This window comes from Zingiber officinale, chromosome 5B (genome assembly GCF_018446385.1).
Source record: "Zingiber officinale cultivar Zhangliang chromosome 5B, Zo_v1.1, whole genome shotgun sequence".
NCBI classification, from domain to species: Eukaryota; Viridiplantae; Streptophyta; class Magnoliopsida; order Zingiberales; family Zingiberaceae; genus Zingiber; species Zingiber officinale.
In genome coordinates, this window is record NC_055995.1 from 68950190 (window position 1) to 69022278 (window position 72089).

Genomic DNA, 72089 nt, shown 5'->3' on the forward strand with positions numbered 1-72089 from the left:
TATTCCATTCCTTTTCTCAGCTGAAGGAGTGGGCTAAAGCACAAGATATTAATGATCCAAAGTCTGGGAGTTTAAGTTATTATGCCCTTTGTTTGTTAGTTATCTTCCATTTTCAGGTAAAGTTGTGAGTTTGTGATTCTTTTCTACTCATTTCTTGATGTAGTATCAACTATCAAATTCTTTTCTAGAATCCTTCGTGTTGTTTTACTTTTTCTTTAGCAACCCTGCGAACCACCAATTTTCCCACCACTGTGAGCAATAATTAATGAAGAAATAATTTTTGATCGAGGTATATATCTTTTAGAGCCTTGAAACATCTTTATTTCTTACGTCTTTTTTGCATGCCTGCATGTCTATAATTATGATATAGGCCTTTCCTTAGTGTATGTGTATTTTCTACTATTTGTTGCTGCAGGATGGAGTAACTTCTCTGGGAGTCCTTTTGAGGATGTGTGTTCCACAAATATACAGAGGTTCAGATCTAGCAGACTCATAAACCAAAGCTCTCTTGCTTAACTTTTGCTTTCCTTTTTCGATAAGGTGTGGTCTTTTAGATTCATGGCTAGTTACCTAATTGTACAACATTTAGCGTTTTAGACTAAGTAAGTCTCGATTTTCTTATCTTGAATTTATATAAAGTAGGCTATGATAGAAAGAGGTTGTTGGGATATTGATCAAGATTTAATCTGTATGTGCAGTTTTTAGATATTAGAACTTCTGGTTCAGATTATAGCATCTTGACATATGAAGGACGACAAAAAAGCCATCGTTTTTATAGATCGCTGCCCCTGATTGTAAGATTGTTGATGTTTCTGCTGAAATTTCTTGGAATGATTACTTGCATTCTATAGCTAGTTGATGATCTTTCAACTTTACAGATAGAGAATCCTTTCGAGTGAATGGAAAATGCTGCTAGAACAGTCCGCTGGGTTGAACTACCTAAGATATCAAATGCATTTCAGAATGCACACAATAAGCTTTCGTCTGGTTCGGTGCTCTCTGATCATGACTCCTTGCTCTCTTTTGACTAGGCCTTTCCTTGCTTCTAAGTTTCACGAGCAACAATCGTTAACACATTGCATCTGTTTTATTTGATTATGTGAAAGATAACATTTTCTTTAATGCAAGAACATGACTTATTCATTCGACTACGTATATAATTTTGTTTACTTCTTTTAGTGGTCTAGGATTAAATTAGAGAAACTGTCTACGTATATAATTTCTGTTTACTTATTTGTTGTCTCACAGCAAAGTGTTGTGCACAACTTGATATTTTTGCTTGTTGACAAATATCAATTGGTTGAACCTTTTAGCTTTAATTTTTTTCCCTTTCCTTGTTCGCTTTATTATTATATGTCATAGTTATTACAGGTGATCAAAAGTAGATATGTGAGACTGCCTTGGTTTAGTTTCATAATGTTGTTTGACAAAGCATGTTTTCAGGATGAGTAAATAGTACCTTGCCAATGTTGGCCTCTAGATCAATGGAAAGGTGAGTACGTGGAAGGTGGATCTATTTTTCTTGTTCTGCTTTGTGTTACTAAGGCTTGATTCATAGGTTGGAGGAAGGGACACAGTTCTTATCGATGCATTGTCAAGGCGCATTCCTCTTGTTAGCGACCAACCAACTATAATATTTGGTGCTGACGTAACACATCCTCATCCTGGGGAAGATTCTAGCCCTTCTATCATAGTTGTAAATAATTTTGTCAATCTTCATTTCTTGCTCTATGTATAGTTGCCTTGATATATCCTTACTATCTTGATTATATTTGGTTTGTAAGGTTGTTGTGTCTTAATACTGGCTCGAGGTGACAAAATATGCTGGATTGGTCTGTACATGCTTAGTCCCGTCAAGAATTAATTCAAGATATGTTTAAGGTCTAGCAAGATTCTCAGCAAGGAACTCTTATTGGTGGCATGATAAAGTATTAAATATAATCTAAAATCAGTTTTAAATAGAATGTTGGTTTTCTTTTCCAATTTACCTGCCTAAGTAGAACATCTACCATGCAATATCTAGGGAGCTAATTATTTCCTTCAAAAAGGCTACTAGATAAAATCCTCAACGGATTATATTCTACAGGTATGAATATTTGGAAGACTTAAAAAATACTTGATTGTTTAGATTAATATAGCAAGTTGTACATTCAGGGATGGAGTGAGTGAGGGTCAATTCTATCAAGTTCTACTATATGAACTAGATGCGATCAGAAAAGTAAATTTTCCAAGAATTTATACTATGATTCTTATTTCAATGTTTTTGTACTCAACATTCCATTTGTGTTTCAAGCCTGTGCCTCTCTAGAACCAAACTATCAACCTCCAGTGACTTTTGTGGTGGTCCAAAAATGTCATCACACTATACTGTTTGCTAACAATCACGGTGACCACCAATTTGTTGATAAGAGTGGAAACATATTGCCTAGTTAGTTTAGTTGATAGCATGGATGCATCATTTTCAAGACAATTCTATTTTGTATATTTTTTTTAAACCTTGTTTTCTCAATGGAGCTTTCCATCCTTGAAATTCCAGGGATTGTTGTCGATTCTAAGATAGGCCATCCTACTGAATTTGACTTCTACTTGTGCAGCCATGCAAGCATTCAAGTAACTCATCTCACAACTAATACCTTTTGTATGATGTACTTATTCAGGTAACTGTTGTAAAAACATGTGTGTTTATTATTTTTTCAGAACAAGTTTTTTCGTACATATAATAGTGTATTTATTTTAATATCAATAGGTTGTTGATCTCCTAGTGTCTTATCAAAGGGGTAGAAAGATTGGACTTTTTGATGGAGCTGGTATGGGGAAGACTAGATTTATTATGGAACTAATGATCAACAATATTGGAAAAAGTTGGCATGAAAGAATCAGCAAGATGGAAAGAGGATTCTAATGAAATCCTACAAGTTGAAGATTGTGATGGGACTTGGGTTGACAATAATTAAGTGCAATCCTACATGACATGAACCACCGTCACAAGTTTCTAGTCTTTTGGCTATTGTTCATTAGTTGCAAATGGAGTTTATTTGTTTATTTGTATTGGGATAAATTTTATTTGAATATGAGACATGTTTTTTCTTTTATGATTGTAATTCTTGTATAAGTAACATTTTGAATGATATTGATGTGGGGAATATTCTTTCTTGATTATGATTCTTTATTATATATTTAAATTAAAATCTGATATATTTGTATTAAAAGATAATAATTTAAAAGATAACAGTTTAAAATCGTTATTGTTGTCTATCACACTCAAAGACAACGGTTAAAAATCGTTGTCGTAGCCCCAAAAATGGTTGTAACTAGCAGTAAAAATGCTCTAAATAACAATGGTTTTAAACCGTTGTAAAACTGTTGTCTTTTCATTCAAAGACAACGGTTTAAAACCGTTGTCGTAGCCCCCTACTTTTAACAACACTGCCAATTACAACGGTTTTAAAGGGCCTACGACAACGATTTTTAACCGTTGTCTTTTAATATTTTTGGTGTAGTGATCAGAAGAACTTGTTCTAAGTCAATCCCATTATATGGACAAGATTCTTGAGAGGTTCAATAAGGGTGATAATACATTGACACAAATGCCAATAGATCTGAGTCTACATCTATCAAGAAATCACAAGGAAAGTATCTTTCAGATAGAGTACTCATGAGTGATTAGAATTCTGATGTACTTGATGAGTTGTGCATTACCAAACTTAGTCCACATAGTTAATAAATTGAGTAGATATACAAGTAATCCTTTTATTGACCACTGGACAAGAATAACATGAGTACTAAGGTACTTACAGTATACTCGTGAATATGGACTACACTATACCAGATATCCTCCTATGCTCAAAGGATATAGCGATGTAAATTGGATATCTGATATGCAAGACCCTGAGTCTACAGTGGATATGTCTTCAGTTTGGGAGGTGCAGTCATTTTGTAAAAATTGTTTAAGCAAATCATAATAACTAGATTCACGATGGAATATGATTTTATAGCTCTTAGCAAATGTGGTGAAGAGGTTGAATGATTACAACAATTCTTAAAAGATGTTTCACGATGACTGAAACTTGTGCTAACAATATTCATACATTGCGATAATCAATCAGTAATTGATTAGGCACAGTGCCATATATATAATGGTAAGTTTAGACATGTATGTCATAAACATAATATCATTAGATAACTACTCTCAACGGGATTATCACTATTGACTATATACGATCAAAGGTAATTTAGTGGAGTTGCTAACCAAAGGATTAACTCGAGAGTTAGTTGCAAGCTCCTTGGAAGGAATGGACTTGAGATACATGTTGATGCCAGCATTCAATGCAAAGGAAACTCAACCTATGTTGATTGGAGATCCCATGAACTAGCTTCAAAGGGACAACCTAACTATAACTAACTAGGCAATCACTATGGATGATAACCTGAGGAAATAGTGACCGGATGTAGGATAAGCCGTTGCACTTTTAATGATCATAGGAGAGCATTTACTCTTAGGAGATCACCTATGTGATAAAGAAGTGAGACTACTTCAAAAAGTAATGGAGGTATAATTCTAAGTGATTCTCACAGAACTAAGCGTGTCCATGGCCAAGGAATACACTCATGAGACCTAAGCTATATCAGGAAGAGTCCTAGGTAAGATCTGTCAATGCTTACACTAGCAGACAAACAGTTCAAAAATATCGCATCTACTAATCAGATAGTGAACAAACAAATTGTTATAAGGGAAGGTTCAAAAGGTAACACCTACCTATCCTATACTCAACTTAATTGTCGATGGCTATCACAAATTCTTGTTTTTCTATTTATATGGGGGATTGTTAGAAAATTTGCATGGAAATGCGACTTGTGAGTTGATAGTCTCACAGCGAAAGGGAGATATTATGGCTGAAATTTGGAGCAAAAGAGGTGAGAATTCGGGGCCCGAATTGTACCAACCCAAGGGTTCTTATGTGAACCCTATTGCTCATAAAGGACCGGTCAAGACATTATGTGTCCATATAGATCAGCTAGGAACTATCACTTGTCTCTTTCGAGAACTCAAGTACAAGTGGCATTACCACGTGGGTTTCTTCACAAGTAAGCAATGCTTGCCTTGTTGACACATAGATGACTTGTGTGAAGTCATATATGGCTTGTTGAGCAAACCAAACATGGCTTGTTGATCAAGCAAAGCTTGGTTGAAGAGAACATGACACGTCAAGCAAGCTTTGGAAAGCTTACTTGCTCTCCAATGCTACTCTCCTATATATGAGTAGATGGGAGTAGATGGAGCAAGTAAAGTAGGGGATAGAGATTGAAGAAGATTGAGAAGTGTAATATGTTCTGAAGCAATCCCTCCCTCTTGTTCTTACTATCGTACATTTTTTTGGTCGGTAAGCTTCTTCTCTTGCTGTCGTGTACTTCTTTGCTTGGTTGTACAGTGATAACTGTTAGGTATTAGCTCAGATCACCACGACAACTAGTGCTTAATTGAGCTCGTGATCTTACTATTTTATTCTGGAAAATAAACGCCCATAAAAACCTCTGAGCATTGTTGGAGGGGACAAATGTGTTTTAAGAAGATTGCATTCTGCAGGACTCGACATCCACTCGGTATTGTGCTGTAGCTCTAGGCATCCGGTCGATGACTCTCAGAAGTGTTAAAGCACCGACTCTGCTTGCATTCAAGTGGGGGCTCATCGCCGACTCTCAACAGAGCACTTGACAACTCGTTACTCTGCTCGATTCATGCAACCACCAACAACATTTGAAAAGAGCTCGGGAAATCGGCTTGCAACAGTCGACAGCTTGAGATTATATGTTCAAGCCACTATAATAGTAAGTCACCCTGTGTATCTGCCACAAACTCAAAAGCATGAAACAAAACTTCTGAAACGATCATAAAGATTGTAACATGTTTACATCCATCAGGAACTGTTGAATCTAGGAAGATGACAAAAGATCTAGCGCTTCTCATTCATGGATCCTGGTATTCTTAGCTTCTATCTACTACAATTGCTCGAGCAACAACTCTTTTCATGTTTTATAATTAAAGTGCATGTTTGCTCAGCATCACTTGAGAAAAGTATCTAAACATCGAAGAGTTGATTGATGCGGTGGCATCTGAGCTGAGAGCTAGGCTTTCTTCGTAAATCCCTTTGCAGCCAGCACAGTTATTCACTCTGTAATGAGGCTGAATTTGCAAGTTGCTGAAGCTAGGACTTGGAGAAGGTACTTAGGGTGCGTTTGGTTCAAGTCATCATGTATAACCTTGGTTATGTGATTAGCAAGTAATCACATAACCAAGGTTATAGGGAATAAAACATAACCAAATGTTGTTTGGTTCAACTTAGGTAATGCAACAAAAACTTGTTTGTTTGAAGATTTTAATGAATACCCTAGTTTAATATTTTACCGTATTACCCTCAGTTACAAAACCAACTATACATAATAATATTATTATTATTATTATTATTATTATTTATTAATGTTTTTTTATTTTTCGTTTTCCTGTATATTTTTTATTTGTTTATGTATTTTTTTATTTTTTAATGTTTTTATATTTTTATATTTTTTATATTTATATTTTTTATTTTTTTTTACATTTTTTAAATTTTAATTTTTATTTATTTTTTTTATTTTTTATTTTTTATTTTTTATTTTAAAAATTTTAAAATTTTTATATATTTTTTTTAAATTTTTCAAAAATTTTAAATTTTTATAAATATTTTTTTATTTTTTAAAAAAATTTTAAAATTTGTTAACATTTTTAAAATTTTTATTTTTTATTTTTAAAATTTTTATTTTTAAAATTTTTATTTTTTATTTTTAAAATTTTTATTTTTTATTTTTAAAATTTTTATTTTTTAAAAAAATTAAAATTTTTAAATTTTTAAAACATTTTTTTTATTTTTTAATATTTTTTTTACATTTTTCCTCTTTTTTTCATGTTTTTTCTTATCGGAGGGTATTTTTAGTAAAAAAAAATCGTTAACCCCGGAATCAAGAAAAACCTTAGTTTTCTGAGGTTTTCCGATTCTGGGCTGCATAACCCTTTTGCTGACGTGTCGGGCATGTAACATTACTTAGGAATCATCAAATACCTAAACCAAACAAGGTTTTTGTTGGTAACTTTGGATGGATAACCAAGGTTATCAAGAATAACCCCGAACCAAACACACCCTTAGTGTTAGAATGTATACTAAAAGCTTAGCTTTTTATATGAACATTTATATTTTGAAATGAGAATCACTTTGGTCAAATGTTACATTTTATATTTATATGTTAATATAGTTGTTCATTAAATTTATATTGTAGATAACACGGTGTGTGGTGCCACATAGAAGATCATGTTATCAGTTCCTTATAAATTATAAATAATAGCTCACGACCGAGATGAATAGGGACAAATCATTAGAACGGTTGTAGTATAATTTGGTATTAGTCTGTCTTGACTGTAAAATTATACTAGTAAACTATGTGTATATTGAGCAGGACCATTTGAGGTTGTTCGATTTATACAGACTGCATAAAAGAACAGAACCTCTGTTATTATGAATGTGTGTTCTCTTAATCTCGATATAATAACAAACACGTATACTTAGTATTTATTTCTTTGACTTATCAATGGGTGAGAGTTATTCATTAAATCAATAGGCTCGATGAGTTGGGAGATAGTACCATTTATATGATATGTTGTTGATTATAAAAGGAAACTGTGTCCTATTTATTTAGGTTGATGATGTCTCCTTGAGGAGCTCATAAGGATTATTATGTAAACCCTGCAGGTGGACTTAGCCTGACATGATAATAAAGTTGAGTGGTACTACTCTTGGAGCTAGATGTTAATTAATTGAGTTGTCAGTAACTCATTTAATTAACGGACATACGATATCTTAAACACAGGGAGATTAACGTACTCATGATAAGAAGGAGCCCATATTGTAATATGGGATTGCTACAGTAGTTCAATAATAACTCTTTAGTGGTATGAGTTATTATTGATGAACTTGAGTTGGGTGTTCGGGTCGAACATAGGAAGCTCAAGTCCATCAGGAGGCCAAAACCAATTCCTCCTCTCGGTCCCTGTTATAGCCTCTACATAGCCTCGCATTCACTCGTTTGATTTTGTTTTCTACCCAAGAAAGGGGTCGGCCAAGCCTTGCTTGGTGCCCAAGCAAGGGGCCGACCAAACCAAAAGAAAAAGAAAAGAAAAGGAAGAGAAAAGAAAAGAAAGAAAGAAAAAAAAGGGAGATTTTTTCTCAACAGAATTAGAGATTTTTCTAAAAAGAATTATGTTGATTCTTTCTTAGAAATTTTCTAAAATGAATTATATTAATTCTTTCCTAAGAAAATTTTCTAAAAGGAATTATGTTAATTCTTTCCTAGAGATTTTTTCTAAATAAAAATTCTGTTAATATTTCTCCTCTTTTATCTGGTGCCAAAGGTTATAAAAAGGGAAGAGATCATGCCACCATAATCTAATCTCTCTTGAGTTGTTTTCCCTTGCTTGTGGCTGACACCTCATCTCTTCTTTTCTCTCTTTTCTTTTCCCCTAGGGTCAGTGCCTACCTCCTCTCTTCCTCCTAGGGACGACACCCCAACTTCTCATCTCTTCCTCCCTTTCCTCCCTCTAGGGCCGACATATATCTCCCTTGGTGGCCAGAGCTTGGAGGAGAAGAAGAAGAAGAGAAGAACCACCCTAGGTGGTAGGCGGTTTGGAGGAGAAGAAGGAGGAGGCACCCTTTTCTTTGCATCTTTTGGTGGTAGGTGGCTTGGAAACAAAAGAAGGTTCAAGTGATTTGTCTTGGTAGATCGTCGCCCACACGACGTCCAAGAAGAGGAGAGGAATACAGCAGAAGATCAAGAGGTCTTTATCTACGAAGAAAGGTACAACTAATTCTTATTCCACAGCGCAATTAGTTATTTTCCTTTGTATGGATCCTGAAATACCAACACAAGAGGCTACGATCTTGTGCTTCGATCAAGGTGCGTTTTGATCAATCAAGAACTTGCTTGATTGATTAAACACATGTTTGATCAAGCATATGGTTTGTTAGGAATAGTTCTGTCATTGTACAAATTTTTGTACAGAGGTTTACACAGAACGGAATTCCGAGCGCCAACAATTGGTATCAGAGCAAGGTTTTTGCCTTTGTGTATTTGGTTTTCGGTTAAACTATGCACTAGTCATATATAATTTAGGTAGGATAATAGTAGGATATGCAAAATAGATTAACTCTGTGGTTGCAGGCATCCTAGTTCCAACTATTATGGTCTATTGTGTTTGTATGTGATTTGGACCCTCGGGCATGTCGAGGGCATTTTGTGTGTGCATGATTGTAATTATCAAATACAGCAGGAGATGTATTAGTTTATTTTACATTTTGATCTAGATTACATGTGCATTCCTTCGTGCAATATAGGATCGATAAATGTAAAATTTTATTTTGTTGCGGCTCGTCTCCTTGCTATGCGTGATGCTACCTTGAGGATCAGAGGCGCGGCGGAAAAGGAAGCAAGAAGGACGTAATGACATAAACCCTAGGGTCGGCGGCTAGGATTGGCAGTGGCTAGGGTTAGCGGCATACGGAGGACAGCTATGGATGAGGCCATAATAGTTGAAAAATTATGTTTTCATATTTATTGCCTTTATGTGTTGTGATGTGTATGCTTTTATGTGATGTGTGTGATGTTATGTGTTAGAGTGTATACTAAAAGTCTAGCTTTTGTAAACATTTATTTTTGAAATAAAAGAATCACATTGGTCAAATGTCTACATTTATTTGTTAAGTGTAGTTGTTCAATTAATTTATATTGTAGATAACATGGTGTGTGGTGTCACACACAGAAGATCGTGTTATCAGTTCTTTATAAATTATAAACAGTTACTCACGACTAAGATGAAAAGGAACAAACCATTGGAGTAGTCGTAGTGTAATTAGGTATTAGTTTATCTTGACTAATAAATTACACTAGTACACTCTAAGTGTATTGAGTAGGACCATATTAGGTAAGTTCTTTTTATACTGACTTAATAAAAGAACTAGACCTTAGTTATTATAGAAGTGTGTGCTCTTAATCCTAATATAATAACAAGCATATATATTTAGTATTTATTTCTTTAACTTATCAAAGGGTGAGATTTAGCTCGATAAATCAATAGGCCCAATAAGTTGAGAAATAATATTACTTATAGTGTGTGTTGTTGATTATAAAAGAAAATTGTGTCCTAGTCATCTAGGTTGAGAATGCCCCCAAGAGGAGCTCATAAGGATTATCATGTTAAACCCTGCAAGTGGACTTAGTCCAACATAACAATGAGGTTGAGTGGTACTACTCTTGGACTAAGACATTAATTAAAATAAGTTGTCAGTAACTCAATTAATTAGTGGCATTCGATATCTTAAACACAGGGAGACTAACACACTCATGATGAGAAGGAGCCCATAATGTAATTTGGAATTGGTGCGGTAGTGCAATAATAACTCTCTAGTGGAATGAGTTATTGTTGATCAACTTGAGTTGTGTGTTCGGGGCGAACACGGGATACTCAAGCTCATCGAAAGGCCAAAACCAATTTCTCCTCTAGGTCCCTGTCATAGCCTCATTAAAGCCTCAAGTCCATCCAAATAAAAGTCCATCTCGGTGTCCAATAAGGGGGTCGGCCCAAGGCTTGGTGACCAAGCCAAGGGTTGGCCACCATCTCCTCAAGAGGGTCGACCCTATGCTTGGTGCCCAAGCAAAGGAGGGGTCGGTCACTATATTTCAAATTAGGAGGGGTGTTTTGAATTTTTAAAATCTTCTCTTTGTAGATAACTACAAGTTTAAAAGAGAGATTTTAAAATTTAAAACTTTCCTTATTTAAATTAGGTCACATGGTTTAAAAGAGAGTTTTAAAGTTTTAAAACTTTCCTTATTTAACCATCCCCATGGTTTTTTAAAAAAGAGTTTTAAATTTAAAACTTTCTTTTTTTGTAACCATGTTAAAAAATAAAATTTTAGAAGAGAAGTTTTAAATTTTAAAAGTTTGTTTTAATTTTTCAAAACTTTCCTTTTTTAACATCCACATAAGGAAAGAAAGCTTGTAAAATTTTATAAGAGGATTTCTTCTTTATAAAATTTTATAAAAAATTATTTCTCTTGATGATGATGTGGCCGACCACCCTTGCTTGGTGTCCAAGCAAGGGGCCAGCCATTAAAAGCATCCAATCATCCATGATTCAATCAATTGAATCAATGATTAATGATTGAATCAATCAAGAGGAAAGAAAAAGAAAAATAAAAGGGGAAAAGGAAAAACAAGAGGAAGATTTTAATTTTTATAAAAAGTCTTTCCTTATTTACCTTGGGCAAATAATATAAAAGAAGGGGGGAGGAGGCCTCATGCATTATCAATTCTTATTCTCAAGTTGGTGCTCCCTCTTGTGGCCAACCCTCTCCCTCTTCTTTTCCCCTAGCTCTCTTTTGTTCTCTTGTGGTGGTGGCCGGATTTTAGAGAAGGAGAAAGATAGCTTTTGGGTGGTGTTCATCTTGGAGGATCGTCGCCCACACGACGTCCAAGGCGAGGCGAGGAATATGGCAGAAGATCTCGAGGTTATTAGCATACAAAGAAAAGGTATAACTAGTAATTATTTTCCGCATCATGCTAGTTATTTTTCTTTGTATGAATTCCAAACACAAGAGGCATTAGATTCTAGTTTTTCGAATTTGTAATTCGAGTTGTGTTTTTTTTTTATTTTTCAAATTTGTGATTCGATTGTTCTTTTCGGTTAAACCTAATGTTATTTTAGGAAATTAAATATTAAATTTCTATTAAAGGCTTTGTCGAGGTAGTGGTGGATGATCTCATACCCAAGAAGGCCTAGTGCCTCGCCATGTTTGACCTAGGAGCCGATTTTAGAAATAATTATTTAATTAACTTTATAACATTGGTTGATTTGGATCAATAGTGTTAAGTTTCGTTTGCGATCCAAATCTAAACCATTAAGAACAGATAAGTTAAATTTGGAATCAATAATGTTAAGTTCCGTTTGTGATTCCTAATTTAACTTCTAAAGAACACAATAGGTTGTTTAGGAAAGGTTCGACACGTGTACAAAATTTTTGTACAGTGGAACCGGTACGATCTTCCTAGGACCAACCAATAATTGATATCAGAGCTAGGGTTTGCCTCTGTGTGTTTTAGTTTTCTGTTAATTATGCACATGTCATATATAATTTAAGTAGGATAATAGTAGGATGTGCTAACTTTGTGGTTGCAAGCTCTAACTATTATGGCTTATGGTTGTTGTGTGTGATTGGACCCTTGGACATGTCAAGGGCATTTTATTGTGTGTGCATGATTGTAATATTAAATACAATAGGAGCTGTATTAGTTATTAAGATTTTACATTTTTGTTTCGATCTAGATTACATGTACATTCCCTCGTGGAATATAGGATCGATAAATGTAAAATTCTATTTTTGTCGCGGATCGTATCCTTACGAGGCGTGGTACTACTAGAGCACCAAAGACGCAGCAGAATAAGAAGTAAGATGGATGTGGCGACGGGACCCGATTGTGGTGGCCAAAGATGGCAGCAGCTAGGGTTTGCAGCATACGGAGGACCGATCGATCCAAAGCCTCCCCAATCGATTGGGATCCGACCATTAGCGTAAATTATATCCATTGGCGAGCGTTCTTCTTCAAAAGGCTTACACGGCTACAGCTGCGATTCATCTCCGATCCTCACAACAACTTCTCCGAGCTCTCACCGCCAGTTCTTGAAGGTTCTTGGAGGCAAGTGCTTGTGCACGTCCAAGTCAAGAGGCGATCTACGACAAGAAGAAGAAGCTAGGGTTAGGGTTTTAAGTGGAAATCTTGTAAGATTTTAATTGTATTTGCTTCCCTTTCTTTCTTCTTGTACTGAGAGTGTTGTAGGGCTTCTTCGCCTTCGGTAGTTACTGTAAAGGAGTGTTTTCATAGTGGAGAGTGTGTGTCGTGTGTGGATCCTTGGATTAGTCACCTCTTCTTGAGGTGGATACCAAGTAAATCCTTTGTGTTAGCGTTGTATTTTTGTTTCTTGTATTTTTTGCTGCCTATCATTACCAAGAAGCAAGATGACGAGCGCACGATGAGTTATTCACGCCCCCCCTCTAGTACATTTCGACCCTAACAAGTGGTATCAGAGCGAGATTGCTCTTCACCGGAATCATCGTCGGAAGGGGCAACAAAGCTAAAGGGTGAAGAAGTTGAAGCAAAATTCATCAAGTCAAAGAATTTAGTGAGATCTCAACTTCAAGATGGAATTCCGAGATGGACTCAGATTCGACATGAGGGCGCCTCTACCATTCACTATGACAAGCTTCGATTCTTGGAAATCAAGAATCAAAAATTTCTTGATGATGAAGATAGAGCAATGGTTTGCTCTAATGGAAGGCTTCGAAGCTCCAAGAAACGCAAAAGGCAAGATCCTCAAGAGAAGCAAGTGGAGCTAAGAGCAAATTCAAAGGAGCAAGGCAAATGACAAAGTGACCAAGCTATTGGTTAATTTATTGTCAAATAATATTTTGGCTCAAATTGGAGAATTGAGGATGCCAAGAAACTTTGGAGCAAATTGGCAAAGATTCATGAGATCCCCTCCACTATACCAAATTAAGAAGGATCTAAAGAGGGTGACTCAGTGGATCAAGAACAAGAGCAAGAGGACTCCGAAGTTGAGAGATGCTCAACTTCTGAAGAGGAAGTCCAAGAAGACTCATCTTCAAGGGAATGCAACCAAAAGAGCAAGGAAGGAGCATATTACTTGTTCCATGTACAAGATGAAGATGAAGAAGCCTCCACCTCTAGGATTGAGGGGGAGAGATCTTCATTGACACCGGATCAAGAAGAAGAAGAAGCTTCTATATCCGGGTCAAACGGAGAAGAAGATGATGCATCCTCCAAAAATCAAGAGACATCAAATGGAGGATCAAGTGTCATCCCTACACATGAAGGTATAATTATGTTAATTAAAAATAAAAATCATATTATTTGTTTTGAGTGTAGGGAACATGGGCATTATAAGAGCAAGTGCCCAAAATTGGCCAAGAAGAATGGTCAATTGTCACCTAAGGGCAAGGAGAAGCCCAAAGAGACTGCCCCCACAACAAAGAAGAGCAAGGAACACATTGCGTGTTTCTTGTGTCAACAAAAAGGGCATTATCGGAGTCAATGTCCAAAGGGGAAGAAGGTGGTCAAAGTCAAGGGAGGAAGCACAAGTCAAGGGAGAGCTTCCAAGGTAAAACCCAAGGTATCATTTATTGAGTCTATCCCCTTAAATTATGGTAAAAAGTATGTCAATTCTAGTTTATATCATTTTAATGCTATTTACCATAAAAATAGGAACCATGATATAATTAAGGAGAATTATGTAGCCTATCATGCTAAAACCACTTAACCTAAGGTTAGAATGGTAGAAAATAATTTAGAAAATAACTCTAAGGATTCTAGGTATTTGCCTAAGAAAAATAAAAATCAAGGTGTTAGTGAAAAAACTAAGGTTGAGGTATTATGGAGAGAAAATCAAGTTTTGAGGTCAAGACTTGATAAATTGGAGAGGACCCTTAAAAGAATCAAAAATTAAACACAAGGGTCCAAGAATCAAAACCTAGGTTTAGAGAAACAAGAGTCATCCTATAGTCATAGAGATTTGGGTTACAAACCAAAGGCTAAGAAGGATGTAACTTCTTACCATAAGATTCCATATAGCTATGGAACCAAGTCTAGGTCTAGTGGTCAAGTTAAAAATACTAGGAAAGTTATCCCTAAGAGTATTTTTGTGACAAATGTGACTAAAACTTCAAAGAAGTCTGAGAAAGTCATTAAGAAGGTCACAAGGGAAGAAATCCCTAGAGTTGACCTAGAAAAGGTGACCAAGGCTTCTAAGAAGCCTAACAAGGTCATTAGGAAGGTATCTAGGGAAGTTATCCCTAGTGAGTACCTAGAGCATCCAAGGAGCACCAATAGATTTTGGGTTCCTAGGAGCATTTCTCTACCCTTTAGATAGATTAGAGAGTGTCAACTCAAATTGGAAGGGTAGTTAACCCAACTTTGATGAAGTTGACACTTGAAGAGCATTTTCAAGGTTATTATTAACCTTTGAAAATGAAGTGGATGTTCATTTACTCTTTAAAAGAGTAAAATGTGCCATAATTTAAAAATCTTGATTTTATTTTAAATTGGCACAAATTGGGAAAACATAAGAAATACCAAGTTGGGGTTTTGATATTTTCTTAGGAATTTAAAGGCAAATCTAAGCCTTAATTTAAAGTGTTTACTCTTTGGACGAGTAAAATGTGCCAAAGATTTGAGGATTATACTTAATTTTAATTGACATAATTTAATTATGGGATAAAGAAATGCCAATTTGGATTTTGGCATTTTCATGAGTAGATAAGGGGCAATCTAGGATTATTTTTAGGTTTAGCTAAGGATTTAACGACACTTAGATAGAAAAGCTAGGTATTTTATTTAAGCTAAATTACCTTGCTTTGTTTGCCCATCATATGCCAGGACATCATTTTTGCATTCATGCTTTATTATGAAAAACACAAAAATACCATGTCATATCATACATACATCATGTAGCGCAAAAGAACTATGGGACAAGCTCGTCGAACTACACGAGGGAACCAACAACGCCAAGGTAACCAAACGAGACCTTCTTTTAAATAAATTATTTAATATTAAAATGCAGGAAGGAGAAACGGCAAGTCAGCTCCATGCGAGGATCAAAGACATCCTCAACGGACTTCACGCTATCGACCATCAGATGGAGAACCGCGATTTAATCAAGTACGCTCTAAACGTGTTTCCTCGAAATGCATTGTGGGCATCCATCGTGGATGCCTACAAGATTTCGAAAAACCTTTTTAAGTTAAAGTTAGATGAACTGTTTTGTGAACTTGAGCTACACGAGCAAACTAATGCCAGAACCGAGAAAGGTATCGCTCTGTTTGCAGGTTCCTCCAAGGAAAAGACAAAGACCAAGCCTGAACCTGAAGATGAGTCTGACCAAGATTCAGAAGATGAAGAGTACCTGGTGAACTTGGTAAGAAAGATGTTCACCAGGAGAAAGAAGAACTTCAACAGAAAAGACCTGTAAAAGATCAACTCCACAACTGAATCAAGAAACGTGACCTGCTTCAGATGCAACAAGAAGGGTCACTATAAGAACGAGTGCCCAAAATTGAAGAACGACAAGTCAAAGACAACCAAGAAGAAGACACTCAAAGCGACCTAGGATGATTCGTCTTCAGAGGACCTAGAAGTCGAAGAGCAAAAGGACCAAAGCCACCTCGCGCTGATAGCCCATGAATCAGAATCGGAGGACGAATCAGAAGACAGGCCTGAACCTGAATCAAACCACGAGTCCGTACTCGTTTCTGAAGGTCCCGATGAGGTAAATTTCTATTTAAGCAAAAAGTTTTTTAAGATTATTTCATGTTTGAATAGAAAATTAACCGAATAAGAAAATCAAAATAAAATGCTCCATGAGGAAAACCAACAACTCAAGGAACAAATTGAAAAATCAAATCCAAATCAAGTTCTAACACTTGAGGAGAAAAATTCAACACTAAAAACTGAAATTAAAAAACTAAAAGGGCTTTTTGAAAAATTTACAACTAGATCTAAAAATTTAGATCTTATCTTAAACAGTCAAACGGCTGTTTACAATAAATCTGGACTTGGATACAAGTCAAATTCAAATAAATCATTTATATCACTAATAACACAACATAAACAACAAACTAAAGCTTGAGTTCCGAAAGCGTGCTTAACCACGCAAGTAGGTATTAACCAATATTATATACCCAAAGATAAAATATATTATATAAAATCAGATAAACCAAATCAAAAGCTAAAACACAAACTTAGACCAACTAAACCAAAATCAAACAATTTTAGAACCTACCCAACATCAGATTATCATCAAGTCAATTTCAATTATAAAGTAATAGATATAAACCCAAAACTAAAACTTAAAAATACAAATCAATAATTCAGGGGGATGCTCTAGAATAGCTGGCACCTCCAAAACTAACCTACTTGACAGGGTAATTAGGACTAGTTAAAAAGGGACAAAAGTTTACCTTGAACTACGACACTGGTGAAGTTTTGGATGATAGAACATTAGGGAAACTCTGTCTATGCATGTCTAGGAAGATATGACTTCGACCTGGTGCATTTGGCTTAGTGGAACTAACCGAAATTATTCCTTACGGATCCTAATTAGTTAGACCAAGGCTTTGTACTAAGTTCAGTGGATAGGACTATTTGAAAAACCTCGAAGGCATGGTTACTCTAATGATGTCAAAGTGACTCACCATAGTCCAGAAGTTTATTCAAAGAATGTCTGTTTGTTTAGTCCAAAGCTAAACCTGAATCTAACATAAAGCTAAACCAAATCATAAAAATTGAACTTAACTTCATCTCACAAAAACTATAGGTTTCCCAGATTGAAAACAGAGATCGGGTGAGATGACTAAAGATTTCAAATCAAATCGAATCGAATCGAATTAAAATCAAATTAAAATTAAATTATAATTACATTAAAATTAAAATAAATTAGAATTAAATTAAATTAAAATTAAAATTAAGTTAAATTAAAATAAATCAAATTAAAAATTCAATTTCAAATTTTTTTTTTAAAAAAAATATTTTTCAACTTAAAAAATTATTTTAAAAAAAATATATTAACTTAAAAAAATTGTTTTAAAAAATCATTTTAACTTAAAAAATTATTTAATTTTTAAAAATTATTTTAACTTAAAAATTATTTTAAAGATTAATTTAACTTAAAAATTATTTTACCTTTTAAAAAATTATTTTAACTGAAAATTATTTTAAATTAAAAATTTATTTTTAAAAAAATTATTTTAAAAATATATTTTGACTTACAAATTATTTATTTTAACTTAAAAAAAATATTTTAAAGATTAATTTAACTTAAAAATTATTTTTACTTATAAAAAGTTATTTTAACCTAAAAATTTATTTTTACTTTTAAAAACTTATTCTAACCTAAAAAAATTATTTTGACATAAAAATTATTTTAAAATTATTTTTAAAATTATTATAAAATATATTTTAATTTAAAAAATTTAAATTAAAGATTAATTTAACTTAAAAATTATTTTAAATTTTACAAAATTATATTAACATAAAATTATTTTAACTAAAATTTATTTTAAATAAAAAATTATTTTTAAAAAATATTTTATTTTAAAAAATTATTTTGACTTATAAGTTATTTTAAAATTTATTTTAAATTAAAAAATTATTTTTAATTTAATTTAAAAAGTTATTTTAACTAAAAAAATTATTTTAAAACTATTTAACTTTAAAAAATTTTGTTTAACTTGAAAATTATTTTAAACTAACTTAATAAAAATTAAAACTAAAATTAAAAACTAAATTTAAGATTAACTTAACTAAAATTTAAATTAAATTTAATTTAATTTAAAATTTAATTAAATTAAATTATGCTAAATTTAAAACTTAAAAATAACTTAAAACTTAAATTATTTTAAAACTTAAATTTAAATTTAAAATTAAAGCTTAATTTAAAACTTAAAATTAAACTTAAATTAAAACTAAAATAAAAAATAAACCTAAAAATTAAATTAAATTTAAAATTAAATTAAATTTAAAATTAAACTTAAACTTAAAATTAAATTTAAACTTAAAATTAACTTAAATTAAATATTTAAATTAACTTAAATAAATTTAAATTAAATTAACTAAAAATCAATTTAACTAAAAATTAAAATTAACTAAAATAAATTTAAATTAAATTAACTAAAAATCTACTTAACTAAAAATTAAAATTAAAATTAAATTAAAATAAAATAAATTAAACAAAAACTAAATTAAATTAGACTTGACCTTACATCAATCAATCTTAATTTCAATGCTAATCAAAATCTTAACTTTATCGTAATTAAATCATAATTGATCTTAATTAAAGATTAACTTAAATTGAACCTTCAACATATCAATTCTTAACTTATTATGGATAAATTTAAATAACCTTATTTTAATCAAACTTATATAAGAAAGTATATAAAAATTATTATGTAAATAATAAACTTTATAAACATAAGGGTTACTAAATCCCCTAAAACACTTAGGTAGAAAAATGTGTTAAGGCATTGAAATTTAACATACCCAAACTTTAGTGTTAACTTAAGGGGGAGAGATAAATTAAGGGAGAGTAATAAATTAAGAGGGAATATCAAATTCAGGGGGAGTATCAAATTTAGGGGAAGTATCAAATTCAGGGAGAGATCCATTTTTTTTAAATATTTACTTAAAAATTATTTCCTTAAGTTTTTTATTAAATTCCGTAGATTTTTTTTATTCCTTATCAAATTTCTCTTTAAAATCTTTTTTGAAAATACTACCTCAATTTTAAAAAGAAAACTTTCAAAATCTTACGTTAAATGTTTTTATCAGGTTCAGGGGAGGATTAATTGTTATCATACTTGTTATTTTCTCTTCTTTAAAAATATTTTTGTAAAATTATTTTTGAAAATATTTTTCATTTCCTTAAAAATACTTGAGTAAAATTATTTTGAAAATTACTTTACTTTTGCAAACTCAATTTTTTTAATTATTTTGAAACTTACTTTAATTTTGCAAACTTACCTTAATTTTGCAAACTTAATTTGTAAACTTATTTTTGAAAATTACTTTAAACTTACAAAAATAAGTTAACTTACAAAGTTAGTAGTTTTTTCCTTAATATTTTCCAAAAATCACTTTTGAAAATATTTTTCAAGTTAAAAACTAAGCTATGTTGACAATTATGAAAATTTAGTAGTTTTTTTTAATATATGTTCAAAAGTTATCTTTCAAAACTTAGCTATCTTAAAAACATTAGTAGATGTTGAATTGAAAGCTTATGTTTTTTTAAGTAACTTCCCCTAGTAAACCTGAAAATTTTCTATTATCAAAATTTTTCTTTCTTTACTTAGCCAATTTTTATCTATGTTTTTTTTTTATGAATGTCAAAGGGGAGGGTTAGGTGGATTAAGTTAAGTGAAACATCAAACATCAAAATAATACTAACTTAAACCATGTCCTATGTAATAACACTAACTTAAACCATGCCCTATATTTATCCATTCTTTTTGCATATTTTCACTAACTTAACTCAGATTGTCATTGCATTAAAAAGGAGGAGATTGTTAGTATAGTTAGCACTAACGGTCTAACTCAGGTTTTGATGAATGACAAAGTAGGTTAAGTTAGATTTATTGTGATCTAACACCTTGATTGAGTGTGCAGGAGAAGTCCAGATAGGTTGATGGGTTGACCGGATAGCTGGCACGAAGTCCAGTTAGGTCGACGGGCTAATCGGATAGCTGGTATGAAGTCCAGCTAGGTCGACGGACTGATCGGATAGCTAGTACGAAGTCTAGACAGGTCGACGGGCTGACCGGATGTCTGACACGAACTCCAGCTAGGTCGACGAGCTGACCTGATAGCTGCCACGAAGTCCAGACAAGTCGACGAGCTGACCTAATGTCTGGCAGGTAAGTTAAGGTAAGTCACTGAAGGGGAGTGACTTGGTGAGGACGTGTTCCCAGTTAGGGAACTTAGGCGTCGATCCAACTTAGAACCATTTCGAGAATCTAAGTTGAGATCGTGACTAGATTCCGATCTTAGTGAGATGGAATCTAATTATTACTCTGTTTTACTATATTTGTGCTAACTTTTATTTTACAAAGTAGTTTAATTTTTATTTTTCCTCAAACTAACATCTTTTATAGGAAAATGAATTTCTGGAAAATGGTGGTCCGAGCACCCGAAAGGCAAAAAACTTATCTCATAGCAACATGGAGCGCGCTGATTGGCCGGGCTGATGTCACAGTCTGTGCGCCCGGAAGGGATCCAGGCGGTTGGAGCACTTCTATAAAAGGAGCCTACCTCCAAAGCTAAGAACAACAACTGCTTCCTACGACTACTCTATTGCGTTCTGCTCCTGCGACGCGACGACGCTTCTCCGACAACTTGCGGCTCAAGTTATTTTTAATTGTTGTCGGTATATTTTTTTCTTTTTAAACGAGTTCTTATACTTTCATTTGTAAACACTTTTCAAACTACTAGTGAATTGCCCAACGAAAGCACTTGACGAGTGCGGGCCTTAGAGTAGGAGTCAATGAAGGCTCCGAATCAAGTAAAATTGGTTCGTGTTAGCATTGTGTTTTATGCTTTTTCTGCTGCTTACTCTAATTCGATAATGAATTTTTGATCGCTATTTACCTCCGTTCTAGCGACTTCTACGATCCAACACTAGAGGTATATTTGACATTTAAATTTCAGTTAAACGATGACTTCGTAATGTAATCGGATTACATGGCGTTTGCTTTGTAATTCAGATTATAAAACTTCATTATCTTTTGTAATCCAGATTACATTACATTACAAATTTAAAACTGTATCAAACAAATTAATAAATTTTGTAATGTAATCTTGATTACATTATAAGGTGGATTACATCCTACCAAACGTAATATTTAGGTGAAGAAATTTTATTCTTCATGGAATTATTCCTAGGAGATTCAACCCTGCTTTCACATGGAAAGTGGTTATAGAAATGATAAAAATAAGAGTAAAACTCAATTGCTTAAGAGGAAAGAAATAATAAAAATAGACTACTATAATAAGTTCATCATCGTTGGTATTAAAAACTAATAAAAGTTGTAATGGTTGAAATTGAGTCATCCATAAATCAAGTTACTTAATGGTGTTTATGAGAATCTCATAATTATAATTTCTGTAGTGATTAATTTAGTCCACTAATTGTTTCTCCAAGAAAATATTAAGGAATGGTGTCTGTTGAAAACCACTCTACTCTAATCTGACTCTTGCTCAACAAATCAGATTTCTCACCGTTGTATTTCGAATAGTTTATTGACACCAATAAAAGAAAAAGTTCGAAGGGGAACCTGAGTTTCTTGAGGAATCATTCTAATTATTCTAGTCACCATGTTTAACTTTTGAAGGAACCGATGGTCTTATGGTGAAAAATGATTTCTAAATGAAGCTTTTGGAGAAGTCACTTACTCAGAGTTATATTTCACCTAAAAGCTCAATTGTTGAGAATGTACTTATGTTAAAGCATGTCCAACATAAGACTATACTTAATCAGAGTTGGATGCCCCTCGCTCAACAGCTCGTCAGGGAGACGCCCGGGGGTGCCTAGGGGGTCCAGGTACCCGAACTAGTCAGCACTTGGACTTGGTCCAGGCGCCTGGATAGTCAACAACAAGTTGACTATCCGATTTCTCCTCCATTCCAGTTTTGTTCTCTTGGATGATTTCGACCATCCGGAATTGAGCTCACCCGAACCCATCTTCCGGCCTTCTCCTCGAACAATATTCCACTCCGACTTCTCGTCCCTTGGAAATACCACGCGGTTCTTTCTCATTCGTCAACGTACTTTTTCACAACATCTCGTCCCTTGGACGCACCGAGCCAGTCGACTCTTTCCCATGTCATCCTTCTAGTTAATTGTGTTTTTCATTTGACTTTTTGTGTTCCGAAGTTTCTAAATACTTAGATACAAGAATTAAATATACAAGACCTAACTTGATTTGGTTGAGCACGTCAAAATTAGCCTGAGATATTTATAGAGGAGTCCGTGGGTGAGAAAAATCAGAGATTCAGTGGAGGAGTCGACGAGTGAGGTGGAAGCAGGAGAGTCCATAGTGAGGAGGAAGAAGTCTGTGATTCGGCAGAAATGAAAAAGGAAGGGTTTAGGGATATTTACGTGATTTATTCTGAGGAGATAAAAGGAAAATTTATCTACCGAAGGTATATGATTTCTATCAATTTTAAATTTTTAATCATCTAAATAATAGAAAATTGTTCGCAACAAAAAAAAGTTCTCTCTTATTTTAATTTCGCTACTTTCAAGTAAACATAAGCTAAGTTCTCAGATATAATTTCCCTACTTTTAAGTAAACAGAGGCTAAGTTCTCAATATAAGAGGTGACTTTTAAGTTTTAACTTTTTTTTTAGTTCTCGTATTATTATTATTATTATTATTATTATTTTAATAATTTTTACCATTTTAATATTTAAAATAATTTTAGTATTTTAGATATTTTTAGTAATTTCTATCTTTATATTTTTAACTTTTTAACCATTTAAGTATTTAGGATTGTAATGGTGTGTTTGATTTATGTTTTCTATTTTTATTTTCTAGAAAATGTGCATTTTTTAGAAAATAAAAAATTACTTTTAGACATTTTCTATTTTATAAAAAATTTTATCGATTCTTTTAGAAAATGGACATGAAAAATACAAACTAAACACGAGAGTTTTCCAAATAAATGAAAATAAAAAATGGTTAAACCCCTAAAGTTTGTTAGAAAATTTTCTTTTTCTTTTTAGAATATTTTTATTTTCTTTACTAGATATGAATTATATTTGTTTTAAGATTTATTTCTTTTTTTTTATCTTAGGTTTGTAGTCCATATAAGGTCACTTAATTGATGTTTAAAAAAAGATTTTTTGATTTAATAATATTTTCTATTGTTTTTATATTTTTTAATATTCTTCAAATTAATATATTTAGAATGTTGTTTTATGAATTAACAGATTTAATAGTCCATCGGATAATTACTATGTTAAAATGTAAATGTTACATTAAGAACATTGCCATTTGTTACATGGGATGCTTTATTTGACAGAAATATGAAAATTTTGTTGGGTCCTTTATTGGGGCAAGAATCCTTTGGTCTTAGATCCCTGGACCAGTCCTAGTCCCTTGCTCATTCATTGGTTGGATGGGCTAGATCCCATCTGTTTAACAGGTGGGGTCCAATCCACCCATCCAATGAATGAATAGAGCCTCTTTTGGTCCAGAAAATTCTGGACCAAAGGATCTGGCCTCCCTTTATTGTTGATGCAAACTGAGTGCAGGCATAATGATGGTATATCACTATTTTCGACTAAGTCGAGGCTAGAGTTAGACTCTATCTCCTTAAGATGAATTTGTCCCGCACACGGTGCTCGCGGAATACGGCAATCATCTCACAAGATAGAACAACCTTTATCTTGCGATAGTAGCACTACAAATCGTAAGACCTCCGAACTGAGAAAGCTTCTTGAACTCTCCAATGCAAGAATGCAATGCTTGCTTTGCTTGGAAGGAAGTGAGTGAATGAATGAATGAGTATGTGAGTGACTTTATTTATATATATGAAAGGGTATAAGAACCTCTTGGTTCAATTAGATCTCATCCATCCATTTCAAAATGGGTGATGTAGATCGTATTCTTTCCTAAGAGGAATACTACCTCTTCATTAGATGCACCCTTTAATCATCCAAAAAACATTTAAACCTTTTTAATTATTTTTTCATTTATAATTTTTAACAATTCCCCACATAAATGGAAAATAATGCATGCATGTTATCACCTAAGAAGAGTTCAATCGATAAGTCAATGCATCGGGAGAGATAGCTTGTGGCTTTGAACCTTCCGTAGTGGAATGCTATCGAGCATACCAGGCTACGTAGTGAACGTGATGTCTTGAACTACTCAGTTGTTTGTGTATACTAAGACAATAACACCCACACAAAGATTTATCTCACTTACTTTGGGTTCTCATGGTTGGTTCCGTTTTGATCATGGATATCATCTTGGATTCATGAGTGTTTCATTGAAACGACCAGTTTTCACACTCACATAGGTGACACTTCTATCAAAAGTATCCTACCATACTCCACCTTATAAAGGTATAGAAGTCATTAAAAGAATAAGCTTATCCTCACTACATGTGGTAAGACAACACAAGTTCATCCTAGGATTGGGATAGAGATAATGATAATATATCTCGTGTGCTGTAACACAACTTCTGTAACTTTGTTGTCCCATTGAACCAAGATCTTGGGATCTCCAATCAACAAGGTTGGGTTACTGCTACAGTCATTTTTAGTTATAGATTTTTAATCTCATTCCTCTCGATGAGCAATATACTTGATCTCGACTTAGCCCCTTCGTAAGAGGATCTGCCAAATTATCTTTGGACTTGACATAGTTGATTGCAATCACTCCATTCAAGATCAACTGCTTAATGGTATTATGTCTATGACGTATATGTCGAGACTTACCATTATACATACTACTCTGTGCCCTTCCAATCGTCGATTGACTATCACAGTGTATAAGTACGGCAGGCACAGGTTTCGTCCAGCTCAGAATATCTTTCAAGAAATTCCGCAGCCATTCAGCTTCTTCAGCTGCTTTGTCTAATGCTATAAACTCGGATTCCATAGTTGACCGAGCTATGCATGTCTGCTTTGTGGATTTCCAAGATACCGCTCCTCCACCGATTGTGAATACATACCCACTAATGGATTTAGAATCTTTTGTATATGATATCTAATTAGTATCACAATATCCCTCTAAAACAACGGGATACTTTCCATAATGTAATCCATAGTTCATAGTATATTTCAAATATCTAAGAACTCGCATCAATGCTTTCCAATCGGTGTCGTTTAGATTACTTGTAAAATGACTCAGCTTGTTGAACGTACAGGCAATATCCGGACGTGTATAGTTTGTGAGATACATCAAGCTGCCTATTATCCGAGAATATTCCAATTGTGATATCGGCTCACCATGATTTTTCGTTAAGTGTTGACTTAGATCCATAGGTGTTTTTATTATAGAGAGATCATTCACATTGAACCTTTTCAACACTGACTTTACATAATGGGATTGTGTCAAAACTATCCCAGCGGATGTCCTGAGAATTTTAATTCCCAATATAACATCTGTTAGACCCATGTCTTTCATATAGAAATTCTTAGTCAACATTTTCTTTGTACTCATGATTACCTCATGATTACTGCCCATTATAAGCATTTCGTCTACATATAGACAGCTCATTACATGACCTTCAGGTGTGTTTTTGATATAAATGCATTTGTCACATTCATTTATTTTGAATTTATTTGACAGCATTATTTGGTCAAATTTTTCATGCCATTGTTTAGGCGCTTGTTTAAGTCTGTACAACGACTTAACAAGTCTACACACCTTTTCCTTTTTTCCTAGAGCTACGAACCCCTCGGGTTACTCCATATAGATTTCGTCTTTCAACTCACCATTTAAGAACGCAGTCTTAACATCCATTTGGTGTATTTCAAGGTCATACAGTGCTGCGATGGCTATCAGCACTCGTATGGATGTAATCCTTGTCACCAGTGAGTAGGTATCAAAGTAGTCAAGGCCTTCCTTTTGCTTGTACCCTTTGGCTACAAGTCTGGCCTTATAATTGTCAATTGATCCATCAACTTTATAATTGCATTTTAGTATCCACTTATAACCTAATGGTTTGGTACCAGAAGGAAGGTCTACTAGTTCCCAAGTATGGTTATTCATGATGGACTCGATTTTACTATTGACGGCTTCTTTCCACATTGGGGCATCGGGACTAGAGAGAGCTTCGCTTAATGTTCTTGGGTCCATTTCCGACATAAAAGTCATGAATTCTAGCCCGAATGATTTCTCAACTCTAGCTCGTTTGCTCCGACGTGGCTCTTCGTTTTGATTGTCAATAGTCCTTTTACAACAACTAAGTTCAGAAACGTCATTTTCGTTAGACCTTCCATTGTTATCATTTTGAATGTTTTCCTTCTTATTTGGGAATATGTTTTCAAAGAATATCGCATTCCGAGATTCTATGGTTATTCCCACATAAATATCAGGAATGTCTGACTTGTGAACTACTAATTGATATGCACTACTATTATGGGAATATCCGACAAATATCATGTAAAATACCGAAAAATGGTGAATAACTATAAGGAAATTTTTCAAAATTTTTGGGGATTTTTTCAGAATTTTTCGGAGACCGTATGACTTCGGTCATGGGGATAAAAATTGGGCCCCGAGAAAGCATATTTAGGCTACCCCATTTAAGCGAGGAAATGTTTGATTTTCCTTTTTATTTCCTTTTCTTTTTATTTTCTATTTCTTTTCTTTCTTTCGTTTCCCTTCCCCCGCGTGCCCGACCTCACCCGAGTCGTCCCCGACGCCTCCTTACGCAGAACTCGCGCTGATCCTTGCCCTAACCGCACGCGGCGGTTGCTCGCCTCCCCCGCGTTCAAAACCCCTTGACCAAGGGCTTCGCCTCTTCCTCTCCCCCTGCCCTAATATGGGTTTCACGCACGCCCTAGCGTCTAGCGACGCTGTCGACGCGAATTCCACTCCGCTAAGCAGCGCTGGCTGCCGCCACTGTGCCCTGCCGACGCCACCGCCGTCTCTTGACCCAAGCAGCACCGCCGACCTTGTGCCCTAGCGTCGGTCGACTAGCCATCAGGTGGTGAGCCTTTCTTCCCTAGTGCTATTGCCTCCACACCTTCTCCCTCACTGTGGTCACACCTCCCGTGCCTTGCCTCCTCCACAGAGAAGACACAGATCCAAGGACGGAGAGTTGTGTGCCCTTCCCAAATTTTGGTGAATCCGAGGGAGATTTTTATGTGGTGTTGACCTTTTGATCTCTTTTTGATCCGATCAGTGGGGAGGAAACCAGCAGAGAGGTTACATTGATGTGGTGTTCTTGGTCCGACCCATCTTGTTCCAACGTCAACAGTGGTTAGGTATTAAGGTGAGGTGAAGGAGTTAGATATATTTTGGTAAATTAATTGCTAATTGTGTTAGCAATAATTGTTAAACTTAGGTTCATGTGTAGATTTTTAATGTAATCGAATAGTGGAATGGTTAGGGTTAATGGAGCTAATCCTAATTGATTTAGGTTTGGATTATTAATCTAATGGGTTGATTGGGGATTAGGTGACTAACCCTAATTAACCGTTGGATTTAATTTAGGTAGGTTAAGGTTTATAGTTTGGGGTTTTTCCCTAAATTGTTCTTAAGGATTTTATTCAGCTATTCATTTGAGATGTAGCTAAATAAAAAATGTATATATATTGGTGACACAGGACTTTGACGCGAGACGAGCATCTCGACGTTAGATTTGGACCGGTTTGGACTTTTCTATTGGAGGCGTGTACCTTGACTTATCTTTTAGATTTGTCATTTGATGTGCATAGTAGTTTCTTAACAAATAGTAATGATTATGTTTTATATCTGCATCGGTATGTCATTGCCCATTTCCTGTGCATGCTTTGATTGTTTCCTGTTTACATCTATGTTTATACTTTCAGATTACTTATGATCATAAAGGTAATGACATACTATGCCATAGAATATATCAGACTTATTGATACCATATCTGACCTGTGTACCTAGATCTTCTGATTTGATCCATGTATATTTTTGGTATATATTTTATGGAGGTAGATATGGTCAGGATCTTCATGCTTAGTGTCATGCATCATCTGCATGATTGCATGCTGTGTGATTGGTAGCCCCATTATTGTTGAGCTCATCGCCAGTTTCATGGATCTGCACACACAACCACTCATGGGTTAGTGGTATATCAAGCAGGGTGTGTGGCAGTTTGCTCTGTCAGTGCTCCGCTGGTCCACTCATGGGTAGCGTGACGCAGCGTGGTAGCATGTCAGGGATCCCTCTTCTGGATTGTCTCAGAGAGATGAGAGTATTGAGCTCCCCCACTTATGATTTGGGGTAGGAGGATAGGTGTACTCCGACAGCATCCTGTCCACTCGGTCACTCATCAGGAGCAGTGATGGCAGAGTGCATGGTTGTCACAGCCCTACCCACTCGGTCTCACCATTGTGTTTGAGATGGCTGATTGGCAGTAGGGGTGACCAGGACATGTCATTGGCATCATACGCATTGATGCATTTATTGCTTGTGTTTGCTGCATTTATTTGCTGCATATTGGATGGATGCATTTGTTTAACATGCATACAGGATTTCTATACTTCTCGATTTATTATCCATACACCAGGTCCTGGTTAGTACAGTTGTTCTCCTATTTATTTCAGTTTTCATTTATCCTTCTTATTTCAGGAGAATGTACGCATTATTAGTGCTATTTGTTATTTTCTTTATTATGCATGTCAGTAGTTACCCGCTGAGGAGTTGACTCACCCGTGGTTATTACTATTTTCAAGTTGAGGTTGTCCAGAGGAGTTCCAGTCGCTAGTCCCCTACAGATCACGAGGATGTGTGTTTTTATCTTTTGGTTTTCTTATTACTATCTAGACTTGTTTTGGTTTTTGACACTTGGATATTGTATGGTTTTATTTTCGATGAGTTTTATTGGATATGTTTTGCGACATGCCTGCCTGGATGGCAGTAGAGGTGAGTTGATTTTATTGTTGTCATTTGTGTTTTATGGGTGTAGTGGAGTAGGATATACGTTTTGAACTTTATGGGTGTAGTTGAGTAGGACTTTTGACTTGGTTTTTCCTTATCGTTGTATGAGTTTAGTTTTATTATTAAACTGCATGGATGTTGCTTATTAGTTATATATATTGTTCCGACCGTGTTGGCCGAGGTTGTTAGAGTGTATACTAAAAGCCTAACTTTTGTATAAACATTTATTTTTGAAATAAAGAATCACATTGGTCAAATGTCTACATTTATGTTAAGTGTAGTTGTTCAATTAATTTATATTGGAGATAACATGCTGTGTGGTGTCACACACAGAAGATAATGTTATTAGTTCTTTATAAATTATAAACAGTTGCTCACGACTAAGATGGATAGGAACAAACCATTGGAATAGTCGTAGTGTAATTTGGTATTAGTTTATCTTGACTATAAAATTACACTAGTACACTCAGAATGTATTGAGCTGGACCATTTAAGGTAAGTTCTTTTTATACTGACTAAATAAAAGAACAAGACCTTGGTTATTATAGAAGTGTGTGCTTTTAATCATGATATAATAACAAGCATATATACTTAATATTTTTTTCCTTTAATTTATCAAAGGGTGTGATTTAGTTCGATAAATCAATAGGTTCGATAAGTTGGGAAATTGCATTATTTATATGGTGTGTTGTTGATTATAGAATGAAATAGTGTCCTAGTAATCTAGGTTGATAATGTCCCCAAGAGGAGCTCATAAGGATTGTCATGTAAACCCTGCAGGTGGACTTAGTCCGACATGACGATAAGGTTGAGTGGTATTACTCTTGGAGCTAGATATTAATTAAGTGAGTTGTCAGTAACTCATTTAATTAGTGGACATTCGATATCTTAAATACAGGGAGATTAACACACTCATAATAAGAAGGAGCCCAAAATGTAATTTGGGATTGGTGCGACAGTTCAATAGTAACTCTTTAGTGGTATGAGTTATTATTGATGAACTTAAGTTGGATGTTCGGGACGAACACGGGAAGCTCAAGTTCATCGGGAGACCAAAACCAATTCCTCCTCTCGGTCCCTATTGTAGTCTCTTATATAAAGTCTTATATCCACCCAAAGCTCAGCTTCTTACCCAAGTAAAAGGAGCCGGCCTAGCTCATCTTGTTGTCCAAGTTGTGGTTGGCCACATGAGTTACTTGGTGCCTAAGGATGGGCCGGCCAAGCTTGGTGTCCAAGCTAAGGGGGCCGACCACATAAGACTTAAAAGGAAGTTTTAAAAATCTTTTTTGTAGCCATGTACAATGGTTTGAAAGAAATATTTTAATTTGTCAAAACTTTCCTTTTTTGTAGTCATCCAAGTAAAGAAGAAAAAGGAAGTTTCATTTTGTTTAAAATCTTTCCTTTTATAGTCATCCACAAAAGGATTTAAAAGAGAGATTTCAATTATAGAACTTTCTTTTTTTAGATCGGTCACAAAAGGAAATAAAAGGGAGTTTTTATTTTGTTAAAAACTTTCCTTTTATGATCCATCCATATAGCTTTAAAAGAGAGTTTTAAATTTTAAAATCTTTCCTTTTATAACTTTCTACAAAAGATTAAAGAGAGATTTGAAATCTTTCTTTATTTGTAGTTATCTATAATGTGAAAGAAAGATTTTAATTTTTGGTAAAACTTTCCTTTTTTGTAACTATGAATTAAAAGAGAAGTTTTATTTTAAATTTTTTTTTATAGATATCCATAAATGGATTTAAAAGAAAGAGATTTTAATTTATAAAACATATCTTTTATAGCTTTCCACAAAAGGGATTTTAAAAGAAAATGTTTTAATTTTTGATTGAAATCTTTCCCTGATTGGTGCTTGATAGGGTGGCCGACCATGACATGGAGAAAAGGGAGTTTTAATTTTCGTTTTTAGCCATGTTAAAGAAATAAAAGGAAGTTTTAATTTTTGTTATAAAACTTTCTTTTTTTGGATTCACCAAGGATTATAAAAGAGAGGTAGAGGGTGCCTTAATGAGACACACAACCTATTCTATTCCTCTCTTCTATCCTTGGTGGCCGACCCTTTCTCTTTTCCTTCTTTCTTCTTGTGGCCGGCGGCATTGATCCTTGGAGAGGCATTGGTGGCCGGTTTTGCTTGAAGAAGAAGAAGAAGGAGTGAAGGAGGTTTTGTACCCTAGCATCCCTTGGAGGTGGAAGATAGCCGAAACTTGGATTGCATAGAAAGAAGGCTCGGGTGGCTTTGCATCTTGGAAGATCGTCATCCACACGATGTCCAAGAGGTGAAGAGGAATACAATAGAAGATCAAGAGGTTGTTGCTTATGAAGAAAGGCATAACTAGTAATTATATTCTGTATCATACTAGTTTTCTTCGTATGGATTTTGAAATACCAAACACAAGAGGCTAATGATTCTAGGTTTCGAATTTATGTTTCAATTTTGTATTTTTTTTCTTTTTCGATCTTGTGATTCAATTGTTCTTATTGGTTAAACCTAGGGTTACTTTAAGGAGATTGAATATTGAATTTCTTTAAAAGGCTTTGTCGAGAAAGTGGTGGATGATCCTATAACCAAGAAGGCCTAGTGCCTCGCTATGTTTAACCTGGAAGCAAATTTTAGAAATAAATATTTAATCAACTTTGTAACATGGGTGGACTTGAATTAATAATGTTAAGCATTGTTTGCGATCCAAGTCTAAACCTCTAAGAACAGATAAGTTGAACTTGGAATTAATAATGTTAAGTTCTGTTTTCGATTCCAAGTTTAACTTTTAAAGAACACAATAGGTTGTTAGGAAAGGTTCGACATTTGTACAAAATTTTTATACAGTGGAACCAGTACGATATTCCGAGTAGCAACCAACAATTGGTATCAAAGCTAGGGTTTACCTCTGTGTGTTTGGTTTTCAGTTAAATTATGCACATGTCATACATAATTTAGGCAGGATAATAGTAGGATGTGCTAACTCTGTGGTTGCAGACTCCAACTATTATGGCTTATAGATATTGTGTGTGATTGGACCCTTGGACATGTCAAGGGAATTTTATGTGTGTACATGATTGTATGTATTAAATACAGCAGGAGCTGTATTAGTTTTAGGATTTTACATTTTTGTTTCGATCTAGATTACATGTACATTCCTTTGTGGAATATAGGATTGATAAATGTAAAATTCTATTTTTGTCGCGGATCGTATCCTTGCGAGGCGTGGTACTTTTTGAGGACCAGAGATGTAGCGGAAAATGAAGCAAGATGGATGCGGCGATTGGACCCGATTGCGGTGGCTAAAGATGGCAGCAACTAGGGTTGGCAGCACACGGTGGGCAGTGATGGAAAAAGTCATAATAGTTGGAAAATTAATATCCATATTTATTGCTTTTATTTACTGTGATGTGTCTGTGCATGTGATGTGTGCTTGCATAGTTTAAAATTCCTCACCTTAAATAACTAAGTGGAAGAGGGATTAGTAAATAAATTTCATGGTCTCCATTAATGGTTTGTAAGTGATGCAACAAACTTGCATGTTGGCTCTGAGTGCCTCCCACCACAACAGATGAGTTTGTTTGTGGATCACTAGATCAAACTTCCTTTATGAATGATTACTGGTTTGTAGGTGATGCATTCAAACTTACATGTTGGCTCTGAGTACCTTCCTCCACAATGGATGAGTTTGATTGTGGATCACTAGATCAAACTTCCTTTATGGGTAATTATCAGAAATTGTTTAAGTTTGTGTGATCTTCTCTAGGTGAAGGAGCACAATCCTATAAGTAATCAAGTAATGGTATATACTTAGGCACACTTAATAGTATCCTCCCCAACGGAGTCACTGCTATTATTTGTGTGATCAAAGAAAGACCAACTATTAATTTGTCATAAAGTTAGAATGACAAGATAATAAAATTAATGGGTAAAACCCTCCTCTTACAAATGCTTGATTTTGTATACGTCCACACTAACGTGGCATACAAAATTCACGGTGTTTGAGGTGTTGCTGAATTTAAATGATATTGTTTTGAGGAATCAATATTATTTTAAATTCAAAGATTTTACCAAATATTTGATCAAAGACAGACCAACTATTAAATTTATTTGTCATAAAGTCAGGTTGACGAGATAATAAAATTAATGGATAAAATCTCCTCTTAAAGTTTGAATTTGTATACATCCACACTTACGTGGCATACAAAATTCACGGGGATTTTGAGATGTTGGTCTTGACCAAATATTTTTGTGATTCTTAGGATTTCAAATGTTTATCAATCCCCTAGTTGTTATACTATAGAATAGTAGTCCCAATTATAATGATCGGAAACTTGGGCACTAAGGTGGACTGTCCTCTAAGAAATGAGAACAATAAAGGTGTATTTCATTAGTTGTTGAAACATGTTTAGTGGTATTATCTACTGGTACCTGGTGTGTAGATACGGGAGCCACTGATCATGTCTGCAATTCATTGCAGGGGTTCCAGGAAACCCGACAACTATATAAAGGGGAAATCACCATAGGCACTGCTGCAATAGTAACTGCTGTTACAGTGGGAGATGTTTATCCTTTGATAGGAATAAAACATGGATTTTGAGAAATTATCTTTACGTATCAAGTTTTAAAAAGAACTTGATTTCAGTTTCTAAAACTATTTAAGGATGGATATTCTGTCTATTTTGATGACAAAGTGGTGATCAAGAAAAATAGGAAAATTATCTATTCTGGTATGTTAATTGGCAATCTATATAAATCCAAAAACTCCCACAATGCAAAAAATGAAAATTAATAACACATCTTCTAACTCTAATAAGAGAAAGCAACCTTTGGAAATAAACCAATCATATCTTTGGCATCTAAGGCTAGATCATATTAACTTGAGTAGGATTCCAAGGATAATAGCCGATGAACTTTTGGGTTCATTGGTGGTGGAAAACTTTCCAACCTGCGAGTCTTGCTTGGAAGGAAAGATGACCAAGAGGCCTTTTTAAGTCTAAGGGGGTAAAGAGCCAAAGACGTGATGGAATTGGTTCATTCTGATTTGTGTGGACCTATGACTATCCAGGCAAGAGGTGGTTTCGAATATTTCATTTTTTTATATAGACAACTATTCGAGATATGGGTACATTTACTTAACGCACCGTAAATCTGAGTGCTTTGATAAAGTTCAAAGAGTACAAGGCTGATGTGGAGAAACGTCATGGTAAAAGTATCAAGACACTATGGTAAGATCGTAGTGGCGAGTACCTCTTAGGAGAGTCACTTATCAGAAGATGAGATTTAATCCTAACTGACTGCACCTGGTACACCCCAACAAGAATGGTGTGGTAAATCGAAGGTATAGGACTCTTATGGAAATGGTTAGATCAATGATGAATTATTAAGAATTACCTAATTCATTTTAGGGATATACTCTGGAAATGGCAGTGAACTTAGTACCTTTTAAGTCAGTACCCTCTACTCCCATAGAATTGTAGAATGAGCGTAAGCCTAGTCTGAAGCATATTCAGATTTGGGGTAGTCCAGCACTTGTGATGAAGGGAGACACTGATAAGTTGGAATTACGAACAGAAGTTCGCTTGTTTGTGGGATATCCTAGAGAAACGAAAGGAGGTTTATTTTATAGTCCTAAAAATTAGAAGGTCATTGATAACACCAATGCTCGATTTTTAGAGAAGGACTATGCGCATAAGTAAAATTATTCTTAAGAAAATAATAAAGGACACATCTAATCTAGTACCAACAATACAAGATGAGATACCACAAGAAATTGCAACACGTGACACAAATGATGCACAGTTACAGACAGTGCCTCGTCGTAGTGGGAGGGTTGTGAGGCAACCTGAGAGATTAATGGTTTTGGGAGAGTCGTCGGACTTGATCCCAGGTAAACATGAACCTGATCCCCGAACATATGACGAAGCACTCTAAGATATAGATGCAGCATCTTGGCAAAAAGCGATGAATTCTGAAATAGAATCTATGTATTCTAATAAGGCCTGGGAGCTTATAGAACCACAAAATGGTGTAAAAGCCGTTGGATGTAAGTGGATCTACAAAAGGAAAAGAGAGATAGATGGGAAAGCAAGGCTTGTAGCGAAGGAGTATACTCAGAAAGAGGGAATCGATTATAAGGAAACTTTTTCACCAGTAGCTATGCTTAAGTCTATCCGGATACTCTTATCTATTTCCACTCATATGGATTATGAGGTTTGGCAAATGGATGTCAAGACAGCCTTCCTTAACGGAAGTCTTGAAGAAGACATCCATATGTAGCAACCAGAAGGGTTTATTACAAAGGGCAAAGAACATCTAGTATGTAAGCTTAGTCGGTCTATTTATAAACTGAAGCAAGCTTCAAGGTCTTGGAACATCCAGTTTAATGAAGTAATCCAGTCATATGGATTTATTCAGTTTCCGGATGAATCTTGTGTATACAAGAAGTGTGATGGAAATGTGGTGGTATTTCTTGTACTATACGTAGATGACATTTTTGATAGTTGGAAATAATATCAAAGTGTTATCAGAAGTAAGGGTATGGTTGTCCAAGCAATTCGATATAAAGGACTTGGGTGAATGCGCACATATTCTCGGGATCAAAGTAATAAGGGATCACAAGAAAAGAATGTTGTGCTTATCCCGAGCTTCATATATCGATACAATCCTAACTCGTTTTAGCATGCAAGATTCCAAGAGAGGTTTTCTACCTTTTAGACATGGAGTAGCTTTATCTAAAGAGATGTCTTCGAACACATCGAAAGATATAGAGGACATAAAGGTAGTTCCTTATGTTTCAGCTGTAGGAAGCCTAATGTATGCAATGCACGAGACCGAATATCTATTTTACCGTGGGCATGGTTAGCAGATATCAAAGTAACCCTTGACAAGGACATTGGACTGCTGTAAAGCATATATAGAAGTACCTGAGAAGGACTAGAGATTATATGTTGGTTTACCAAAAAGATGATTTGCTCCCTGTGGGTTACACAGATTCTGACTTCCAATTAGATAGGGACAAATAGTAAGTCAACCTCAGGGTTTGTGTTTACTTTAGGAGGTAGAGCCATAACAATGAAGGAGTGTTAAGCAGAGATTCTTTTTTGGACTCCACCATAGAAGCTAAGTATGTGGCAGCCTCTAAGGTAGTCATAAAAGTTATATGGCTCAGAAACTTCATGATGGACTTAGATGTGATTCCTGGTTTGCCTAAAATTATTACAGTGTATTGCAATAATAAATGGTGCAGTAGTAAACTCGAAGGAACCACGAACCTATAAAGGAAGTAAACACATAGAGCGCAAGTATCACCCAATACGAGATATCGTATAACGAGGAGAAGTTGTTGTCGCCTAGATTGCATCAGATGATAACTGAAAGATCCTTTCTCTAAGGACCTTAAGGCAAGAGCTTTTGATGGGCATGATGAAGGAATGAGAATCAGATGTATGATAGTATTTATGGCAGCATAGTCTTTTAGTATAAGTGAGAGATTATTAGAGTGTATACTAAAAGCCTAGCTTTTGTATAAACATTTATTTTTGAAATAAAGAATCACATTGGTCAAATGTCTACATTTATACTAAGTGTAGTTGTTCAATTAATTTATATTGGAGATAACATGGTGTGTGGTGTCACACACAGAAGATAATGTTATCAGTTCTTTATAAATTATAAACAGTTGCTCACGACTAAGATAGATAGGAACAAACTATTGAAATAGTCGTAGTTTAATTTGGTATTAGTTTATCTTGACTATAAAATTATACTAGTGCACTCAGAGTGTATTGAGCTGGACCATTTAAGGTAAGTTCTTTTTATACTGACTAAATAAAAGAACAAAACCTTTGTTATTATGGAAGTGTGTGCTCTTGATCATGATATAATAACAAGCACATATACTTAACATTTTTTTTCTTTAATTTATCAAAGGGTGCAATTTAGTTTGATAAATCAATAGGCCCGATAAGTTGAGAAATTGTCTTATTTATATGGTGTGTTGTTGATTATAGAATGAAACAGTATCCTAGTAATCTAGGTTGATAATGTCCCCAAGAGGAGCTCATAAGGATTTTCATGTAAATCCTGCAGATGGACTTAGTCCGACATGATGATAAGGTTGAGTGGTACTATTCTTGGAGCTAGATATTAATTAAGTGAGTTGTCAGTAACTCATTTAATTAGTGGGCATTCGATATCTTAAATACAGGGAGATTAACACACTCATAATAAGAAGGAGCCCAAAATGTAATTTGGGATTGGTGCGGTAGTTCAATAGTAACTCTTTAGTTGTATGAGTTATTATTGATAAACTTAAGTTGGGTGTTCGGAGCGAACATGGGAAGCTCAAGTTCATTGGGAGATCAAAACCAATTTCTCCTCTCGGTCCCTATTGTAGCCTCTTATATAAAGTCTTATATCCACCCAAAGCTCAGCTTCTTACCCAAGTAAAAGGAGCCGGCCTAGCTCATCTTGTTGTCCAAGTTGTGGCCTGCCACATGAGTTACTTGGTGCCTAAGCATGGGCTGGCCAAGCTTGGTGTCCAAGCTAAGGGGGCTGGCCACATAAGACTTAAAAGGAAGTTTTAAAAATCTTTTTTGTAGCCATGTACAATGGTTTGAAAGAAATATTTTAATTTGTCAAAACTTTCCTTTTTTGTAGCCATCCAAGTAAAGAAGAAAAAGGAAGTTTTATTTTGTTTAAAATCTTTCCTTTTATAGTCATCCACAAAAAGATTTAAAAGAGAGATTTCAATTATAGAACTTTCCTTTTTTAGATCGGTCACAAAAGGAAATAAAAGGGAGTTTTTATTTTGTTAAAAACTTTCCTTTTATGATTAATCCATATGGTTTTAAAAGAAAGTTTTAAATTTTGAAATCTTTCCTTTTATAACTTTCTACAAAAGATTAAAGAGAGATTTGAAATCTTGCTATATTTGTAGTTGATCCGGTGATAAGGACGGGGGACCCTCGTTGGCGGAAGGTCAACGGCACATGGAGGTCAAAGGTCAAGAGATTCAACCCTGAGACAGTCCCACCGGACGAAGCAAGCCGACCAACCAGGCGATGCAGACCGACCGGCCGTGAACCCCCCGAACCGAATGAAGACAACCCGACTGCGGGTCGGGTTTCCGATGCTCAAAGATAAAAAGGTTTCAAGGCCGAACGGATGTCCGTTCAGCCGGGGCACCAGGCAACGGAGGCAGGAGCAATCTCATCCGAGCATACGGCCGCGAACCCTCCCGGTCGGGCAAATACCTACAACCAGCGACCGACCCGCTCGGCCCTGGAGCAGACAGGGAACACAAGAGGACAAAGGAGACGGGATAACATCATCCTCGAGACACCGCCACGACAAGTTGGCGTGCGAGCGTTAAGTACATCTGCGAAACTTCCACCGCACATCCGGATATGCTCTCGGACGATTACGAATGGTGCAGGTACTTTTCGACAGAGGCTTGTTAAGGTATGTTTGGGGAAGCGTGCACGCATAGAAGCGTGCCACGCCGGGTCTATATAAGGACCCCAGACGCCGACGAATGTTTGCGAAACTATTTATCGAGCCACATTCGCCTCTCTTGCCTCGACTTGGACGGCGGAGGGCCATCGGGAAACCCCTCCGGCTCGGTTTCTTGCGGTGTTCGGAGAGCTACACCACCGCTTGAGAGACAGGTTGATGTCACGTTCGGTGTTCGTCGCCACGCTCGGATCAAATTACAATGGCTGGAACGCACTGAATCCGAGCCTAGAAGATGGAAGAAGCCGACGTCAACTCGTAACGCTCTCCGAGGAGCTCGGCCGCGTCAGCGCCGACAAAGAAAATCGTGGAGGCGCGAGAAGCTTCGAGTAGCCGGCGGCAACGCACGGCAGCAGGATCTGGCCCAGGCCCACCAAGCGTGCGAGACTCTCAATATGGGGGCAAACAAGGGGGCCACTCATGGGGGCCGCCCACCCCAAAACCTTTTCATCGCTCTTTTACATCGCCGGAGGTAGCGCAAACTAATCAAGACAAGGATCTTCATCGGTGAAAGCACCCGTCCAGAGACGCTCGAAAGGAAAGGCGCCCCGGACGCCACCGAGCGGATAAACCAGCGCTTTAGACACCATTCTTCGCGATCCGCCGCTAAAGCATTATGTGCCGCCGATCGGGAGTACAATGGGACAACCGACCGACGACCACACAGGTAAGTTCGACGACCGCCACTGCATCATTACACGGATGGTGTGAAGTGCGTGTTTTCCTCACCACTGCCGGGTTAGCGGTGGTTTCGAGAGCGGACGGATCCATCATAAGTTTCAAGGAATTTCAAACGGCGTTCCTCCATCAAGCAGGTGCCACTAGAAGACAAGCATTAACTGCTTGCCATCAAGCATGGCGCGAGGGAGCCGCTCGAGCGCATATCGGCAACCGCTTCAAGGTGGCTATGGGCATTCTCGGTCACCCTAAACAATGATGAATGCATTCACGCAAGGGCTCGTGACATGCCGTCCATCGCCAAGCCCGGACTACGACAACATGCCGTATACAGGCCAACGAATACATCAATGTGGAGGAAGCCGGCGAGGAGGAAAGAAGGCCCGAGTGACCACCGACCGGCTCGCCGAGCGAAGCAACCCATCGACTCAGCCCCAGACCGAGGACCGAGCAAGTTGCCGTCCTCATCAACACACTCACGCACGCCCAACAAGTCGCGTGATCGGCCCAAGCCGTGGGGAAGGATGGACCCGATGTTTTGTTCACTCCATCGATTACCTACTCACAACACCAGCCGCGCCTCCCCCCATCGCTCATCCCGCGTCGAGGAGTTACCACCGCCGATCGCCTTCACCAGACCGGCAACATCAACAATGGAGCCCCGTTCAAAGGGTAGAAAGGAGATCCCCCGAGCGGCAGCATCGTCAGCAGCCCGGAGCTCACCATCGGGCATCACACGAATGACCTCGACCTTCCGGTCGGGAGGAGGAAAATAGGGGCAACGCATCTCGGGGAGAGATCAACATCATCGCCAGAGGCCTGACCGGCAGAGATTCCAATAGAGCCAGAAAGGCACACGCAAGGCAGCTGAGGATCCACGCGGTCGGCTGCAGCCAGGAAAGGGCGAGCGGACCCGAGATCAGCTTCGGGCCTAGGGACCTCGAAAGAGTTGAAGTCCCACACGATGACGCCCTGATCATTCAAGCGGTAATAGCCAACTATACTATTCATCGCATTTTCATTGACACAGGCAGCTCAGTCAATATAATATTCAAGAAAGCCTTCGAACAACTGTAAGTAGACCGAGTTGAACTACTACCAATGACGACCCCCCTCTACGGGTTCACTGGGAACGAAGTCTTGCCAGTCGGCCAAGTCTGGCTAGCTATCTCGTTGGGCGAGGAGCCGCTCAGAAGGACAAGGACCACCACCTTCATCGTGGTTGATGCTCATCATCAACGTTATCTTGGGGCAGGCGCCTCAGCGAGTTATGGCTGCTGCTCTGCTCAAGATCAAGTTCTGTGGAAGATCAAGTAGGGAGGTGCGGGAGACCAAGCTGCCTCGGAGATGCTATGTGGAGATGGTCCGAGCCGAATCCAAGTCCGCTCGGAAAGTGCCGTGAGTCGAGGTAAATACTATAACCGAGAAACTTCCGAGCTTCATAGTATTTATGAAGAGAAAGAGGAGGTGAAGATTGACTCTTCCCGCCCAGAGGCCACCACCTTCATAGCATCCGATCTGGAGGAGAAGCACAAGGAGAAGCTGATTAAATGCCTCTGCAAAAAGCGCGTCTTCGCAGGTGACCCATGACGCCAGGGTCTGCCTGGCAAGCAGCATGAACTTCACGTCTGCTCTGGGCCGGTGAAGCAAAGGAAGAGGGACTTCGGAAGAATGTAATAATCTGGGCGGAGATAGAAGAAGCTACGGACCACATAAGTGCACCAGTTGGCTCGCAAATGTGGTTCGGTCTCTCCAAGCCGCAACAAGTGGAGTCTCGCATCGACTGAGACTTGAACAAGGCCAGGACTTCTACCGCCTTGGATCGATCAATGGTGGACTCCACGGCCTGGGTGGCGTATGCATCCTTGGATGCATACTCCAGCAAGTGCAGTGGCCTACGCCGAGAAGACCGGAGAAGGTCACCGAATGGCGGACAACACCTTCCTGATGTAATGTCGTTTGGAAGAATGCGAAGCCACCTACCGTCGATGAACAAGGTATTGGAGAGCGGATCGGACGAACTTGGAAGTGTATGTGGATATACTTATCAAGTCCTTCCGGGCGGCCGATCGGACATGGAGGAGACCTTCCAAACATTGAGAAGGTATGGCGTCAACTTAACCCTCGAAGTGTCTGCTGGAGGAAAAGGCGGGCGCTCGGTTACATTGTGACTGCAGGGGCATAAGGCGAACAAAAAGATAAAGGCATTAGGGACATATAGCCCCAATCTCCGAGAAGTACAATGTCTCACCGTCGGATTGATCACAAGGTTTATCTCTAAGACTGATGGAGCTTGCCATTTTCAAGATTCTCCGTAAAGCCACCAAGTTTCAATGGGACGAGGAGTGCGATCGGGCATTCGATTGAAGACTTCAATTCCTTACCCATGTTGGCGAAAACACCACTGGTGAGCCGCTCGCATTGTTATCTTCAGCCGATGTTGTGGGCTCGTTAAGGTCGAGACGGCGAGGAACCGGTGTACTTTTTAAGCCATATCTTAAAGGAGTCTTGAGTCTATCGGTCTCAAGAAGTTGGCTTCGCGGTCGTCCTTGCCACGAAGGTTAGGTTGCTTTTTGCACACCATTATTGTGATGACGAATAGCCGCTAGCAAGGGTACTCACGAACCAAACATCAGGACGACTCATCAAGTGGACCACGGAATTTGACATCCAATACCAACCCTCTCGTCAAGCCAGTCTCTTGGATTTCATGGTAGGTACAAAAGCAGAAGCGGCTACACGGAAATATATCGACGGATCATCCACTCGGCTCGGACGAATTTGGATCATGCTACTTCGCCTCAGGGGAGGCGGATGCATTTATCCGTCATGACTATCGGGCAACAAATAATGAGACGAAGCCCTCATAGCAGTTAGCAGAGCCTGTTGGACGAGTCGGTGGTGATCCCTAGATTCCCAGCTGCTTCTCGGCCAACTCATGGGCGCTTTTGAGATAAATAATGCAAGGCTCAGATTGCTTATGGAGGCCTTTGAAAACTCAAGGCCGGCTTCAAGGGGTAGTGGTCTGAAGATACCCCCGGCGGATGAGTTAGCTAAACTGCAAGCTCAATGTCGGTGGTCATTCATCAGCCAATCGAGCAAGTATCTTTGGTAGCGCACGTGGACCGAATGGATGGCCTCACATTCCGGCGATTGGAGAACAACCATCACGGAGTTTCACGCTCCGGCCGTCAGCCGTCGCGGGAGGAAGCTCTGCGAGGAGGAGGGCGGTTCCGCTCGTGAGATCAACCTTGCAAGGTGTTCTCTGACCTCTGCTGAAGTGTCGTCGATTCGGAAGGCCAGCCCGAAGTGCATTCTCTCGGGGAGTGCACGAGGATCGCGGTCATTGCGGAGTCTTTGCACCTAGGAAGATCACCGCTAGCATTTCAGACGCTTCCACGAGGATCTTGGCACCAATGTCTTGTGTCGGAAGTACCACAGTTTCTCACAAGGCGGAAGGAAATGAAATCCAAGTATCTTGCCGTTCGACCCGATGGGCATGGACATCGTAGGACCCTTCCCTTTAGCTGAGGACGCGAAAGTTTACATGGTGGCGAGATTATTTCTCCAAGTGGGTGGAGGGCGAGCCATTGCCAAGATAACCGAGCACATGGTCAGAAATTCATCTAGAAAACATCATCTGTCGGTTTTGCATCCGGCGTCGGCTGTGTCGACAGCGGACGGCGTAGAAATCAGCTCGAGAAATGGTGCAAGGGATATGGCAAAGACTTCACTTCACGTAGCGTATCCCAGCAATGGTCAAGGCAGAATAGCTAACGGGATACTCCGATCTTGGATCGGCCCCTTGACCACATGGGAGGAAACGGGTGGGCCAGCAGAGTCTATGGGCAATCCGCACGACCCCTAAGGAGGCAGGGTAACACCATTCCACCTAGTGTATGGGCGGTGATCGTCCCGGTGAAGTGGCGTAGAGGTCATCGGATCAAGAACTACAAAGATAATTACGTGGAGCGGTGGGGTGACTTGATCGACGAGAGGCGAGCCAAATTCGGTGATGGCCTCTGAGGCAAAGAATGAAGCGAGCTAACCGCGCGTGATTCCTCGAGCATTCTGGGTGGGGCGACTTAGTGGAAGAAAGTGAAGTCGGTTGGGGCGTGGAAAAGCCAGGGAGGCGCCTTAGGCGGGACCATTCAAAGAGTCGTCGAGAAGCTCGATCGGGGAGCCTACTACTTGGAGGATGAGGATGGACGACCGACGCAGAACTGAGCGCGTAACTCCAGCCGCATGAGGGTGCTGTAAATATTACATGAATATCCGTCGGATGTATCGTTCGTGAATGGTTTAAGGAAACAGCCTATGAAGGCATGGTCAATAATGGGTGTGGGTGGCTCAGTATGTGGAGAGCGCAAGAGAGCTCGGCCGAAAGGCGTTCCGATCCGGTATGCTCGCTCGATGAAGACCCGATTCGATTGCCTGGGGTCGCGTCAGGTGATTATCAGAGCGAGGCTCATTAATGACACCGAGCAAGTCCGAGCAACCGAGCGGAGGACCCACGACCGTGGCGGGTTGCAACCCCGGTCGAGAGCTGACTACTTCACTTGAACGAACCGCACGTGACTAATTGGATCCCTCAGCCAGCGACTACCATCACCCCTCCTTGGCTTAAGAACCCGTGACGGACGCGACTCTAGAGTCGGACCGCGCATGATTATAAGTCGGACGGCTCCTTAAGACCGCGCGAACTTAAATTCGGACGATCATTATAAACCCGGTGAAGACCCGTGAAAAGTCGTCGTTACGGCGGACGTTAAGTTGAAGCGCGTGATTTGAAGACCTTTTGAGCCCGGACGGCAAAATTTGAGTCGGAATCCCATGCATATAAAACCTTCGGCCAGGCTAGAAGAGCCGGTGCAAATTGCCTTTAAATCGAGACCGCTGAACCATAGACCCTCGCTCAAGATCGCCGAACGTGAGGCTAGAGAGTCGGACCCCGACTATAAACTTCCGGCGTAAGAAGACCGCCGAGCGATTTAGTTAAATCTGAAGTCGGAATCAAATCCGCTGCATTATAAACTGGCTACGACGGCCCAGAGATCAAGACCAGCAAAACAGCAACGTCAACCCTACGGCTATAGATTATATGTCCGCGTTAATGACGGATCATCGTGTATAAAACCCTCCGGTATAAGGCGCGAGTCAAGCAAACTTCATGCACTTCACTTCAATGCGTAGGGAGAATCCATGAAAAATGTCATAACGCTGGGGAAAACGAACACAGAAGAAACACTGACCATAAACACAACTCAAATGCTGAAATTCCTAGTGTGCCCCGATCAAGCGCCAATTAAATAAAAACACAAACGATAAATTCATTTGAAGTCTATACAAGGGAGTCGTTAACTCGGGCCGAAATCGGAAATAAATAAACGAAAAAAAAAGAGGTCTAGAGAAGTCAGCACTAAAGGAATACTGGAAGAAAAATGTTAACACAAAGACGGCAGAGGGATATTCATTTAAAGATAGCGAAAGGTTATAGACACATGAAAATAAAAGACAAACCTCTGAATCCATCTCGAAATTACTTCACTCAGAAGTCAAAGTCAGATATGCTTTTGGGATGGTAGTCATGACGGGGTTTACCATGATGGTGGCCGATTACATGACTGGAGTCTGGGTCTGGTCTTCGATAACCCATGGATGTAACTCAAGATGACCGAACACAAGCACCTCTACAAACTCGCCAGAGGATGTTTGCCTCAATATGCGCTCCATCGTTCCTTGGTACTCTTCTTCAAGTACACGGAAGCATCAAGGCCTGTCAGTCTGCGGGTCCTGAATATATGAGCTTAGTCACCTCTCAAGTCGCCTTTCGCTTTCTAGCTAGAGCCCTCATTCCACGTTCACACGCACACGTCGCAGCCCGGCCTTCACATTCTTCTTTTCTAGATCGGCGATGGCGGTGTTGTTCTTCCGAGGTGTCCGTGATCAATCTTGTGGTCATAGGATTTGACCTCACCGACCTCTCTTGTCTGTCTATTTGGTCCAACAGGCATGATCGGCCGCCTTCCTTCTCTCAGCCTCCACTAACAATAGCAGCTTGGTTTTGTCGCTCCTTCTCTCGCGCTAGCTATGAACCTTGGAAGATGACGGCCGCCTGGCCACTCTTCTTGGGCAGCCTTCTTCAACTCGTCGCCCTCCACCATACGCGCCAAATGGTTGGAGATTGGGCGGAATCTCCTTTCTTCACCCCCATCGTGGTATAAAGGTTAAGAGCCGGATCGAAACTTATAAGTAAAGTAAACCCTTAAACCGTACCCTCATATCATCGGCTCGACTAACATCGTCGTATCGTATCATACACGGTCGAGATTTCAGCCGCCCACCCGAAGCGTGTGACTACAGTTTAGCCCGCGCCTAGTGATCGGACGAAGCCCGAAATTGACAGGAGTGCAGCCGGCGCATTGCATCAAGTACGGGGACGGATGCGGACAAATGCCCAGACAAATGCCCGAGCGAGGACCTGCTGCTAGGGAAGGAGGCAACCGAACTGCTGAGAGAGGAACTGAGGCGCCTTCAGATTGAAGGTCCTCCGCCGTGGGATAGATGAGCTCCGACCTTTCGTCGCTGCTGGGGGTGCTTTAAGGCCCGGTCCGGATCGGTGAGCGAGAGAACTTCTCGACCTCTCCATCTTTTTCCTATTGAGTGGGGTTCGCTCTCGGATCAGAACCTCTTCTTCAACGAACGCCGGCCCCGGAAGTTTTGCACGCCCGCCAAAGATCCATAGGCGAAGGTTCGAGCGGCACTCATACTCCTTCGCATGAGGAGCCCCCCCGAGCAATGCCCCCTGCTCCATTCATTGGCTGCGGCGAGACTTTCTTCTTCAAAATCTTCCCACAAACGCCCGACCGGCTCCATTACTATCGATGTGAAGAAGAGAGGAAAGTTAGAAATCTGCACAACATATACAGTGAAGTTTACCGTTACCTTGTCGTCGCTCTGGGTCCGTCAAACTAAATATGTACATCACCCTTCAGAAGGAGCTTGTTGATGTTTGTCCTAGCACTTGAGCCAGCGCCGGCCGGCACGGCCATTTGTTTCTTTGGATTTGATAGTCTCATTTCATTTCACCGAGACCGAATCCGTCCGACCGAACACCTCTCTGCTTCTCTCGCGGGAGGCGCAAGCCGTCAAAGACTAAACCGGCCGTGATAACTTCGCTTCCTGCAAGCTTAATATCAAGACCTCCAGTGAGAATGTTGTATCTTAAACAAGACCACAACCCATAGGAGGCGATGTGGCTGGAGACCGAACTAAGCTTAAATATTACCAAATAGTCGGTAGGAGGCGATGTTGAAACAGGGGAAACCACAACTCGGCCACTCGCGAAAAGGATAACCAAGGCTATGAACGGAGAGTCTATAAGGTAAAAGTAGCTCAAAGTGGCTCAACGCAATGGGGGAAACTCTGCCACCCATTAGTGTGGTACCAGGCGCCTAGGAGTAGCTCGTCACCTGAGCAGGTCTGAAGGGCCAAAGTCGAGGGTGCAAGCTCGAGGCTCTCGACCGCCTGGAAAACAAATGCCGGGCGGCGAAAGTTGTTGAGGAGCAAAACAGCAGATCAGGAGAGGACAACAAAGGCCATAAGCGAGCGAAAAAGAGACAGGAACAACGAGGCCGAGCGCGCTTGAGAACACAAAGGAGAGGATAGAAGGAGGAAAGGAGCGGAGAATCGCCGAGAAGGAGAAAATCGAGTCACCGGAAAGAAGGACCGAAGAATCGTGGAGAGGAGTCGGCCGGAAGGGCAGCAGTGCACCGAAAGAAAGTGAAGACCGAGTGAAGTTTTATAACGCCCGAGTGACTTGACGAGTAGGATCGAGGCCCCTTCGGCACACTCATTTCAATAGCTCCTATCGACACATCGCCGAGCCGCACGATGATGCCAGCGGAGGCGCCACGTGGCGCCATGTACTATGGTTTTGAGACACTTGCAGATCTCGCGCAAGTGCTCCATTTGGTGGCATGCTATGGCCTCCTGCATTTAATGAGCCATTACTGCCTGCGCGAATCATGTGCCGATTCGAAGATTTGCACCAATCCAAGGAGTTGGCCACAGGCGACCTAAGGACCGCTGGCGGGTTACGCACGACACTAAGTCACACGAGAGCGAGCGGGGGGCAGGGAGGAACATTCGAGTGCGGCAGCCGTCAAGCCGACGACGCCTAGCCCAGCGCGCGCCTCGACTAGACTCAAGGGGAGACATGATCCGTGATAGGGATCGGGACCGTTAAGGTCAACGTCACGGAGGAGGTCAGAGATTCAAGACCGCCCGACTCGACCCGAACGTTCGCATCGGCGGCGCAAGAGCTCGGGATGCAGACCAACCCGAACGAAGGGGCCTGGTGACTAGGGCCTAGGTCACCGATGCTCAAAGATAAAAAGGTTTCAAGGTAGAGCAGATGTCCGCTCGTTCGCCGTGGGCACAGCGAGGGTGGAACAACGTCAAGCGTATCTGGTAGGGAACCCAGGCAGCACAGTAGACCTACTGCGCTCTGCTACGGCGACTCGCCTGATGAGTGAATGAGCAGAGAGACAAGAGGACAACAGGAGACAGGGCATGATGGAATCATCCTCGAGAGGACACGCCCAGCTGTTGTGAGCCGTAGCATCTGTTGTGTTGCATAGGCGGTGGAGGCATCAAACCTATGCTTGAATTGTGGAATCAGTACATATCAGCGCCAGTTAAGTACCTACATTACAGAGAGTTGTGGTAGCACGCAGTAGTCATATTCCGAGCTCATATTCCGTGTCTGCGCCTACTTCCCGGGTCCTAGGACCGCCCGGAATGCACTGCTTTATCCCAGCTACATCTGCTTCGGCGCCAACGCGACGGCACGGGCGCGGGGATTTCTTTGCAGGTTCGCCGGAGAGCTACACCACCAGTTGGAGACAACGGAGCGTGCCACGTCCCCAGCGTCCGTCAACTCAGCATTCGGACAGGATCAGTAGTTATCTATAATGTGAAAGAAAAATTTTAATTTTTGATAAAACTTTTCTTTTTTGTAACCATGAATTAAAAGAGATGTTTTATTTTAAAATATTTTCTTTATAGATATCCATAAAAGGATTTAAAAGAGAGAGATTTTAATTTATAAAACATATCTTTTATAGCTTTCCACAAAAGGGATTTTAAAAAAGAAGATTTTAATTTTTGTTTCAAATCTTTCCTTGATTGGTGCTTGATAGGGTGGCCGACCATGACATGGAGAAAAGGGAGTTTTAATTTTCCTTTTTTGCCATGCTAAAGAAATAAAAGGAAGTTTTAATTTTTGTCGAGGAAGTGGTAGATGATCTCATAACCAAGAAGGCCTAGTGTCTCATCATGTTTAACCTGGAAGCCAATTTTAGAAATAAATATTTAATCAACTTTGTAACATAGGTGGACTTGAATTAATAATGTTAAGCATCGTTTGCGATCCAAATCTAAACCTCTAAAAACAGATAAGTTGAACTTGGAATTAATAATGTTAAGTTCTGTTTGCGATTCCAAGTTTAACTTTTAAAGAACACAATAGGTTGTTAGGAAAGGTTCGACACTTGTACTAAATTTTTGTATAGTGGAACCAGTACGATATTCTGAGTAACAACCTATAGAGGTATCTGGATGTTGTAGTAAGGTTTCAGATTGTCACCCGTACAGGGGAGATGCCGCCGAAATTTCTCCTGGCAAGGACTCCCCCGGGGCATGACATATCACATCAAACGTTTTAGTTCCGATCTTTACTTGCTTTGGCTTAGGTACTTCGACCTTTCCTAAGCACCCCTATACCTTTAGGTATTTGTACGATGGCTCGCAGCCTTTCCATAGTTCATATGGTGTTTTATCATTTTTCTTGTGAGGGATTTTGTTGAGAATGTGGTTTACTGATAGTATAGCTTACAAGTTCGGTCTGGGGGTGTTCGAATTTATTCTAAGGCATTCATCATCTTTATGTCCATTTTTTACATCTCCACATCTTTTGATCGAGGTGCACAGCTTAATGTTTGATGGATAATGCTATATTTTTAAAACGTCAAAAGGTCACGCATATTCTCTCCTCCTCTCGCCACAAATTATTTAATCGGTTATCAAGTTGATTTTCACTCGCTCTCCGCTTTATAGGTCCAAGCTTCTAAGGCTTCATCTTTACCTTTAAGAAAGATATAACAGAACCTCGTGCAGTCATTGATAAAAGTAATAAAATACTTTTACCTCTCTCCTACTACGTATACTGCAACATAGATATACAACTAAGTAACGAATTGATGTGCGACCATCATGAATTTATTTATTTAGGTAAATCTGCTCACGAACACTCACGCTACCATTAGCAACGCTTCAATGTAACTAAACGTAAAATAACTTGACGAACGTAAATTCGACATACCCCAAATCATGCCCAAAGACGCTTCACGCCGAGTATCGACATGCAATAACAAATTAAAACACAACAACATACCGGAAGCTTTTTATTTGCCATCATACCATCGATCATGGACTGGGGGCGGCCGCGCTACCACGGGTCTCCTGAACCCGGCGCTCAGCGTGAGGTTCCTGAGCTCGAGGGTTCCTAGGGGTTCCTCAAAGTTGAGCGGCTGGCCAGTGGAAGGAGCGCTTCCGGTAAGAAGATCCTGACCATCTCAAGTCCAGGGCTATAAGAGACTTGAAGACAAGGCTGAGGTCGAGGGTAGAGCTATCTTGGTACAAGCCCGCAGGTGTGGGCTTTTAGAAGAGCATGTCTCCACACCGCTACGAGCATCTCTCGATGGGACAAAAAAACTCATGCGATAACGGCTCTGCCTGGCATCGACATGTCATGGTTGCGCAACGAGTGTTGCTGCTAAGATATCAACTCGGGCGACATCATTGCGCCTCACTGGAACATTTACCCGATCTGAGGTGCTCGTGCGTAGATTCGCGCCGCCTCATAGTCATGAGCCGCCGGCGAGCGGCCAGGCAAACGGGCGAGGAGACGGCTTCCTATGACCTCGACCTTATACTGCTTCGACCTACCGGAAGCGCGTGCCATATGATCTTCTTTCCTTCATTGGAAACCCGCAGTGTGGTTGCTCTGGCTGGTCAGTGCTGCTCCAGGTCGCGTGTGACGAGGTGTCGACGCGACACGTCGTCGCTAGGGTGACCTCTTGTGCCTCCCCTTAAGTCAACCGCGCTTGCCCAGTAGTCTGTCGAAGGGTTTGCAAGGTCCGTAGTCTAGATCTGATCGTCTATCGACTATGCCTCGACCGAGTAAACTCATCCACAATGTCGGAATTCTGCTCATCCGCATGTTGCCGGTACAATGCTTTGCTATGTCCATGCCAACGCCTGAAATGTGAATCTTCTCTATAGCTGGTGCAATAATGAATGAGTGTTCATTAAATCTGTCCCAAACTGCGAGATCCGGCACTCGTCGTGCTGGGACGACCGCTATTTGAAATGAAACTCAATACGAAGCCGCACCTTATCGGCGGTAGGCCATCTGGGCCAACACTATAAAAGCTTTCGATTTCTCTCTCGTCCGCGTGCATTCCTCGCTTGTCTTTCCTTTACGGCGCTTTTTCTCAAGCACAGTTTCTTGACAGCCTTTTTCAGGCTCGCCTCCGGCCTCGACAAATGATATGCGGACACTGCAACCGTCTTCGATCCTTCCTTACACATTAGCCTCACACCTCTTCATTCGCGCCTTTGCACTTTTTTGCGTGTCCTTCCGCCTTATCACCATCCTTCCCCCGCGCCTGTCCTTCCGCCTCCGCGCCTGCATTTCTTCCTTACGGAGGCTAGCACTTCTCTTCGCCGGTACCGCCCCGGGTCTTTGATCGCGACGAGACGGCGCGATGGCGAGGAGGATGCGCTTTGCTAAGCTTGGACATATGAACTACCCGATAACCATAAATAGTATGTTTACAACGATGACCTCTTATGACGCTTCTTGCGAGGCTCTTGACCAACCGGGCATTCCGTCGACCAATTTCTGGACCAGTTCATCCTACAAGTATGCAACTTTTGTATCCCTACAACTCCATTATTTCGCTAGATTGGTAGTCTAATTCAAGCTAGGACCGAGCTGACCGACATCCCACATCGACCAAGTTTTTTTTATCACTATCTCTAATAACCAAGGGGCACTTTCATTTTTCAATCTAGGATAGGTTTTGTTCTTTTCGACAACATGCCTTGAGCTCCAACAACCTGAAGGAATTTTTACTTTTTCCGAGCCATTTCCGACGCTTTCTTGAACCAATGTGCCGACTTGAAGCGCCCGTGACTCGCAGCTCGATGCCTGCAGCTGCAATCTTCACGCATTAAGCAATAATTGAGTTGCTCCTTCCGAGTGCACGGTACAATTTAAACGTCCCTGTCCAAGCCGATACACCCTGCGACATCAAGGAGCTGATTATCTCACATGGGTCGCAAGTCGTCTAAGCATAAGCATTACCCTTTATTATATCTCGCTTCTGCTTCGCTGAAGTGGCGCTTGGCCATTTAGCTGTGCCGCACTCGCATCAGATTCCGAGATCCGCAGACTGAGCTAGCCGTCAGAGGCCGCAGGGGCGACCGATAGCTCTTCGTCCTAAGGTCCCGCTGTGCCAGCCTCGTCACCGAGTGAACTGATAGATTCACGAGCCGCTCGTCTCGCCGCTTAAACGCAGACCAGCCTCAGGTGAAACGGACGCACCAAGACCCCAGGGGACACAACGAGCTGACTAGTGTCGATCTGCTCGTCCCGGAAACGGGTGATGGAAGAACGCAGCCGAGGAAGGGACAATGTGATCTCACCACAATCCATCCTTTCCCTCTACCTGGCCGCTCCTACAGCCGACAAGGCCCGTCCTCCGCCAGCATTGTGCCTACACGACGTTCGTACTTCCACCGGGGTGATTTCCACGCCCCGATTCCGCACCGTGCCAGTCGACCAGCCGAATACTAGTCTCCTACTCGAGAGATTGCCTCGCACCCAACATCGTTCCCAGCTCACCCACATGCCTTTTGGACCAAAGTCCGAGTCAGCAGGGAGACACGTGAATGGTCCATGATTTTTTTAGCTTCTCTGGGTTCTGGTGATAGATCTCATCCAACTCGACTTGGCGTGTCTGATTGAGTCGGTTCTTGTTGATTGGACTTAACTTGATCCTCGCAGCTCCGGACAGGCGCCCTAGCAGTGGAACGGAATAAAGGAGGAGAGTCGAAAACGACAATCGCTTTGCCCAGGACTGGGGCTATCTTCGGCGATATGACTTGACGGAAAGGCTTGAGCTAGTGAGTGTGCTCTGGCTCTACCGTCTCGGGGCTACGCAACATTGAAGCGCTAGCATAAGGAGGGCTCATCGCGCGGATGAGATAGCGCATGATGAAGGTGGCAGAAAGCGGCAACACACGGGCGTGGAGCATGCGTACCAACCCCCGTGACCACCATCAGCACGATCAGACGATGACAGATTTGTACCGCCGCTCCAGGGGAAGGTGACTTGATCGGATGTTGATCTCAGCGGGAGCCCGCACGCGAGCTCACCACGGACGAGAACGGCCGTTCGGCAGTCAGTGCGGAAGCTCGACGTCCGTCCGCCTCAAGAGTCTCAAAAGGCTAAGGTTGACGAGGCCACCACCCGGACTAATGCCAGGCCGAGCCGCTCCTGTGTCTCCCCGGTAACCCAGATCTGTCATGACCATCCCACCACACAATTTCAAGCAAGGGGAGAGGATGGTTGTATGATCGATGATCACGTGCCCGCATTTCGTGCAATACTTCTTTTGTTGTACTCGGCTTCCGTTTGGGTTTATGAAATGAACTCGCTTGCTTGTTTTCATATTTGATTGCTCCATTCATCCTTAACCTTTTTCGCGTCGCGAATTTCTACGCCAGTATTCTTTTATAGGTGAGACGTGGTGTAATATCTTGCTTCATGCCTAATGTGCGGGGACACAATCTCAACTCTACATCCTGAGCCACAACTGGCGCACTTTTATCGTCGCTCACGAGGTTTATACGTAGCGTCGGTGTCTCCGATTCTTAGCCCATTGCGGCATTGCCTACAGATCAGCAGTTTCTAGGCGAGCTATAAGAGTCGATAAATCAATACTTCCTCGAAGGGCTCATCTCTCGTATAACGCCGAGCTCGACTACGTTTATAGGCATACGCCCGTTCGCGTCGATTTTAACGAGAACTCGGCGGTCTTCCGTTTATAAACCATCTAGGTCGTCTTAAATGCTTCGCCTCCAATTTTAACGTCGCACGTCCGGCACTTTCAGTCTTGGAGGGCTTTAGGACGCCTTGCTCATCTCTTGATTTTAACGCTTCTGAGTCACTTGGCCTTCCTACTTGAGGTTTATAAATGCCGGTTCATCTCTACGAATGCTGAGCTCATTTTCTGTAATATACCTCCTACTAACAGTCCGGGCCTCGATCAATAAGCCGCCTGCCAACAATGCTATTCGAGTTTTCACTCTGCCCTCATAACAGAGGATATATAACCTACATAAGTGTACAAATATTACATTGGGCACAAGACCTCACCCTTACCTAATGGAGGTGGATAGCGCTTCCACGGTTGATCTAGCGTCCGCGCTTCATCTTCCGGGAATAGGCGCGAGTGACTTTTTCAATGACCTTGAATGGCCATGGGGGCCTGCCAACGCCCGAACACCCTTTACTTTCTTCCATACTAAGTCGCCGATCGAACGCCTGGATCACACGCGGGTCAACGCCATTCTTGCCCGATGCATTATCAGCGGACCTCGCCTCTAGCCCATTCTTCCGACTAAGTCTCTGCCTCAGCCCTCCGCCCCGTTGTCTTCGTAAATTTTGGACCTCGCTTCACTCGAATCACCGCCCACCAAACGGCCACTGGCACCACGCCTGCTCCCTCCTGGCTTCCTGGGCGTTCGGATGGCCCATAGGCCTGACTTCATCCACCCACCTTCTTCCCAAATGGTCGAGCCGAGCCAATGGGAAGAATTTCTGCTGGCTACATTCGCCTTGACCATTGCTTTACGCCAGACACGTGAAATGTTGTCGATGCCGTAGCTTTTGCACCAATCTTCGAAAGCAACTTTCCTCCAATCGCCGCCTGCTATCTGAAACAAGTCGACGGGATGCCGAACCTAATGATGTGTCATATAAACTTTTTAACCATCTCGCTCAGTGATCTTGGTGGTCGGCTTCAACCCATTTAGAGAAGTAGCATCACCGCATCGAACTCTCACGCTCGGCCGCCACGGGAAAGATCCTACGTATATCCATTCCCCATTGGTCGAACGGACAAGATACATCAGATGCTTTCATCCTTCGTGGGACGTTGTAGGTACTTAGCGAGAGAGGCACGCGTGGTCCGAGCGCCTTCGGCTCTTCTGGTCGACTACCCGCCACTACCAGGATCATTCCAATGTCCTCCCGAGACCTCCGCCTCGACCCTTGATGCACTTCCGGAGGATGTATTCAGCGCCCTCAACTCACACACTTCAAAAGTGGTCGGGAGAAAGCCTTCTTGTAGAGTTAGTCTCCGAGGGTGAACCGTACTCTTAGCGTATGGGCTTCCTCCCGATCGACGGAGTGGCTCGAGCTAGCAAGAATTCCATAATGGGCATCCTTCAATCACTTGGGAAGGCGAGGCCTTCCATCCGATATGAGCCACTACACACTTGTTGTTCGACTGGCCGTCGATCGAGCGACCCGAGATATAGAGCTATGTAGTTTGGCTCACGCATCACGTTCTCCGTTATCTTCGACGACGACCTCGGGTTGGTCTTGAGCTTGCCTCTCGTGAGCTGCCCGCATTAATTCCAAAGGTACCCGAGGCCGTGTCCGACCCGAGAGTGGAGGTCCCGCCGCACAGGTGCCGGGGCTGCTTTCGCCATGAGGGCCTCATACTCCGCTCATTACTCCCTTGTAGTCCAAACCAGTGACAGTGCGTCACTGGGAGAGAGAGGATGCCAATGCTACAGCCGAGGTGGAAGATCCGCCCACAAATATTTTCCATATAGCCTGCCGACTCCACAAAATCTGCTAAGGATCAGGCCTTGATCTCCGAACGGGTTGATATTTAATATCGAACTCGCCGAGTTCGTTTGTCCATTTGATGAGCCCCCGCCGCACGATTCAGGTACTCGCCGTACTGCCCCAGTCTTGACAATGATGGCGCGATAATGATGATATGGGCTGTCCAGCGAGCGAGAACCAAAGCAAACGCGCCGAGAGTCCAGAAGGTGATTCAAGATCCTTTAGAATGTGACTTAGAAGTACACTAGTTTTTTCACACATTAACGACTAGAGCCTATGGCATGCCTGAAGATAAATAAATACATATAGTGGCTCGCTATCGCTTGGCTAGTATGGGTAAAGCATTACATACTGCCTTCTCGCCTCGAGCACGCATTCCTCATCCCACTTGAACTTAGTAGCTGCAGATCTTGAAAATGGAAGGCTCGGTCCGGCGGTCCGAGATGAATCTGGATAATGATGTTATCCGTCGTTCATTCACATACTTGGGGCGCGGGTCTCACCTTGCTGGTTTGTTTGATCCCCCGCCGTATATAGCCCAAGAAGCGCCCGCTTTTGCTCCGAACAAACATTTTTGAGGGTTCAACTTTACCCCGTATTTCCTTAGCGTCTCTGAAAAGATCGGTCGCTCGGATGACTTGATGAGAATATCGTCCACATAGACTTCTAAATTCTCGATCGCTCCTTGAATACTTTGTTCATTAAGCTACTGTAGGTTAGCTCGCTCTTTAGTCCGAACGGATTAACATTTAGTGTCGGTAATAGAACGTGACGTAAACTAACCTTTTCTTGATCTTCTCGCGGCGGTTGGTGATAACCTTGATAGGCGCCCAACATGCAATGAGCTCGCACCTACTGGAGTCAACCAGATCAATCCAAGTAGGGGGTTTTTGGACATGCTTTGTTTAGATCTCGAAGTCGATGCGGACTCTCCACTTGTTGCCCAGAGACGGCACCACATTAGCGAGCCAACTGAACAGTGATGTGCTCAAGAGCCTTTCCACCTCCGCCGGATTATGCTCATTTCTCAGTACTAAAGTCTCATTTTCTCACGGCTTTTGACGTCCGGTGGAAGTCACTTGCTACTACCTATGGGGAGAGACCCGTCATGTCGACTAGAGACAGATTTTCGGAGACATTTGATTACCTCCTCCTTTTGGCTCGCCTCCAGGTCGGACGCTATAAATGTGGTGGTCGTCGGTCGGGAAGGATGGATTTGTACCTCCTCTATTTCTTCATAAACCAAAGAGGGGGGTTTTTCAGTTATAGTATTTACCTCAAACCGAGGCATCTTCCGTGTGGATTTAACTTCGGCTCGGACCATCTCGACATAGCATTTCCCGGCCACCGTCTCCTTGCACTTCTCCCACTTGGTCTCCTACCGGAACTTGATTTTGATAAATGTGGAGATCAGCTCGGTCACCGAGCGATGGTTGCCCAGATGACATTGTATGCCGAGGAGAGTCGATTGACCACAGTTACGGTCTGCTCGTGTCCTCCGAGTGGCTCCTCTCCCAGCTGAATAACTAGTCGGACCTGAGTACTTGGCGTGAACCCGTGAGAGGGATTGTTAAATGGACTTGCATTGATTAGTTGGTCGAAGCCTCTTTGAACATGATGTTGATCCGAGGTGTCACAATAAAATGTGAATAGTGTAATTAGCTATAACCGCTGATGATGAGGGCGTTATCATGAACCTCGACTCCTCGAGGTCCCTAGGTCCCAAACTTGGGTCCATTTCGTCTTGTGGCAGCCTTGCGCACGCCGAGTGTATCTTAAGTGCGACACTTGCCTTCTCCGCTGTTGGAGTCTCGGCCACGGCCCCATGATGTTGATTTCTCGACGCTGCCATTTCTATTTCTTCCTCCCAGGGACGACGGCCCTGATCCCGGCCTGCCTTCTTCGCCTCGAGTTGATATTGCCTCGCGCCTCCGGATGTCCGACGGCTTCTTGGTGCATCTTTGCTGTCGGGTGATGGAGATCGACGACTACCACTGGGATGGATGAGCGATGAAGGAAGACTGCAATCCCGTCGTCATCCGGTGAAATGAACAAAACATGGGTGTCCATTTTTCTTTTGCTTAGCCGCAGCGGCTACCTCTTGGATGGCATGGTTCCTTGCATGTGGGTGAGGGGAGGGTCTCATGGCCCATCCCCTGATTGGCCGGTTGCTGGTTTCGGCCTCAGCCCGGTTGAGCTTCCTTCTTACCGCCGCCTCTTCTACATTAATATACCATTACCGTGCATGATGATCATAATCAGCGGCTTCCTAATCGGCGGAAAAGTAAGTCTCCACGCCTTGTGTGAAGGCATTCATAATGGTTTCGAGGTGCCGTTGAATATCCATACACCGTTGAATCGCGATATAAGCTCTGAGATTCATGGGCTTCTTGTTTGATGGCAAACAGGTGACCGACACTAGTCTTCGATAGCGCGCTTCGCCGTGAAATGGTGGAGGAAGGTCATGCGGAACTCTTTGAAACTCAGAATGGATCCATCCGGCGTCAACCATCTCGAAGCAAGGGTAGTGAGGAACACCCGACATTTCACACCATCCGAGTAATCGATGCAAAGTGGCGGTTATCGAATTTTCCTAGATGATCATCTGGGTGGCGTTGTACTCCTCTGATCGTTGGGGTGTAGTGTTTCTTCAAGCATCGCGAGGATAACCTCGAACTGGCCGGCGCCTGTGATGTACCCGGCCGGGTTTCGCCTTTCGTGGTCGCGCACGCATCATCGCATAAAGATCCTTGCTCGTTAGCCGCAACAACTTGGGGCACGTGGTGGGGCCCTATGAAAGCCTCCTGAATATATGCCCTGTTGGTCCATTCCGGATGTCGGCAGCTGCGGGAAGGCTCGCTGCCCGGCTGGCAGTCACGTGGAGTAGCCGACGCCCATGAGTTAGCGGCGCCCTGTTCCTCGTGCCCAGTGAGTGCCACGATTGTGTTGTCGCTCGGTTGTCCCATCTCTTCCGCCGGATACAGTGCTCCCACGGCGCCAAATTGATCTGTCCGAACTCCAATCGATGGACATTGGGACGGGCGCTCAGCCGCCTGCCGACTCCTCGACCGTAGTGTGGAACTCCGTGATCCTCGAAGTCGGCGCGGAAGGGGTTCCGTGACGACCTCCGACGCCTCAAGTCGTGCAAGCAAGAAACCAAGGAGGTGGCCGTGAAGATCCAAGACCGTGACCTCGGTGAAACTGAGGGCTCTTATATAGAGCTATGGGAGCTTGGTGCACCCGAGGTGTACACGTGTCCTATACCATACCGGCAAAGGCTTGACAAGAGCATGTCCGACGCCACACCGCTACTGGGTCGAGCATCTCCTTGATGGGACAAGTAGAATTTGTCAGACGACAATCGAGTATGGCCCGGTCATCGAACATGCACTGGTCGAGCGGGTTGCTAAGATGACGTCCCCGTGCCCCATACCTGACTTCCTCCTCCACCGGGCCAGCGGCTAGACACATTTACCACGATCCGGGCGGTGGTCTGCCGAGAAGTTCGGTGGTCGCGCTCGCCTCATAGCGACACCGGCCGAGTGGGCGAGCATCTCGCCTATACTCTTATGCTTCTAGTTCATTCTGCCGAAGACAATCCGCTCGGCCATATGATCTTCTTTCCTTCATTGGAAACCCAGGCTCACGGCCAGGTGGTTGTTCCCTCGGATGGGGTCATTGCCTGGTGCTCGGCAGGTCCCGCCCGCTTGTCGAGCCTAGGGGGTTGACCCCCCCTTTAACTGTTGACCTCCACGTGTCGTTGACCTTTCCCTTGTGAGGGCACCCGGCCTTATCACCGGATCAATTACCATCAAGTTCATGGTGTACAGTCATTACAACCATTTTGAATAGACTCTGTTCTAAGTACCCTTTACCCACAAATACACTATTTTTCGTAAGTACAAAGTTGTTTGACTGGAACACTAGTCCGAAACCGGCCTTAACAAATGTTGATCCAGAAATTAGATTTTTCCTGATGCCGGGAACATGGAGGACATCAATGAGTGTTAGCTCTTTCCCAGACGTCATTTTCAGAACAACTTTCCCGAGTCGGACAATCAAGGATGTCATGGAATTGCCCATATAGAGCTTTCTTCCACTTATCGGAGTATACTTGGAGAACATCGCCTTATCAGAACAGATATGACGAGTTGCTCCAGTATCAATCCACCATTGCTTCGGGTTATCCACCACCGTGTTGGCTTCAAACAGGACCGCAGTGAGATCCAATTCCATGTCGCTAGAAATTACAACTTGGTTCGCAACATCCTTCTAACTCTTGGTTGGTTTCTTCGGGCGTCTACAATCCTTGAACATGTGTCCTAGCTTTCCGTAGTTGTAGCATGTGCCCTTGAATTTATTGCCTTGAGCATTCTTTTTGGATTGCTTCGGCTTTTTGACTTTTGGCTCAGCCAGGTTGGACATCTCATCGACTGCCCGCTTCGTTCCTTTGGAGTCGGACATCTTTTGATTGTCTTCCTCTATTCGTAGCCTCAGGATTAGGTCTTCAAGTCTCATCTCCTTTTGCTTGTACTTTAGGTAATTTTTGAAATCCTTCCACGACGGAGGGAGTTTCTCGATTACCGTGGCTACTTTGAATGACTCGTTCAGCTTCATGCCTTCAGCATCCAGATCATGCATTATCAGTTGCATGTCTTAGACTTGAGATCTTACACTCTTGGAATCCAGTATTTTGAAATCTAGAAATCGGCCGACGATGAATTTCTTCAACCCGGCGCTTTCGATTTTGTATTTCTTTTCAAGTGACACTCATAGAGATTTTGTCGTCTCTATTGAACAATACATGTTATACAATGCGTTGTCCAATGTGTTGAGAACGTAGTTACGGCACAGGAAATCTCCGTGTGACCACGCATCGCATGTAGCCTTACTATCGGAATTACCTTCTGTATCGACTGGCGGGTCTTCATGCAAAAACCGTACGAGGTTTAATATTGTTAGGTAGAACAACATTTTCTACTGCCATCTTTTGAAGTCGGCTCCGTTGAACTTTTCCAACTTCTCTCCGGTTGGAACGACGGTTGGAACGTCGTTGATTCCAGCCATTAGTTTGCACGAAGAAAATTCGTCTTAAAAATGTTGGGTCCTTTATTGCTGATGCAAACTAAGTGCAGGCAGAATGATGGTATACCACCGTTTTCGGCTAAGTCGAGGCTAGAGTTAGACTCTATCTCTTTAAGACGAATTTGCCCCGCACATGGTGCTCACGGAATACGACAATTATCTCCTAAGATACAATGACTTTTATCTTGCGATAGTAGCACTGCAAATCGTAAGACCTCCGAACTAAGGAAGCTTCTTGAACTCTCCAATGCAAGAATGCAATGCTTGCTTTGCTTGGAAGAAAGTGAGTGAATGAATGAACGAGTATGTGAGGGATTTTATTTATACATATGAAAGAATATAAGAACCTCTTGGTTCAATTAGATCTGATCCATCCATTTCAAAATGAATGATGTAAATCACATCCTTTTTAAAAGGTATACTATCTCTTCATTTGATGTACCTTTTAATCATCCAAAAGATATTCAAACGTTTTAATTATTTTTTCATTTATAATTTCTAACAAATTTTGCCCCTGAGATATTGCTTGTCTTTTTATTGTCGTCACTTTTGGGCTTAGTTTAAGTTTTTAATTAAATATTTTTAATTTAATTGGAGGTTTTCTTTTCTAAATAAAAATCAAAATATCAATTACTTATCTAGAAAGGAAATAATAATATGGTTATACAGATAAAAAAAATTTGAAGAAATGCAAATAATTAAACAAAGTTGCAAGCATTTTCTATGTTTACTTGAAAGGGAAGAAAAAGGAGAACACTACTTGATGTCACCCACAATCACAAAAAATTTAATAATTTATTAATCCTTCTTCAGGAAAAAAAGAAAAGTGTAATATATTAATAAATATTTTATCTATTATATTTTATCTTAATATTTTTTTAGTCTAATAATGCAACTGATTAGGCCAAGGATAATGGTGTAATAGTTAGATAATGTAAAAAATAATCAAGTGATTTGAGAATTGAATCTCAGCTAAGATATATTATAAAGATTTTTTTCCTATGAAAATCAGGTTTAAGAATACTGATCATCTCTAATAATCAGTGAGAAATTTTTATAGAATTAAATTGATAATTTATAATTAATCAATTAAAAAAACTTTTTCTTATAAAATCCTAATTATTTTAATAAAATATGACTGATTCTTTTGTGAAAAAAATAAAATACCTTTTATAATAATTTCAACCGATTAAAAAAATATAATTTTTATTTTCCTCGACATAAAGATGAAGTAATTGTAAAGTTGTCGTGTAGTTGCTGGACGGGTTGAGTCCTATTGAAATATTTTATAGATTATGAAACTAAATCATAAAGTACTCATAAGGTCTATCTAGATAGCCAACCATTTTAGATCCTCTTTTCACTAGAAGAAAAAATTTCCTATACCATTTGTTATTTTATGGTCTTTTGATGTCAATATATTTCTTATTTGATGTCAAAATATTTTATTGTCCTTTTGATTTCAATATATTTCTAATACAATTTTTATGTTTCTATTATTAAATTTTATTTCTATAGAATAAAAAGGAAAAGAAATAGGGTATTTAAAAAAAATATTTGTTATTGATCTTTTCGTTTTCCTATATTAATTATATATTAACTTTTTTATTTATTAAATTTTATAAAGAGAGGAACAAGTCCTAACCTAATATATTAATCAAAATTGATCTGAGAATTAAATCTCAACTATGATGTATTATAGAGATTTTTTTTCCAATGAAATGCAGGTCTAAAAATATTGACCATCTTTGATAATCGGTGACAATTTTTTATGAAATTGAACTGGTAATTTAGAATTAGTCAATTTGAAAAAAAGAAATCTTATAAAATCCTAATTATTTTAATAAAATATGACCCTTTTTTTGTGAAAAAGTAAAATACCTTTTATAAAAATTTCAACATATTAAAAAAATCTAATTTTTATTTTCCTTGACCGAAAGATGAAGTAATTGTAAAGTAGTCGTCTTAGTTGCTATTTTATGTATATAAATTATTTTTGTTTTGATGAATCATATAATTTTTATTTGATCTATATCAAAGTACCATAGTTATAGATAACCCTTTTTGAAGAAAAAATTTCCTATAGCATAGTTGTTATTTTACAGTCTTTTGATGTCAATATATGTATTATTTGATGTCAAATATTTTATAGTCCATGTCAATATATTTCTAATATAATTTTTATGTTCTGTTATTAAAATTTATTTCTATAGAATAAAAAGGAAAAAAATAGGGTATTTAAAAAAATATGTGTTATGAATCTTCTCTGTTTTTCTATATTAATTATATATTAACTTTTTTATTTATTATATTTTATAAAAAGAGGAACAAGTCCTAACTTAATATATTAATCAAAAGTGATCAGAATTGAATTTCCACAAAGACAAAGATTAAGTAATTGTAAAGTAGTCATCTTGATAGTAGTTGCTATTTTTCTTAATGTATGTATCCAACTCGATGACGGTCGAGTCTTATAGAATTTTTTTTTATAGATTATCAGACTAAATCATAAAATACTAGGTCTATCTAGATAGTCAAAAATTTTAGGTTATCTTTTCACTTGAAGAAAAAAATTTCTATACCATAGCTAGTTGTTATTTTATGGTCAATATATTTCTTATTTAATGTTAAAATATTTTATAGTTCTGTTAATATATTTCTAATATAATTTTTATGTTTCTATTATTAAATTTTATTTCTATAGAATAAAAAGGAAAAAAATAAGGTATTTAAAAAAATATATCTTTTCTGTTTTCTTATATTAATTATATAATAACTTTTTTATTTATTAAATTTTATAAAAAAAATAACAAGTCCACTATATTAATCAAAACAAAGTAATAATATATCTAAAATTTATTAAGGCGGAAGCCTTATTTAAGGGGGAGCATAGAGATTGACAGATAAAAGGTCACAATTACAATTAGATTTTGTCAACGCAGAATTTTGAGGGGTTTTTTTTTTCTATTGTTGATTTAGCTCATCTTCTTCATCATGGAGGAGTCGCGGAAGGAGAGTTATCCTATCCACCACGAGGAGGATGCAAAGATCAGGAGGACGATGCCTAGAGATAGTGACGGCGAGGTGGAAGAAGAAGGTAAGGGAACATTGCTCTCGTGGGATGTCATTCTACCAGACTAACTCCGGCAGAAGGTGCTCTCCTTGTTGCCCATCACCAACGTCATCAAATCGGGCATCGTGTGCAAACGGTGGTACGAGGTGGTTCACTCCGGCCCCTAGTTGTCGTGGGCGATGATGGCACCACAGAAGCCGTTGTTCTTCGGGTCCTGCTTTATCGACTGCACCTTCTCGGGCTGCATGTACGACCCTTGTCTCCTCCGGTGGTACAACTTCGACTTCCCCCTCTTAGAAAAGAGCACTGGGCGCTCGGCCTCCTCATGTGGCCTTGTCTGCTTGATGAATCTCAAAGAAGGGAACCTCTTATTGGTCGGAAATCCCATTGATCTTGTCCGAACGCTGAGTCGATGGATGCTGGAGATGTGGTGCTCTCCGTTATCTTCGACTGGCTGAACGAATCTCCGGCGAACCTGCAAGGAAGTCGGGCCGGGAAGGGGTTCCCAGCGACGACCCTCCGATGCTCAAGTCAGGCAAGAGGAAAACGATGAAGTGGCTCCCAAGATGAGGGATCGCATACCTCCGCCGAAGTCTGAGGGCTCTTATATAGAGCTGTGGGGAGGCTTATGCACACCTTCCGAGGCGTACACGTGTCCTTTACCATACCTTAGTATGAGCTTACGAGAGCATGTCCGACACCATGAGTCAAGCACCTCTCCGATGGGACTGGAACCTTCCGTCGAGGGATTCGCAGTGGCTTGGTCCGAACATGCATGTTGTCAAGATGTTCCCCAATGTTCCTTGTCCTTGTCTCCTTTTCCTCCCCGAGGCAGCTCCACCGCGAAGCACATCACTTCAGACACCGGGCGAGTAGGATGGAGATTCCATGGCCAGTGTTACTGATATTGTTCCCTCCTGGTTTCTGCCTACCGAGGGCGGACCACCCGCTGGGTCTACCCCGTCCACCAGCAGCAAGCCCGACTCGTCGGTTGTCTTTGATTCCGCGGACCCGTTCGGCCGGTTGACCCAACCCTTCTCCGATCGGTTGGACCTCATGCTGACCCTTTGACTTTTAACCTCTACGTGTCATTGACTCCCCTCGAAGGGGTCCCCCATCCTTACCGCCGGATCACTTGCCTCCCCTTCATGTTCAGTCGAAGGAGGCAATTAGTCCGACTGACTGAACCGTCAGTTACGCCGAGCGGCGCATCTGTGAAACTATCGTCCGCTCGACCCCCACGGGGGTAGCCATGGCGTCAGTCAACACCAACATTCCTCGGATCTCTTCGAAGTTTGCGCCAATCTTCGACATTAAGGTCGGGCATGCGCTCTGTGCCTCGTTAAGGCGCTCATTAAATGCACTCCAATGGCCGAATGCCACGTGGCGCAACTGTTGTCATCGTACGGCGGCAACGTCGCGGGCGACGAGACCGAGGCGATTTGAAATGGACGTCCCAATAGAGTCCTTGGTTTTTGCGACCTGCATCCGACGGCTGAGGCCGTTCGGGCCCAACCCTATAAAGCTCTCGCCTTCTTCCTCCGCCGCATTCCTGCTTTCGCGTGCCCAGAAGTTTTCCCTGTCGTTCCTGCTCCTGTGATCCTGCTGTTGCTTCTTCCGACGACCTCCCGCATTCTTCCTTCGATCTTCGTCTGCTTCCGTAAGGTCCTTCTGCCATCTTCTTTTCATTTCTTGTTTTTCCTCGTGCTTTCTTCTTCTCTTCGCGTTCTCGTCTCCTGGTTACGATTCGGTCCCCTCTCTTAAGCTTTTTGCCCTTTCATCCATCTCTTGCTCCTTTTCCCGCTCGGCTTATGGCCAGCTCTTCTCAACCTCAAGACCCAGCCCTCGGCCCGTGGTATACCACCATGGAGTCGCGCTTCGATCGGCGCGACGCCGAAATTCTGATGGACAATTTTGACATCCCCTCTGACTTTGAACTTATCTTACCCTCCCCCTCCGCTCGGCCACAAAAACCGCCGCGCGGAGCTGTCTGTTTTTTCCGCGACCAGTTCATAATCGGTCTGCGCTTTCCACTCCATCCCTTTATCGTAGAAGTCTGTAATTTTTTCGGCATTCCGCTTGGAAGCTTAGTCCCTAACACCTTCCGCCTTCTATGTGGCGTTGTTGTCTTGTTCAGAATCCACAACATTCCCCTCCGACCGGAGGTCTTCTACTATTTTTATTATCCTAAACAGTCCGAGCTGGGTACTTACATGTTCCAGGCTCGGCCCGGTTTAGTCTTCTTTAATAAACTGCCCTCTTCCAATAAATATTGGAAAGAATACTACTTCTATCTTCGTTTTCCCGAACGGACCCTTTTCCGAACCCAGTGGGAGGTCAGACTGCCAACCTCCCCTGAGCTAAAGAGGTTCAAGACCCGACCGGACTATCTTCACGCTGCCAACATGCTAGCCGGTCTGAAGTTTGACATCAATAAGTTCTTACCTAAAGGGGTGATGTACATATTTGGTCTGAGTCCGATCCGGACTCTCCTCCCGAGCAGCTTCGGTAAGAATTTTACTTGTGCATTCGCCTTGATTGCTAACTGATTTTCTTCTTGTTCCTTTATAGCGGACATTGTCATGGAGTCCGTGATGGCCGGGATTTTGAAGAGGAAAGCGGCGGCGCTCGAGGCTGCAGCTGCTAAGGAGATGGAGTTGCTAGGCATTGAGCCGGTCGGCTCACACGAAGGGGAGAGCGAAACCCACGAGGAGTCGGCCGCCCAAGCCTCTCCCCGGGATGTAGCAAGAGGCGCCACCCCCAGCAGGGGACCAACCATTCAGGAGGAAGGCTCCGCTCAGGAGGAAGAGCGCCCTCTCCGACAAAAGAGACGCCGAATGGAGACACCACTTCGATCGGCCACTAGTCCCAGTCCAAGCGGACCACCGCCGATTCTCGGCAAGCCCAGCGGTTGAGGCAATCTCGTCCGATCGGACCCCATCCCAACGGACGCCGTCCGCGGACCCCTCAAAGCCATACACTTCAGCCGCCCACCTCTCCCCACGAGTCCGACGCCGACCATTTTGTCAGGCACCGCCTCGATCCTTCACTAGCTTCCGCGACTCGTCGGCGACCTCGTGGGCGACCATCGAGGTCGGCATCTCCCCATCAAGAGTTGATGCAGCAGTCGGCAACTGAGCACATGATCACCATGAAGGGCCCTGCCGAGATGTGGGCGGCCGGGCGCACGTGTCGCGATGATTCCACTCGCCATATCGGTACAATACGCGGAGGGTAACTATGTTTTTTAGTCTTCTCCGCTTTCTCCGATCGGCTATTAATGATTTTATTTATGTCGAGAGATTGGTAGGAGATCGTGTCCCAATCGTCCGGCCATGGTGAGCGAAGAGTTAAAGAGATTAAGGAGTTGGGCGACGCCTCTCGAGGTCCTTCATGCCGATCCGTCTGCAAAGAACTCAAGAATACCCAAGATCTATTGGCCGAGCAAAGAAGACGGACCGCGCCCCATACTATGGCGAACTCGAGCAAACGGGTCAAGTCACTTGACCGCAAAATAAGCATTGCCACCGATCGGAAGAAGGCGACCATCGCGATCCGAGAAGAAAAGCGTCGAGGCTCGGGCCTGCGGTCAAAGAGCTGATGGAGCGGTGGATGGCGAGAAGGCGAGTCGCTTGGACGGGCCATCAAACATAGACGTGGTAAGAAATTACAGAGGCTCTTGAAGCTTCCCAAGCTACCTTCAAGGAGTACCAGGAGGCTAAGTCGCAGCCCTGAGGCTGAAGCATATCCGCTCGACCGAATTTTTAGAAAAAGTGTGCGAGCGGATGTATACTGCCTTTGAGCTTGCCATCACCGCCACGACGGACTATCTGAAGTCCAAGGGTCAGCTCCCTGACTCCGCCAGCATCCCGGCCCAAGACTATGCGGAGCTCCTTAGCACCATCCCTAAGGACCTTTATGATTTTCTAGAATAGAAGTCTTTATGTAATGCGGTCGTTCGGCCACAAACTTCCCTTTTTGTAATTCGGCCGCTCGGCCTTGATTCCTCTGATTTCAATGAAAAATTTATCTGTGTTGTGCAACTTCATTTTTACTTTGCATGCTTGTGGGTGATTGGTCGGGGCCTATGATACACAACTCGGCCAACTAGGCCTCCCGAGCGGGCGTAGGTGGCATATGACTTGTCACTACTTTCCCTTGCCGCTCCTCTTCAAGCGCGCGCGTCGGCGTTGTAGTAGTCATTCCGACTCGTGTTTAACGTCGAGCTCGGCGGTCTTCGCCGGGGTTTATAATTCGACTCTGTTTAACGTCGAGCGCTTGGCGCTTCAGTTGGAAGTTTTGATCGTCGACTTCGTGCCGTTCGGAAGCTCGCTCGGTCTTCTACCGAAAGGTTTATATCGTCGGTTCAACTCTCAATATTTAACGTCGAGCTCGGCGGTCTTCCGACCGGAGGGTTTATAGTCATGGTTCGACTCTCGATATTTAACGTCCTAGTCGCGGTCTTCCGGAGGGTTTATAGTCGCCCGATTCGACTTTCAATATTTAACGTCGGAGCTCGGCGGTCTTCAAGGGTTTATAAGCGCGGTTCGACTCTCGATTTTAACGTCGGAGCTCGATGGTCTTGGCGAGGGTTTATAGTCGCGGTTCGACTCTCGATATTTAACGTCGAAGTCAGCGGTCTGCGGGAGGGTTTATAGTCACCTCTCGATATTTAACGCGAGCTCGATGGTCTCCGGTAGGAAGGTTTATAGTCGCCTTCGACTCTCGATATTTAACGTCGGAGCTCGGCGGGGGGTTTATAGTCGCGGTTCGACTCTCGATATTTAACGTCGGAGTTCGGCGGTCTTCCGGCGGAGGGTTTATAGTCGCGGCGACTCTCGATATTTGTCGGAGCTACCTCCCGTTTTTAAGGGTTCGACCTTCGACCTCGATATTTAACGCCGGAGCGGCGGTCTTCCGGCCGGAGGGTTTATAGTCGCCGGTTCGACTCGATATTTAACGTCGCTCGACGGCCTTCAAGGCTAATTTCAACACGGATGATATACGCCTTGCCGCGGAGCGGCACGGGGTCTTCGTGTAGTCGTCGTTCTGCGAATAATGCCAAATGTGTTTTATCACTTTGCTTCCTCGCATTAAAAGGCAGCCACCAAGACATACATAAAATGGATTACATCACGCACCTCTCACCCAGCCAGATGCGCGGAGATGATTGCGCTCCATGGATCGATTCCACGTCGTCTTCATCCTCCAAATAATAGGCACCCGAGCGAGCTTTTCAATGACTTTGAAGGGCCGCCCAGAGCCTCCACGACCAACGTTCCGTCCGCTTTACTTTCTTCTATACTAGGTCGCCGACAATGCTCTAGGGATCAGGCCGTTGTAGTTCCCGCTTCATTCTGCCATGCCATCGGTGAGGGACGGCCTTGCTCGCTCCTCATCGATCAAGTCCAACTCCATCTTCCTCCGCTCAAGATTATCATCATCATAGTTACGAATCGACGGACTCTACGCCGACTTCAATCGGGATAACCGCCTCGCCTCACACTAAATGGAATGGCGTGACGCCTGCTCTCTTCTTTGGGGTCGTCGGATAGCCCATAGTGCCACCTCCACCCGCTTCCTCCTATGTGGTTAAGTCGAGCTCGAAGAATTCGAGGATTTCTCGATTGATTACTTCAGCTTGGCGTTGCTGCGGGATATGTCACGAAGTAAAGTGTTGTTCAATGCCATAACTTTTGCACCATTCTTGCCGCGATAGGCTATCGAATATGAGCCGTGAGGAATGCCGAACCGATGATTATATCTTGATAAACCTTTGACCATCCGCCGGTGATCTTGGCGCTGGCTTGGCCTCCACCCATTTGGAAAAGTAGTGACCGCCACTAGTAGAAACTTTCGACCGTGCCGCGGAACGGACCTCGATATCCATTCTCCAGATCGAGCGGACGAGGATAGCAGATGCTTTCATCTCTCCTCCGGGTCGGTGGGAGGCGTGGTACTCCGCGCGAGAGGCCGTCCACGACAATCGAGCGGCGTTTGCTTGCTGGTTGGCAAGTACGCCGAGATCTTCCTAGCGGCGATCGCCCGCCGGATGACCTCCGCAAGATCCTTGGTGCACTTCCTGGAGGATGTACCGCGTCCTCTGAGCTCACACATTTCAAAAGTGGGCGGAGAAAGCCTTCTTGTAGAGTTGGTCTCCAACGAGCGTGAACCGACCGACTCTCGTCCTCAATAGCTAGGCTTCCTCCCGATCGGACGGCATGGAACGCAGAAACTCCATGATGGTTGTCCTCAATCGCTCGGAATGCGAGGCCTCCATCCGTCAATGTCGCGCCACCAAGGATACTTGCTCAATTGGTTGCTCGGATGACCGGGATATTGAACTTGTAGCTTGGCTAACTCATATTCGGTTCTCGTCAGGGTATCTTCCGATAATGACTTCTTTGAAGTGGGTCTTGAGCTTTTCAAAGGCCTCAGCTGAGCCAAGCGTTGTTAATCTCAAAAGTGCGAGAGTTGGTCGGCGGCTGAGAGTCTGAATGGAGTGTCACCCGAACATGCTCCGTTGTTTCTGCCCTACGGTGCCATGAGGGCCTACACCGCTTCGTTATTTGTGGCTCTGTAGTCTAGCCGGACGGATATGTGCATCCGTTCTTCTTGGGGAGAGCGCAATAGCACATCAATCCCGCTCTCGAGCTGGGTGGACGATCCATCCACAAATATGTTCCACATGGCTGAGGGCTCGGGATTTTGCACTAACAAAATCGCTTAAGTGCCTTTATTGCCGAACGGGGTTGATACTGAATGTCAAATTCACTTAACTCCGTTGTCCATTTGATGAGCCGTCCGGACGTTTCTGGGTTCAGCATCACTCTTCCCAATGGGCTATTTGTCCGGACGATGATTGTATGTGCTAGGAAATAAGGATGAAGTCTCCGAGTGACAAGGATCAAAGCAAAAGCCAACTTCTCGAGCCCAGTGTAGCGAGATTCAGCATCTTTTAGAATATGGCTTAAGAAGTACATGGGTTGTTCTTCACCGCTCGTCCTCACTAATGCACTTCTCGCTCGTTGAAGATAAATAAATCAGAGCGGCTAACCTGGCTTGCTAGACTGCGGTAAGGAGTTCAGTATGTCTTGCCTCAGCCGATCGCATTCCTCGTCCCAATGAAACTTAGTAGCTTTGCGTAGGATCTTGAAAAAGGGAGACTCTCGGCGATCTTAGAAATGAATCTTGACACAGTTATCCGCGCTCTGTACTTCCCTCAGATTTCTTGGGGTGGCATATCTTGCAGCGCTTTTACTGCTGGATTTGCCTCTATGCCCCCCTGTCACTATATAGCCCAAGAAACACTCGCCTTTTGCTCGAACAAACATTTACGAGGGTTCACTGACTCCATACTTCCTCGCTTTTGGAAGGTCTCCTCCATATCCAGAAAAGATCAGCTACGACTTGATGAGAATATCATCCATGTACACTTCTAAATTACGTCCGATCTGCTCCTTGAATACTTTGTTCATCAAGCGCTCGTAAGTTGCTCCCGCGTTCTTCAGTCCGAACGGCATTACATTGTAACATAAGTGCCGTCGGCTGTGACGAAGCTGACCTTCTCTTGATCTTCTCGGGCGAGCGGTACTTGATGGTAGCCCTGATAGGCGTCTAGTCCACCAGTTGATCAATCCAGGGCAGAGGGTAGAAATCCTTTGGGCATGCTTTGTTGAGATCCCGGAAATCGATGCAAACCCTCCACTTGTTGCCCGGCTTGGAGACTAGCACTACATTTGCGAGCCGCCTCGGGAACTGAACCTCCCTTATATGGCCGACCTCAAGGAGCTTCTCGACCTCTGCTCGGATGATGGCGTTTTGTTCGGCGCTAAAGTCCCTCTTCCTTTTCTTCACCGGCCGAGCGTCCGGTCTGACGTGAAGCTTATGCTGTGCTATACTTGGAGAAATTCCCGGCAACTCATGCGTCGACCAAACGAAGACGTCGCAATTTCTCTGGAGACATTTGATCACCTCCTTTTTCTGGCTTGCCTCCAGATCGGCCGCAATGAATGTGGTGGCCTCCGATCGGGTCGGGTGGATCTGCACCTCTTCTTTTTCTTCATAAACCAAGGAGGGTGGTTTTTCAGTTATGGCGTTCACCTCGATCCGTAGCATCTTCCGCGCGGAATTAGCTTCGGCTCGGACCATTTCGACGTAGCATCGCCGAGCCGCCAGCTGGTCTCCTCGCATTTCTCCAACTTTATCTTCAATCGGGAACTTAATTTTCTGGTAGAAGGTGAAGACGGCCGAATTCTCGCCATGCCCGGGTCTCCCGTGATAGCATTGTATACTAAGGGAGAGTCGACCACGACGAAGTTGGCAATGCCCACCTTTTGATCGGCTCTTCTCCCAGCAAAAAATAGCCACGGACTGTCGAGTAGAACTTCATTGCGTAAACCCGTAGAGGGGGTTGTCATGCAAGATCGATCAATTTGCAGTTGGTCGAAAGCCTTTTAAATATAATATTGACCGAG

General features: G+C 41.5%; 1 pseudogene; it reads left to right on the forward strand.

Moving 5' to 3' along the window:
- Positions 1-899: 899 nt before the first annotated feature.
- LOC121986704 lies at positions 900-57461 on the forward strand (annotated as a pseudogene).
- The last annotated feature ends 14628 nt before the right edge of the window (positions 57462-72089 follow it).